Raw genomic sequence first — 72,089 nt, 5'->3', positions numbered from 1 at the left:
CTTTATTTTATATTGTGCTTGCATGGTACATTGAGAACAATATACAACTTAAGTGTAGGGGGAGTTTCATAGTGCACATATCTTTTATATTAGTTTGATTATTATACATGCTCACATAGTCAATGGCAGTTCACCTTAGTTGTAGTGATTGTATCATTTAGTTTAGGAGAGTTTTTAACATTGAATGTTCTCATGCTCTAGTTTTTACTTGAATTTCTTTGAATTTTTGTCCGATTCACACTTGTTGCACTACTCACTCTTTAAACTCTTTTGGAAACTCAAGTTTGGTGTTAAAGGGACTAGTTATAGTTGTTTCTTTTGCTAATTTCAAAAAAAAAGTTTCATTGTTTAGTTGTGCTTGTTAGGTGGAAAGAGCTACCACCTATGTAGTATGAAGCTACTCTCATAAGTCGGATACTAGTTATGCCCTAGTGAGAGAAAGATCTATCTCATGGGATGAGTGAAAGCTACCACCCCGGTAGAAAGAGCTACCACCTAGAAAGTGTGAAAGCCACCTTAGCTAGCGACTTTTGGAAAAAGGGCTACCTTAGAGCGATGTGTGAAGCTACTACCATCTTTTTCAAATTTGCATTACTTTTTTTGTAGATAAATAAGTGTCCTGTACTTAGAACTTTGAGGAGAATACCTTGGGTTGACTTGAGCGAGTTTACACACACTTACATGATTTCGGGTTTGTTATCCTTTTTTATTCAAGTTTTTAGCTAGAGCATTGATTTTTCGTATTTAATGTTGAAACTTCCCTTACTTGTAGAATGCTCTCTTTGTATGCTTTGGTGAACCTAAGGCCAAGCACTTCGAATATTTCCTTCATTTATGCCTTAATGTTTTAATTTTTGCTTTAGGGCAAGCAAAAGCTTAAGTGTGGGGGAGTTTGATAAATGCTTGTGTGATAAGAATGTGAAGTGTTCTTTCCTTATTATGAGCATTACTTTTATTAGGTTTTAGTGCTAATATGTGTGCATTTATGTTACTTTCATGCATATAGGGTTGTGAAGCTGAATGTTAGACAAAGAAGCCAATGTTGATCGTAAATGCACCATTTGGAGGAAATCTTGATAAGGATCAAACGCGAAGACATAGTCAGGCTTAAGATGTGAGAATGTGTGCCAACCTCTGTGTATTCAAGTTAGCACAATATTTGGAGAGGCACAAAGGTAGTTACATTCGAGTATCTCGGTTTGTGCATAAATAGCAAGATATTCACCGATGAAGCCGTTGTTGAAGAAACAAAGTAACCTACGGCGTAAATGTGTGCCCATTTACGTTACCTCGATGAAAACATGGATTCGGGAGTATTTCGTGACATGCATGGCAGGGGCACTCTGTAGCAATCTACTAAGCGGTCTTTCATTCACGGCAGTGGAAAAAAGAGAATTCTAGAGAATCCACATGGGCATAAGGATATCATCTTTGCCTATGTGGAAATTCCACACGGCTGTGTGGAGAATCCACAAGGGCATGTGGATGCCCTATTCAAGCCCTATTTAAGAGTGATTTCAGCCCCAATTTCGGTATTCTTTTCTCCATCTTTTCCCCAACTTGAGAGAGGGCGGTGGCTAGGGTTTAGAGAGGTATTGGCTAGGGATTGGGAGAAATTCTACGTCTCTGACATCACGCTCCATTTGGAAGAAGGTTAGTGGAAGAGTTTTCATCGGCACCGATCCGCTAAGGTGTATCCTAGGGACTACAAAGGGACCCCTGGACGAGTAGAGGCTTCTCCACAAGACCATCGTCATGACTACTGAGGGGGTTTTCTATGGATTACTTGTTTTTACATTCGATTTCATTGATTATAACTAGGTCCATGGAGAGCTAAACCCCCTTGTGGGTACTTGGATTTGTGAATCCTAGGATGTATTTGTTTTATTAAACCTTGTTATATCGCTTTCATTAATTGATTTGTTGATTGAGTTCCAATCTTGTATGCTCAATTGTTTGAATATTCCGTTAGAGTGACAGTAGGGTTGAGAGTTCTTTTTGGCAACCCTTGTGAGTGAGTGACACACCACGAGAGATAGACAAAGCTAGATTGGAGAGGGTTGAGAGGGTGAGTCGAGAGGTAGTGGAGTGTCCCCTTTCCCCTCTGGTGTTATTCATCCTACCTCCATTTCCTCAAGTTCTTTGCGGTCATAATAGAGTGAATGGGCTAAGGGATGACCTTCCACTGGGCTTAGTTGCAGAGGCAACAGATTGAAGTGTTGAAGTGATTTTAGCACCTAGGACTTAATTGTGACTAGGGACCTTTCACCTGGACCAAAGTGTTAGGTCTACATCTAGGAAGAAGATTTATCACTTGGAATCCCTAGAACTCATTGTGATTTTATACAAGTGCGAGGTTGAGAGATTGTTCAATTTCTTCTCCGGGGCATGTATAGAGTTAGACATGGTTGACCTTGGATTTGGGATCATGTATTGAAGGATCTCCACGAGTCATTAATGTATTAGTTAGAAATCATATTAGAGGGTTTTTATACTTGAAATGAATGTCCTAGGCAGAACAATATCAAGGTAACCCATTTATATTAATTACCTTACCTCCCTTTACTTGTGATTTCTCTCTTGTCAATTTTACTTTTGTTTGCATTACATCTTGTTACACAACTATTATTCAATTTTCATTTTGTTAAGAAACAATTCAAGAATTTTTATTCCCAACTCCATGTTCATACTATACCCACTCATCTGGGATTTATTACTTTGACAAACCCGTGCACTTGCGGGACATACGCAAGGGGCCTTGTCAACCTACTCTGGGGATCATGAAAAATATGCTCCAGAAGATGGAGTGAGAGAGAAGATGACATAAGAAATACCCCAAGGCTGTTGGGGATGTGCATGAAAGGAACAAGGGTGACAAGCCCTCAAGTGGTAACAAGCTCGACAACTCCCCCTCTACCATCAAGAGGTTATGTTCATCATGTTCCAAGTCATGGGTAAGAGGGAAACCTTCATCTATGAGCCCCCGTGAGTTAAGACAAGGTACGTCAAACTTAGTGACATTAAACAAGCGCTTCTTGGGAGGCAATCCAAGTCTTTGTTGTTTTTCTAGTTTTTAGTTTAGTGTTTGCATGAATAAGGTTTTGGGTGTCGGTGTCCTGACTTTGAGATGATATTGCTGTGATTTTCTCATGGATGTTTGGTGCACACGCGTGTTTAACTGAGTACGGCGAAGTTTTTTGGTCGTTTGAGCATGTCGTGCATTTTTCTCTGGTGTAATGGCTCCCGGGTCGAAGAAACAAGTTGACAAGCATCCATGTGAGAATTCCCCTTAGTCGGATCACATGGAGTTCACTATTCCGGAGCATCAGGCTCGGTTTGAGGGCTGTCTAAGCTCAGGTTTCGGTCAAACCTGATTACCGGACATGAGCATTCTCGGGGAAGTTCAGTCAGTGGGAGACATGGTAGATAAGGTCAAAGAGATGTTGTCTGTGGGTAGCTGGAGGCGTCTACTATCTATCTGAGAGCTAGCTATTCGTTGGCTCACTTTGGAGGTGTATTCATCCTTTGATTTTGACCGATCTTACTTGAGCTTCGACAGTGTCGATATTATACAGTTTAGAGCACTCGGCCATCATCACAACATGGAGTGTTACACAAATCTCCATCTATCTGGGCTTATATGATGAGGTTTACACAGATACAGAGGAGTATGATTGATTATCCATGGATTATCCCAGTCAGTCTGACTACCTAGAGGGCGTATAGGACACTTTGTGGGGAGGGGCAATATGAGCCAGGAGTGTCGAAGGCTACGTGCCTTTCTCGGCCAGTATACAGATACATTCACACCGTTATTAGCCGATCAGTGAATGGGCGTGGTGATAGCACAGGGGTACTGAGTAGACAGGAGCTACTATACCTATACTCCATGGTGCAGAGAGAGCCAATTCATTTGGGGCACATTTTGGCTGAGTACATGCGCCACCAGAACCAGTATGTCAGAACATGAGTCATTTTCTTAGGCCCATATATCATGAGACTAGTCATAGACATGGGTCTTCTGGACGCGATTCGAGGGGCTGAGAAGATGAGTATACCTACTCCCCTGGGCATAGAGACATTGAGGCTGATGGGGATGGTTCGCAGAGTCGAGTCCGCAGTGTATGCTCTGATTACACCTACGCTAGAGGTAGTAGAGGGAGATGATGATATTATCGACAGTTCTTAACTTGCTCCCGAGCCTCAACCGACATCGGTGGACACCGAGGTACCTCCTGTGGCAGAGGAGCCACCCCTAGTACACATGTTTTCAATGTCTCGAGCCTATGATCATTTTTAGAGACTTGAGAGTGCGGTGGGGGTGCTACGGACAGAGATCGCTGAGGTTCGGGCTACAAAGGCCGCACAGTATATAGAGTTTATGGCACGTTTTGATACATTATAGCATATTCTTGAGGAAGACATTGCCCCATCATTTATTCTGAGACCTTGGACCCCTACGGCTTCTCCGGCTTCACCATCACCAAATCCACCGCCACCTTTTGATTATACAGCAGTAGTAAAGCCAGAGCATGGCACCGACGCTTAATGCGTCGTTCTGTATTTCTTTTTTGTTATCTTATTTTGTATTGTTGTTAGACTTGGACTACTTAAAAGGGATTTTCCTTCTGAGTATGTCTTTTATTTTCATTTTATTGTCTCGAGTTGTATTCATTACTCTATCTTTTATATACTCAAGTTGTTTTTTGTTTTTATTGACCTTCACTGAAAACCCTCGTGTATGCGTGTAGATTGTCTTGTCAGTATGGGAATCGAGAACTAGTTATGGACACGGCTAAGGTGTTTTGGCACTTGGCCGTGTGTGCTTCACAACCCGTTGGAACATCACTCCCAAGGATTTAGCTCCATCAAATGCAATACTAGGAGTCAGAGGAGTATTGTTCAGATTAGCCCCCACATATATTTTTTACTGATATACATTATTAGTGAGCGTATATGTGTACATTGGGGACAATGTACAACTTAAGTGTGGGATGGAGTTCACATTGCACAAGTCTTTTATATAAGTTTTGGTTGACATACATGCTCATATAGCCAATGGCGGTTCACCTTAATTTCAATGATTATGTTCTTGAGTTTAGGAGAATTTTCAACATTGAATGTTCTCATGATCTAGTTTTTACGTGAATTTCTAACAATTTTGGAAACTCAAGTTTAATTTTAAAGGGATAGTTAGTGTTACTTCTTTTATTAATTCTGCTAAAAAAAATATTTGTTGTTTGTGCATTAGGTGTTGAAAGAGCTACCACCTATGTTGTATGTAGCTACTCTCATAAGTCAAGTACTAGTTATGCCCTAATGAGAGAAAGAGCTATCGCGTTGGATGAGTGAAAGATGCTACCCCGGTAGAAAGAGCTACGACCTCAAAAGTGTTAAAGTCACCTTAACAGCTGCTTGGGAAAGGGCTACCTTAGAGGATGTGTGAAGCTACTATCATCTTTTTATTTTGTTATGTTTTGTAGATAAATAAGTACCTTATACTTCGGACTTTGAGGAGTATACTTTGAGGAGTATACTTTGAGCTGAATTGAGTGAGTTTACACACACTTACACGGTTTTGGGTTTGTTATCTTTTTTTATTCAAGTTTTTAGCTAGAGCATTGATTTTTTCGTATTTAGTGTTGAAATTTCCTTACTTGTAAATGCTTTCCTTTCTTGTTTTGGTGAACCTAAGGCCAAGTACTTTCAATATTTCCTTCTTCTATGCTTCAATGTGTATTTCTTTGCTTGAGGACAAGCAAAAGCTTAAGTATGATAAGAATACGAAGTGTTCTTTCCTTATGATGAGCATTACTTTTATCATGTTTTAGCGCTAACACTTGTGCATTTGTGTTATTTTTATACATGTAGGGTTATAAAGCTAAGTATTGAGAAAAGAAGCCAAAAGTAGATCGTGAACACACTAATTGGTGGAATCTTGGAAGGAACAAATGCGAAGACACAAGTGTGGTCTTATGATGCGTGAATGTGTGCCACCCTCCCTGTACTCAACCTATTACAACGAGTCATAGCGGCACGAAGGTAGTCACATTCGCGTATCCTGACTTGTGCATTGATAGTAATATCTTCACTAACGAAGCCTTTGATTGAAGAAGAGTTGTGATATATGGCATAAACATGTGCCCGTTTATGTTGCCTAGATGAAAAGTGTGAAATCAAGAGTATTTTGGTAAAGCACTATACCATATCACTGTAACAAAGTACTGTAGTAGTTCATATTCACAGCTGGCCAGAAAACATATTTCCAGAGAATCCATACGAACGTGTGGAAATTCCTCATACCCATGTGGAAATTCCTCAGGCCCATGGGAAGAATCCACAGGGGTGTGTGGATTCCCGATTCCAACTCTATTTACGCCACAATTCAGCCCGATTTTAGGGTTCTTTTTTTCCTCTTCTCTTCCACTTTTCTCCATCATTTGGGAAGCTGTCGACTAAGGTTTGGAGAGGCTTTTGGCAAGTCTTTGGAGTGGTTTAAGGGATTCGATACCGCGATTTGCTTGGAAGAAGGTTATTGGGAGAGCTTTCGTCGGCATAGATCCGGCGAGGTGTGCCCTAGGCCGGGACCTTTAGAGAAGAGTTGGTTACTACACAAGACCATTGACATGACTACCGAGGGGGTTTTCTTATGGAACACTTGTTTTACTTTAGATTTTATTGTTGATTGTATTGTGCTCCATGGAGAGCTCAACCCCCTAGTGGGTACATGGATTTTGTAAACCCTAGGATGTTATTGTTTCATTGATCCTTTATTATGCTTTCCTTAATTCATGTTTCAATTGAGTTCCAATCTTGAGTGCTTGTGGAATGATTTGTCCCCTACAGTGACACTAGTGTTAAGAGTCCATCTTGGTAACCATTGTAGGTGAGTGACACACTATGAGGGTTAGATATTGCTTGATTGGAGAGGGTTGAGAGGGTGAGTCGAGAGGTAGCGGAGCGTTCCCTTTCCACTCCAGTATGATTTATTCTACCTCCATTTCATTGAGTTCTTGGCGCGTCACAATAGAGTGAAGTTCTAGAGGATAAACTATGCTGGGGTTTAGTTGCACGAGCAACAAAGTGAAGCGATGAAGGGACTCTAGTTTCTGGGGCTTGGTTGTAACTAAGGGCCTTTCGCCTGGACCAAAGGGTTAGGTCTATACATAGGAAGAGGGTTTATCACTTGGATTCCCTTGAACTCCATGCAACTTTACATAATGTGAGGTGTTTAGACTGAGCGATTTCTCCACCGGGACATAGTGTAGAGTTAGTCACGGCTGACCTTAGATTTGTGACCGTGTGCTTAAGGATTTCCACAACTCATTGAGCATTCATTAGGAAGTATAATAGTTGGCCTTGCACTTGAAACATTAATCCTAAGGGGAGCATTGCCCAAGTGCCCCACTTCTATCGATTGCCTTACCTCTCACTTACTTTTGTCTTTCATTCTTGTTTCTTTTTATTTTTGTTTTCATTACATTTTGTCGACCCTATCATTGTTCATTTTCTTGTTGTTAAGTCGCAATTTAAGTATTTTTACTCCCTATTCAATGAGGATATGATACCCCACTCACCTGGGATTTGTTACTCGATAAACCCGTGCACTTGTCGGTCACACGCAAGGGGCGTTGTCACTCTTGGTCAAGAAAGTATAAGAATCCAAAAGCAATGGATAATGATAAACAGATGTTGAGTTACAGTCAATAAGCATAATAAAAATACCCTATCTCATCCCTAATATGTCTGTGCCGTGTAAGTGAATCCTATATCTCATTTGCCCTGATATGGTCTAGCCTAAGGACTTCAATAAGTATAGCTCTAGATACTAATCACCCCACATACAAAGAATACTAAGTCTTAAACAACTAATGCTACTTCAATGGCCAGATAAGATCCTTATAAATCTTTAGCTTGAAACTAAATCCTCTTTCTTCTCAAAGCCTCTGGTAGGTACTCAAAAAGATTAATAGGGTTTTCATTTTCATCCCATCATTCTTTTTTTTTTAGTCCAACTAACGTAGACTGCATCCAAATAATATTGAAATCTTTCTGGAGGGTGCATATGCTGGTTAGGCACAAGAGCCACCCAACTACTAGATTACAGTCTACATAGACGCATTCATGCTTTAGGACCAGATGAATACTGACATTGACTCATTTTTTTCACACACTCACCCTACATCACATCTTCAGAGTACTCTACATGCGACAAAACTAGGATTAGCTCAACAAGACTTAGAAGTTCTTAAGAAAACATTGAAGGAGAGAACTTAGTGTTTTAAGGCTAAGTACTCAAAGTAGTGTGTTAAGCATACAAGAGAGTTAGAGTAGTCACATTGGCTATTCCCAGGGCATCGATAGAAAATTCAGTGCACAAAACAATACTAGGGGTGAAACAAGGTTCAATAAAGCATAAAAACAAGTAACTCACATCAATCATTAATCCAAGCTAAAAGAATCTTTACAAGAATGAACAAAGCCATCATAGGTAACACTAGCATGTAAATAATGGGCCTAATACATGAAATACACCCATCCCCACACTTAGTGTTGTACATTGCCCTCAATGTATACTAATCATGAAAAGCATGGTAGAATAAGCAATGAAAATAATAGAGGAGGATGAAAACGAAGTTCCCCGGATCATCTTGTGCTCGTCGTGAAGTATGACCCGACAAAAGATGTGGTGAGCAGTACATGTCAGATACGACCTCTATTCCAAGCTAGGAAAGCTCACCAAATTCCCTTAATGCCCAACGAGGTAGAAAGGGGACATCATCAATCCACAAAAATTTATGAAGAAGAGATGGGGTGTAATCATGCAAAAACTAAAATAAAACACAAACAAAACACAAAAAGTAGAAAATACAAAATAAAGTCAAAATAATAAAATAAAGTGTCCATACTAGTCTTTATCCTTAGAGTTAGGTTTCTCATCACAAAATGACATTTTGCTCTATGGTATTCTCTTCCAAAAATGTGGTCACCCTGTGTTGTAAACATAACACCATGGTTGTTGTCAATTTCTCCATCCCCAATATTCCTACAAACCATGAAAAACCCAATCAAGCATAGAGGAATCCAATATGATTCAAAATGTAGTGTAAGAGATGAAGAAACAATGAAAAATATGGTGTATGGTGGCCATACGGCCATATGGGGGCGGTATGGGTACTGTTCACTTCAAAAGAACCTCCCCAAAAACATGAAAATCGAAAACTTTTTTACATAAATTGAAGGGAGACTTCATCCATAACAATCACACCACAAAACCCAAGCCAAATACTTGATAAAATCCATACAAAAACTCCAAGAATGCAAGAAAAATAAAGAAGATTAAACTAGGGCATCAAAGAGCTTACCGACGAAATCTTGAGAAAACTTGTATTAAACTTGAGAAAAAACACTAGATCAAAGTCTCCAATTAATGGGGAGAAGATTTAGGAGAAGAAATGAGAGGATTTGGCCAAGAAATAGGTGAGAAAAAAGAGAAAAACTCAGTGGAAAAAGAGAGAAAAGAAGAGAATGGAAGAAATAGAAGAGAAAGAAGATAGAGGAGGGTTACATGGGCAAGAACCGGGCCATGCAGCCCCCATACAGCCCATATGGGGGTTGCATGGCTGGAGAAGCCTTCTTGGGTTTTCTGGATGGCATCCCTGATGACCCCTTATGGGGGCTGTTTGGGAAAGAGCTGAGGCTCTGTTTGGTGAGCGAAATGACACAGACGGCCTCCATATGGGTTGTGGATGGCCGTATGACTAAAATTTGCTCTCTCAACCCAGAAATCCTACTCCAAATGATGGGATAATGATATGGCAAGCTTTAAAACTTCCCCAAAAATTGATGAAATGAATAAAACCACGATCTAGCACATGAAATGACACCAAAACATCAGTTTCTCAAGAAGTTGCATGATTAAACCACAATAAAATTGATGAGAACAATGTGAAAAGTGTGTAAGCATGAACTTATTCAAAAACAAACAAGCCTAAGAAATACAAAAATAGAAATGAACTAAGATCTAGAATATGGAAAAATGCAAGAAAAAAACTACTGCGAATGCCCGGGTTGCCTCCCAAGAAGGGCTTGTTTAACATCACAAGCCTGACGTACCTTTTTCTTACCTAAGGAGGATTGACAATGGTGTGTTCACCCTGGTTAGACGTTGCATAAGAACTACCAAGAAATAAGAAACATACCTTCTGGGATTATGTCAAATTGAAGACCAAGCATGAGTTACCTTTTGGCCTCCATGGAAAGATCTTGGGCCAGGAATTATGCAATTTAAACTTGGGTGGATCCTTAGATGATTTGTACCTCCTCCCCGTTTCTTCTTTGGTCCCAACAAGAATTCCTTTGAGTACCCCACCACAAAGTTGCTTGGGCCTCCAAGGAAAAAGCATTGGTCGAGAGTTATTTAAGCTCAGCATGGATGGGTCATTGGACGGCCTCAACCTCCTACGCACATTTTCTTCCTCGACTCTTGGAAAGTTGCCTTGGATCATCCAAAAGAGTTTCTTTGGCTTTGAAGGTAACAAGTTTGTCGAGAACTTGTCAAGCTTTGCATAGGTGGATCAATTGGTGGCTTTAACATCCTATCCACAATTTTTTTCTCAACCATGGTATGATGAACTTCAAGTGCCCATAATATTTGCTTTGGCCGCCAAGGAAAAAGTTTTGGTTGGGAATTATCCAAGCTTGCCATCGGTGGGTTCAAGGATGACTTTGGTTTCCTCCCCACATCTTCAAATACAATTCCCGAAAATTTGTCTCTGCACTTGAAAATGAGTGATTGCTTGATTTAATGGACGATATTGAGGCAAGTAGCTCAATTGCTTCTTCAACCTCCAACACCTCGATGCCAACCTCCACCTCAATTTCACCTTTGTTCTCTTCGTTTCTAATGTCATTCCCATATATGTCTTCAATAGTTTGTGGCAACTCGGTCGATATATTGGAAGACACTCTCATCTTGTTTTCCACACTTTAAAGAGATTGTTGGGCGTTAAAAATTGTGGCATTCAAGTCTTTAAGTTCAGCATCCGCATTCATCGTGAATCTTGCAAACACATCTTGTGTATTGAAACCCCATTGATTAACTTACTTACTATGGTCGACTAGAGGTTTGTAATGCCACGGTTCTTGAAAGGAGGGTTCATGTAGCAATCCTTGGTGAGGGTATTCCCATTGTTGAGTATATTGATGTGTTGAAGAACTTTGGTGCTGACAATACCCCTTGCTTGTGACCCGCAAGTGCTCGGGCTTGTGAAGTAATAATCCCAGATGAGTGGGATATCGTATCCATAGGGAGTTGGTGACACATCCGATATGTGTGTAAACCACTAGTGCATGGGTGTCGAAGTAATAATCCCAGATGAATGGGTATCGTATCCACAAAAGAGTAGGGAATAAAGAAACTTGAGTTGTTTCTTAACTAATATGGAAGTTAAATAGTGATAAGTGTGACAAAATATGAAATAACAAAAATAAAAACCACAAGATAGAAGATACAAGTAAAGGAGAAGGTAAGGCAATCGATAAAGATGGGGTACCTGGATATTGATCCACATAGGGCAATCATTTCAAGTGCAAGAACCCTCTATTATACTTCCTAATTGATGAAACAATGAGTCATGGAAATCCTTAATTACATGATCCTAAATCTAAGTTTAACCATGCCTAACTCTATACATGTCCCGGAGGAAAGATTGAATAACCATTCAACCTCACACTCGCATAGAATTGCAATGAGCCCTAGAGATTCCAAGTGATAAACCCTATTCCTATGTATAGACCTAACCATTTGGTCCAGGTGAAAGATCCCTAGCCACAATTAAGCCCTAGATGCTAAAATCACTTCAACGCTTCACTCTGTTGCACTCGCAACTAAGCCCCGGCAGAAGGTCATCCCTTAGCACATTCACTCTACTATGGCCACAAAGAACTCTTGGAATGTGGAGGTAGGATAGATCACACCGGAGGGAAAAGGGGATGATCCACTATCTCTCGACTCACCCTCTCAACCTTCTCCAATCTAGCTTTGTCTAACTCTCATGGTGTGTCACTCACTCACAAGAGTTACCAAGAAGAACTCTCAACAATAGTGTCACTCTAGGAGAGTATTCATACAATCAAGTCTCCAAGATTGGAACTCACAATAAATATCAATTAATTGAGAGCATAATAAAGAGGTTCAATGAAACGAATACATCCTAGGGTTCACAAATACCCAAGTACCCACTAGGGGTTTAGCTCTCCAAGGACCTAGATGCAATCAATGAAATTGAATGTAAAAACAAAGCATCCATAGAAAAACCCCTTCATTAGTCATGGTGATGGTCGTGTGGAGAGTCCTCTACTCGTCACAAGGGTCCCTTTGTCCGGCCTAGGATACACCTTTCCGGATCGGTGCCGACGAAAGCTCTCCCACAAACCTTGTTCCAAATAGCGTGCGATGTTGGAGCTATAGAACCTCTCCAAAGCCCTAGCTAATACATCTCAAAACCCTAGCCGCCGAGCTCTCTCAAGTCGGGCAAAAGATGGAGAAACGAATCCTAAAATCGGGGCTGAAATCGGCTTTTAAAGGGCTGGAATCAGGAATCCACACACCCATGTGGGCCCCCCTGTGGATTTTTCACATAGGCGTGTGGAATTTCCACACGCCCGTGTGGATTCTCTATGTTTTTCTGTTTTTCTCGGGTACATGGTCTGTAAATAGTACGCATTCGCGTATTTTTTCTACTATAGCACCGATCTGCAGTCACCACCTGTAATATTCCTGAATCCATACTTTCATCAAGGTAACGCAAACGGACACACATTTACGTCATGGATCGCCTTACTTCTTCAATAACGGACATGTTGGTGGAGATCTTGTTCTATATGCACAAGTCGGAATGCTTGAATGTGACTACCCTTGTGCCCCTCCAAATAGTTGTGCTAACTCAAGTACGAGGAGGTTGGCACACATTCCTGCATCTTCGCGTTTGAACCTTTAGCAAGATTTCGTACAAAATTAGTGCATTACGACCCACACTGGCTTCTTTCTCTCATAATAGCCTCATAACCCTGCCTGCATAAAAGTAACATAAGAACACTTCGTATTCTTATCGCACAAGCACTTATCAGTAGGGAATAAGAATACTGAAATTTCTACTTAACCAAGTGAAAATGAACAATGATTGTGTTGGTAAGATGTATTGTAAACAAGAATAAAAGAAACAAGAAAGAGAAGCACAAGTAAATGAGAGATAAGGTAATCAATATAAATGGTGTACTCGGATATTGTTCCGCCTAGGACAATCGTTTCAAGTGCAGAACCAACTATTATGCTTCCCAATTAATGAATTAATGAGTCATGGAAATCCTTCAATACACGGTCCCAAATCTAAGGTTAACCATGACTAACTCTATACGATGTCCACGTGGAGAAATCAAACAATCTCAACACCTCGCACTTGTAAAGAATCACATGGAGTTCTAGGTATTCCAAGTGATAAATCCTCTTTCTAGATGTAGACCTAACCCTTTGGTCCAAGTGAGAGGTCTATTTCTTTTGCAACTAAGCCCCAGTAGAAGGTCATCCCTTAGCTTATTCACTCTATTATGACAGCAAAGAACTCAAGGAAATAGAGGTAGGATAAATCATGTCGAAGGGGAAAGGGGACGCTTCTCTACCTCTCGACTTATCCTCTCAACCCTCTCCAATCTAGCTTTGTCTAACACTCATGGTGTGTCACTCACTCACAAGGGTTACCAAGGTGAACTCTCAACCCTAGTGTCACTCTACGGGAGCATTCAATTAATAAAACATTCAAGATTGGAACTCAATTAAAACATCAATTAAGGAAATCATAATAAAAGATTTAATGAAACAAATACATCCTAGTATTCACAAATCCAAGTACCCACTAAGGGGTTTAGCTCTCCATGTAGCTAGTTACAATCAACAATGAAATCAAATGTCAAAACAAGTAATCCGTAGAAAAACCCACTCGCTACTCGTGTCGATGGTCTTGTGGAGTCGCATCGTTTCCTCCAAAGGTCCCCTTGTCCTACCTAGGGCACACCTCGCCGGATCGGTGCCAACGAAAGCTCCCGCAATAACCTTTTTCCAAGTAGAGCGCGATGTCGAAGCCGTAGAAACTCCCCTAAACCCTTGCCAATACCTCTCAAAACCCTAGCCACCATTCTCTTGAAAGTTGGGGAAAATATGGAGAAAAGAATGCTGAAATCGGGCTGAAAATCGGCTTTTAAAGGGCTGGAATTGGGCATCCACACGCTACTGTGAGCACCCCTGTGGATTTTCTGCACGGGCGTGGGTGATTTCCACATGCCCATGTGGATTCTCTGAAATTCAATTTCTCAGCCGCCTGTGAATAGTACCTGCTAAAGTAAATTGGTACAGTAAATTGCTACAATATATTACTACAGTGCCGACCCGAAACACTCCTGAGTCCATGTTTTCATCGAGGTAACGTAAACGGGCACACGTTTACATTGTATATAATTTTACTTCTTCAATAAACGACCTCATTGGTGAAGCTCTTGCTATCAATGCACAAATCGGGATACTCGAATATGATTGCCTTTGTGCCCCTCCAAATCATTGTGCTAGCTTGAATACAAGGAGGTTAGCACACATTCTCGCATCTTGAACCCGACTTATGTCTTCGTTTTTGACCTTTCTCAAGATTTCCTCCAAATAGTGCGTTCATGATCTACATTGGCTTCTTTCTTTAACATTCGGCTTCACAACCCTATATGCATGAAAGTAACATAAATGCACAAGTATTAGTGCTAAAACCTGATAAAAGTAATGCACAACATAAGGAAAGAATAATTCGCATTCTTATGACACAAGCACTTATCAGGTGCCCTCCCTAATGTGAATTGTAACCTTGGCTTTCTTTCATGGCAAGAAATTTTTCCATCTTTTCCTGAAATGCAAACAATATGGTGGCCGACAATTTTTCTTGAAAATCCATGGCCCTGTGTCAACAAAAAAAACTAAAATCAGTAAACTAACAAAGAAAATAATAAAGAAGGAAAATAAATAAATATGGACAAAAGGGGTAGAAGAAACATAGAAAGACAAATATTTACAAAGGGAAAGAAAAAAATGGCTAGAGAAATAGACTACAAGCCTTCCTAATAATATTCCTTGAGTGTTCTCCGTCAACGGCATAAAAACTTCATTACTTCCGCGAAGTGTTCGCGATCACCAAGTAATATCCACGTGTGTGACATAGGGGTCGTGTTCCACGGGCCAAGGAAGTACTATTACTCACTCTTCAACTATTATCTAGCCTACAATCCTTTGTAAGAAGAACAAATTAAACAAAATAAACTAACCTAAGCTAATCCTATGGCCAGGTAACTGGCACACGGATGTAAACAAACAAGGGAGTATCAAGCATGAGAAGGGAGTGTTTGGACAAGGAATCCTCCTAGGGTTGTCATTAAGGACAAACCTAGGATGGTTTAAAGATGCATTGATGATAGTTAATACCTAGAGACTTCATGAGTAGATTAGCCCTAATCTCTCGGTAAGTAACCCCTGATCCTATACGAATGCCAATCAGAACCTCTTCATGATCAACACACCTATGTTCGCATTAAGTTCAAGGAAATCTCTAATAGGAGTAAACCTACTCTTCTTCGGCTTAAACCTAGCAATGGAGGGCTACCAACACCCAATCTCTTGTCCTGTCGGCACAAGTATGCCCTTTCAATCTCTCCTAGATCTACTACGCGTGAGTAGGTTACATCTACGCATACAACTCAAAATAGAATTACGGATTTCCCCATAAATGTAATTCTAAGCATTAAAGCATGAAAGGTTGAATCTTAAACAACCATCAAATTAAATGAAGAACAACATCTCAAGTTCTTATGCAGGAATACACCATAGGGTTCATCCAAATCCAAACACAACAATAAGTTAGTCCCTCATGATAAGGGACACTTATACAACATACAAGGAAGACAAAAAACATAAAAGAAGTAATGAAAACCCCTCTAGGTTGTGATTCCCTTGAATGGATAACGCTTCACAAGTTTGTCGATGATGGCCTAGATCTTCGACTCCAACTCCTTCTCCTTTGCTCCTCTTCCTATTGGTGATGATGTGTGCTCATTTCCAAAGAAGAATCTCCATCGAAAGATGGCAAAGGCCCCAAATAAGTGTGGTGGTGGTGGCCTAAACGGGCAAGGAAAAGTCGCCCCTTTCTACCCTAGAACTCTTTATTTATACTCTCCAAAGCATACGGGCCGTATGTGGGTTGCATAGGGGCCGTATAACACTACAAACCTAAATTTTCACTTCATACGGGGTGCATAAGGGGTCCATACTGGGGTTCATACGACCTCCATATGGGCTATATGGAGGCCGCATGAAATCGGGCAGATAACTTCAAACCGTCCCTTTACTGCAGTGTTGCCACGAGTAAGTTTCACTCGTTGTAACCCTGACTCTGATACTTTTGGGATTGTTTTCTTCTTCTTTTCCCCTAAATGATATCATCGTGTTCTCCATGTCTTTCTTGTGCACTACAAAGCAAATAGTACATGATTAAGCGCAAAACGGGCATCAAACCTCAAAATACATGCAAAGTGTATAAGATACATATAGGAAAATACCTACATTTAGACACTTATCAGCCTATGACTAGCCGAGGTGACAACACAGCTGTTTTGAGCCGGCAGGACTTACTTTATTTATATTCCATGGTCCGGAATGTGCTGATTCACTTGGGGCATGTAGTGGTAGACTTCTTGAGGCACCAAGGCCAGTTTGTGAGAGTGGAAGTTTTATTCGCTGGCCCCTACGTCACTAGACTCATCCTGGGGATGGTTATTCTGGACGCTATCCGAGGTGATGAAAAGGCGGTTGTTCCCTCCCCTCTTGGACTTGATACAATTAGGATGATGGGATTAGTGCGTAGAGTTGGACCTCGACCATACATTTTGACTACTTCTACCCCGCAGACCACTGAGGACAAAAAGGACGCAGTAGAGGGTTCACGACAGGTTCCCGAGCCACGGTGTGCACTGATGGAAACCGGAGTACCCCTTACAATACAGGAGACATTCTGGCACCCGGTATATATTTCTACTCTTTCTCAAGGCCATGATCAATCTGAGAGGCTCGAGAGTGCTGTGGGTGAGCTTCCGAATGAGATCACGGAGGTCCGGGCTGTACAGGTTGTGCAGTATGCGGGGATGATGGCACGTCTTGACACCATACTACAGCTATTAGAGCGAGATGCGTCCTCACCTTTCATCAGGAGACTAAGGACCCCTCGGCCCCCACTCGACCTCACCATCACCCTAATCCATCTGAGCACCTTTCGACTATCCAGTGAGATGGGGCGACACGCAGTGACATGATGCATTTTTCTTCTGTACGCATTTTTGTTTACACTTGCCTCGAAAAGGATTTTTCCATCTGAGTTTATCTTTTATTTACATTTTATAGTCTAGAGTTGTATTCATTACCTTATCTTTTATAAACTCGAGTTGTTTTTGTTTTTATTGAGCGTCACTGAACTGCCTTGTGTATATGTGCAGATGGTCTTGTCAGTATGGGAAATGAGGACTAGTCATGGGCATGGCCAATGTGGGCCGTGTGTGCTTCATAACACGTTGGAACTTTACTCCCAAGGATTTAACTCCATCAAACTTAACACTAGGAGTCAGGGGAGTATTGTTTCAATTGTCACTCCCACATATATACTTGATTGATTTACTTTCTATTGTGCTTACATGTGTACATTTAGGGCAATGTACATCTTAAGTGTGGGGGGGAGTTCACATTACACATGTCTTCTACACAAGTTTCGATTGACATACATGCTCACGTAGCCAATGGCGGTTCACCTTAGTTGCAATGCTTGTATTCATGATTTTAGGAAAAATTTTGACATTGAATGTTCTCATGCTCTAGTTTTTACTTGAATTTCTAGGAATTTTTGCACGATGAATATTTGTGCACCACTCAATCATGAAACTCTTTTTGGAAACTCAAGTTCGATGTTTAAGGGACTAATTAGTTTTTATTTCTTGTGTTATTTTTGCTAAATAAAAATTGGAAAAAAATAAAAGAAAAAATAGATATACTTGTTTAGTTGTGCATTTTCGATTGGGAAAAAGCTGCCACCCTATGAAGTATGAAGCTACTCTCATAACTTTCGAATACTAGTTATGCCCCTAATGAGAGAAAAGAGCTATCTCGTGCTATGAGTGAAAGCTACCACTCCAGTAGAAAGAGCTACCACCTTGAAAGTGTGAAAGCCACCTTACCGGCCGATTGGGAAAGGGTTACTTTAGAGGATGTGTGAAGCTACTACCATCTTTTTATTTTCTTATGTTTTGTGGATAAATAAGTCCCTTATACTTAAAACTTTGAGGAGTATACTTTGGGTTGAATTGAGTGAGTTTACACACACTTACACGATTTCGGATTTGTTGCCCATTTTGAATCGAGTTTTTAGCTAGAGCATTAATTTTTCATATTTAGTGTTGAAATTTCCCTTACTTGTAGAATGCTCTCCTTGCATGCTTTGGTGAATCTAAGGCCGACCACTTTCAATATTTCCTTCTTTTACGCTTTATTGTGTTATTTTTGCTCGAGGACAAGCAAAAGCTTAAGTGTGGGGGAGTTTGATAAGTGTTTGTGTGATAAGAATGCAAAGTGTTCTTTCGTTATGTTAAGCATTACTTTAAGCAGGTTTAAGAGCTAATACATGTGTATTTGTGTTCTTTTGGGCATATAGGGTTGTGAAGCTAAGTATTGAGAAAAGAAGCCAAAAGTAGATCGTAAATGCATTATTTGGTGGAATCTTGGAAGGAACAAATGCGAAGACACAAGTGGGACTCCAAGATACATGAATGTGTGCAAACCTCCATGAATTTATGTCACTACAATGAGTTGGAGGGGCACAAAGGCAGTCACATTTGCATATCCTGACTTGTGCATTCATAACAAGACCTTCGGTAATGAAGCTTTTGATTGAAGAAGACGTCCGATCTACGGCATAAACATATGCCCGTTTATGTTGCCTCGATGAAAAGTGTGGAAGTGGGAGTGTTTTGGCCGAGTGCTGTAGCAGGTTACTGTAGCGAAAGCAACGTAACAGGTACTGTAGCAGTTAATGTTCACAGCCGGACGAAAACAGAATTTCCAGAGAATCCACACGGGCGTGTGGAAATTCCCCATGCCCATGTGGAAATTCCACAAGCCCGTGTGGAAATTCCACAAACCCGTCGGAAAAATCCATAAGGGCGTGTGGATTCCCAATTCTAGCCCTATTTAAGCCACGATTCAACTGGATTTTTGGAATCTTCTTTTCCCCTTTTCTCCAACTTTTATCCATCTTTCGAGAGGTCGTCGGCTAGGGTTTAGAGAGGCTTTTGGCACATCTTTGGGATTCTTCTAAGGGTTCAATACCGCGCTCCACTTAGAAGAAGGTTATTTTGGAAGCTTTCGTCGGCACCAAACCGGTGAGGTATGTCCTAGGCCGGACAAGGGGACCTTCGGAGAAGATTTGGCTACTCCACAAGACCATTGACATGACTACCGAGGGGGTTTTCTTATGGAACACTTGTTTTTACTTTCGATTTCATTATTGATTATATTATGCTCCATAGAAAGCTAAACTCCCTAGTGGGTACTTGGATTTTGTGAACCTTGGGATGTTATCATTTCATTAATCTTTTATTATGCTTTCCTTAATTAATGATTCAATTGAGTTCCAATCTTGAATGTTTGTTGAATGATTTCTCCCTTAGAGTGACACTAGCATTGAGAGTCCATCTTGGTAACTGTTGTAGATGAGTGACACACTACGAGGGTTAGACATTGCTTGATTGGAGAGGGTTGACAGGGTGAGTCGAGAGGTAGTGGAGCGTCCCCTTTCACCTCTAGTGTGATTTATCCTACCTCCATTTCCTTGAGTTCTTTGTGGTCACAATATAATGAAGTTCTAGAGGATTTACAATACCCCTTGTGTATGTCCCGCAAGTGTACAGGTTTGTCGAATAATAAAATACTTAAATTGTTTCTTAACAAATAGTAGGGAGTAAAAATACTTAAATTGTTTCTTAACAAAGTGAAGATGAATAATGTTTATGTTGACAAGATGAAATGTGATCAAGAATAAAAGAAACAAGAGAGAAAAGCACAAGTAAGTGAGAGATAAGGCAATTGATATAAATGGGGTACTCGGATATTGTTCTGCCTAGGACAATCATTTCAAGTGTAAAACTGACTATTATAACTCCAAACTAATGCATTAATGAGTCATGGAAATCCTTCAATACACGGTCCAGAATCTAAGGTCCACCATGCCTAACTCTGTACCATGTCCTGGAGAGGAAATCGAACAATCTCAACACCTCGCACTCTGATAGAATCGCATGGAGTTATAGGGATTCCAAGTGATAAACCCTGTTCCTAGAAATAGACAAAACCCTTTGGTCCAGGTGAGAGGTCCCTAGTCACAATTAAGCCCTAGGTGCTAAAATCACTTCAACGCTTCACTCCGTTGCCTGTGCAACTAAGCCCCAGCAGAAGATCATCCCTTAGCCCATTTACTATACTATGACCGCAAAGAGATCAAGGAAATGGAGGTAGCTTTGTCTCTTGACTACCTCTCGACTCACCCTCTCGACCCTCTCCAAACTAGCTTTGTCTAACCCTCGTGGTGTGTCACTCACTCACAAGGGTTACCAATATGAACTCTCAACTCTAGTGTCACTCTAAGGGAGATTCAATCAATTAAGCATTCAAGATTGGAAATCAAATAAAACATCAATTAGTGAAGGCATAATAGAAGGTTTAATGAAACAAATACATCTTATGGTTCACAAATCCAAGTACCCACTAGTGAGTTTAGCTCTCCCTGTGGCTAGTTACAATCAGTAATGAAATCGAATGTAAAAATAAGTAATCCATAGAAAATCCCCTTGATAGTCATGACAATGGTCTTGTGGAGAAGACTCGTCTCCTCCAAAGGTCCCTTTGTCCAGTTTAGGACACAGTTCGTTGATCGGTGCCGACGAAACCTCTCCCAATAACCTTCTTCCAAGGGGAGCGTGATGTCAAAGCTGAAAACCTCTCTAAAACCCTGCCAATACCTCTCAAAACCCTAGCCTTAGCCTCCTCTCAAGTTTGGGAAGAATAGAGAAAAGAATGCTGAAATCAAGGCTGAATCGTGGCTTAAATAGTGCTGGAATCGGGCATCCACATGCCTCTGTGGATTTGCCACATGGGCCTGTGGAATTTCCGCACGGTCGTGGATAATTTCCACACGCCCCTGTTGATTCTCTGGAATTCTCTTTTCAACCGGTTGTGAACATTACCTACTACAGTACCAGTTCAAAACACTCCCTAATCCATGTTTTCATCGAGGTAATGTCAACACCCAGACGTTGGTATCGTAGATCACTTTGCTTTTTTTTCAATAACCGACCTCATTACTGAAGATCTTTCTATCAATGCATAAGCCGGGATATTCGAATGTGACTGCCTTTGTGCCTCTCCAAACCATTGTGCTAGCTTAAATACACGGAGGTTATCACAGATTCTTGCATCTTGAACCCGACTTATGTCTTCGCGTTTGACCCTTCTCAAGATTTCCTCCAAATAGTGCATTCACGATCTACAATGGCTTCTTTCTTTAACATTCGGCTTCACAACCCTATATGCATGAAAGTAACATAAATACACAAGTATTAGCGCTAAAACTTGATAAAAGTAATGCTCATCATAAGGAAAGAACACTTCGCATTCTTATCACACAAGCACTTAACAAGGATGAACTCCACTGAGGCTTAGTTGTGCGAGCAACAGAGTAAAGCATTGAAATGACTCTAGTGTCTGAGGCTTAAATGTGACTAGGGGCCTTTTGCTTGGACCAAAGTGTTTGGTCTATACATAGGAAGAGAATTTATCACTTGGATTCCCTAGAACTCCATGCAACTTTACAGAGTGTGAGGTGTTGAGACAGAGCGATTTCTCCACTAGGATATAGTGTAGAGTTAGTTATGGTTGACCTTAGATTTGGGACCGTGTGCTTAAGGATTTCCATAACTCAATGAGCATTGATTAGGAAGTATAATAGTGGGTCTTGTACTTGAAACATTAATTCTAGGGGGACCATTGCCCGAGTACCCTACTTCTATCGATTGCCTTACCTCTCACTTACTTGCTCCTCTCATTCTTGTTTCTTTTATATTTGTTCACATTACATTTTATCGACACTATCATTGTTCACTTTCATGTGGTTAAGTAGCAATTTAAGTATTTTTACACCCTACTCCCTGTGGATACGATACCCTACTCACCTGTGATTTGTTACTCGACAAACCCGTGCACTTGCAGGTCACACGCAAGGGCCATTGTCAACAACCCTCTTCATGATAAGGTTATTGAAGTGGGAGTGGTGGACTTATAATTTCTTGATGTGGAAACAACCATACTCCCTAATCCACCGATGAAGAAAGTCTCCCAAGCAACTCGTCGATGGAAGAAAGTGGTTAACAAGAAAAAGAAGCCACCCAACTTACTTTCTACTCCTATTCATTCAAATATGTTGTCTTTTGGTCAGACCAATTTAATTAATTGATTCCTACCATATTCTTGCTTTTGTACCCCAGGTTGTGACGTGAGGCCTCAATGTCATGAGCCTCCCTGAGCGCTCAATAGGTACGTCAAGCTAGTGAAATTAAACAAGAGCTTCTTGGGAGGCAACCCAAGTTATTGTGTGGATTTTTTTGTTGTTCACATTTTCTTCCATTGTCATTTGTCTTTTTTTTTATTTTCTTTATCACCACCTTCATTGCGGTTTATCTTTATCATGGACTCTCTTTTTGTATTTCCATTTTGCTATGGCATGGTATTTTTGCTAGTTGATTTTGCATCTTTTTCAAGGCAAACACGGGCAGAGCACGCCCCTGCTTATCCCACTTATTCTCACTAGTTTCATGTTTTTGCTGGTTTCAAGGTGAGGACAGGCCGAACATGAGCATGTTATGAGCCTCAATACGATGAGTATGATCTATGTACGCTCGTACTCCCCCCTTCGTTGGCTCATGTCGCTTTCCTGAGATCTTCAAGGAGTGGCTCGTGCTGTGCGCATGAGTATCCCAGGGGGGTAAGCACGGGCATCATATACTTGGCATGGTGGTGCCTTCCCCCTTTGAGGTTTTTAGATGTTTTCTTGAGAGAATTAGGGGGAAGGGCACGCTTTCCACATGATCATTCTTGTCTTGGATTCAAACCCTAAGCCTGGCATCCTGAGAACGCACGTGTCTTGGGCGTGCTCAATCATGACTATTCAACTTTTACCATTCCTCTTTAAAGTCTAGCCACTGGTTAAGCCTCTTCATTCCATTTGTCGGCCGTTCCTCTCCTTTTGTTCGATTTTTCATTTCCGTAAAGTTTGTCTTGTTTCTTACTGGATCTTGATTACCCTTAATCATTGTTTTGCTCTTTTGTTCCGGTAAGCCCTCGGCTCTATTTTTAGGATTTATTCCTATTTAAAAGCTTATTATTTCTGTAATTGTAGTTTCTTTTTAGTTTTCCATATATTTTATACATTTTCATATTTTGGGAGCTTTACTTGTGTCCTCCATTACTTTTAGGGATTGTGTGGAGGCTTGGAGTTGAATAGCACACACGTTGAGAGAGGCAACATCACTCTCCGTGTTCTGTAAAGTTCTTTATACCCCCTTCATCTTATGTTGTCTCAAGTTTGTTTCTCATGTTCATCATCTTACATCGAGGACAATGTATCATTCAAGTATGGAGGAGGGTTGCATGCTTGGTTTGCTAGAGATGAGTGTTTAGCCGATGATGGTCTATAATCGATTACGTGTTGAGCTTCTTAACCCTAAGGAAACACTTGTGTGTTAGTTAACTATTTGAGATCCATATTGTAGTCTCGCTCTTACTTTGAAGGGTCAAGTTTATCACTCAACCCTAAGTGTGGAGCCACATGTCATCATTAAAAAAATGGAAACTTACATCCCATGTGGGATTCCCTACCTATTATTTGCAAATACTTTGTTAAAGATGGTAGAAAGAGCTATCACCCTAGAAGAGTGAAATCTACTCTTGAGTAGTCAAATTTTGGGCATTACAAGTGTTCAATTCATAACCTACCAGGAGGGAAGGTCACTTCTAGGGTGTATGAAGCTACTGCCAATTGTGAATAGACAGTTTTAGGTTTTATTTTGTTGGATTGGAGCCTAAAAACTGTGAGGCACTCGAGTTAGGGTTTGCACACACACATGTCCTTAGAAGTAAGAGTGTGGCCATTCATTGAGTATCATTATTGTTCCTAACCCTTGTTTCTTTCCCTTTGTTTAATCTTTCCCTTTGTTTAAGAAGTCCAAGGTTTTCCTAAGATCAAAGGTGTTGCACTCGTCTCTCCTTTCATTGAGTGATGTGAGATTGCTTAAGGACAAGCAATGATTCAAGTGTGGTGGTATTTGATGATTGCAATTCATATCATATTTCCTTACCGTCAATTTATACTTTTTCGTGCCTTTTAGCACATCTTTGTATACATTCCGTGCTATTATTAGTATGTTTGTTGATGATGTAGGAATTGAGGAGCTTGATTCAATTAGGAGTGAATCCATTCCAAAAATAAGAGAAAATGAAAAAATTGCTAAGTGTTCAAGCTCAGCACGGGTATAGCACGGTCGTGCTCCGTCCCCCTGAATCTTCCACTCTGGTGCTAATCAAGTGAAGAAGCTTGCAAGGGTGTGAAACCAAGATGAACATGGTTAAAGCACGATCATGTCCCTTCCCCTTAATATCTTAGGCTAGAATTTTTATTCTTCTCAACGGAGGAAGCATGTGCTGGAGGCTCCTAGCAAGATCATGTTCATGGAAACACGCGCCAAGCACGACCACGCTTCCTCCCACTTAAAATCTCAGGTGAGCACTTAGCTGATTCACTCAAAGGCAGTCCATGGAAACATGGTTGAAGCACGATCGTGCTTAGACCGTGTCGAGCTCGAAGACAACCCTTTTTAACTCCAGATTTTATGGTTTGCCTTCATCTTTGTTCAGGGATTCAATTCTCCACCGGGAGGACTCTGAAGAGGGCCAATATCAGGCTTCATCAAACACTATAATGGGATAAAGGAGGAGTTAGAGGCATAAGATAAGTGGGGTTGAGCATACGTTGCTCGATAAGGAAGATCATTGACACACCCCTTGTGTGTGTACTGCAAGTGCACGGGTTGTCAAAGTAATAATTACACTAGTGAGTGGGTAGTCGTATTCATAAGGAATAGTATTCAGAAACACTATAATTGTTATTTAACTAGAATGACGATGATTCTAAGGTGGTGTAAACAATATGAATGTGAAAAAGAAATAAAGAAAACAAGAAAGAGAGATGCAATAAAATGAAAGGAAAGGCAATTGATTGAAAGTGGGGCACTCGGACATTGCTCAACCTAGAATTATTACTTCAAGCGCAAGACCAATCATTATGTCTCCCAAATAATGTCTAATGAGTTGTGGAAATCATTAAAGACACGGTCCCAAACCTAAGGTCAACCGTGACTAACCCTACACTATGCCCCGGAGAAGAAATCGCTAAATCTAAACACATCACACTGCGTATGATAGCTTAAAGCTCTAGGGACTCCAAGTGATAAACCCTATTACCTTATCTAGACCTAATCTTTTGGTACACACGAAAGACCCCTAGTCTCAATTAAGGCACATAACTAAGGATTACTGCAATTCTTCACTCTGTCGCTTGCGCAACTAAGCCCCAGCAGAGTTCCTCTCAAAGCACTTCACTCTATTGTGACCACAAAGAACTCTTAGAACACAGAGATAGGATAAATCACATCAGAAGGAAAAGGGAACGTTCTACTACCTCTCGACTCACCGTCTAAACCCTCTCCAATCTAGCTTTTGTCTAACCCTTATGATGTGTCACTCATCCACAAGTATTACAAAGATGGATTCTCAACCCTAGTGTCACTCTAAGGGAAAATCACTTCAGAAAGCATTCAAGATTAGAACTCAATTAAAACATCAATTAAAAAAACATAATAAAAGATCAATGAAACAAAATCATCCTAGGGTTTACAAGTCCAAGTGCCCATTTGGGGTTTAGCTCTCCATGGAGCAAGATACAATCAATAATAAAATCAAATGTAAAAGCATGCTATCCATAAGTAAAACCCCCTTGTAGCCTGTATAGATGGTCTTGTGGAGTAGCCTCATCTTCTCCAAGGGTTTCCTCATCAACCCTAGGGCACACCTTGCCAAATCGATGCTGACGAAAGCTCCCCCAATAACTATCTTCTGAAGGAATGTGATGTTGAAGGCCATAGAACCACTCTAAAACCCTTGAGAAAGCCTCTCCAAACTATAACCACGAATGCCTCCAAAGATGGGGAAAAGATGGGCAAAAAATCTCTCAAAATGGCTAAAATCATGACTTAAATAGGGTTGGAATCGGGCATCCACATGGGCATGCGGAATTTCCGCACGCCCATGTAAATCTCCAAGAAACCCGATTTTTGTGCGATCAGAACATGGAGTCGCTACACAGATCTCCACCACTATACTCCCGAATCCACACTTTTCATCTAAGCCACATGAACAGGCACACACCCATATGGTAGATCGTGTTGCGTCTTCAATAAACATCATATTGATGAAGGTCTTGCTAGTGTTGCACAAGTTGGAATACACGAATGTGACTGCCTTTGTGCTTCTCCGAACCATGTATTTGTGTGAGAACTATGTAGGTTGGTACACAATCACATGGCTTTGAGCACAACTTGTGTCTTCGCATCTGTTAATGCCAAGATTCTATCAACAAAGTGCATCCACAATCTGCTTTTGGCTCCTTTCTTCCACTATTGTCTCCATAACCCTATATGCACAAAAAAACACAAATACACATGTATAAGCGATAAAATCTGAGAAAAGTAATGCTCAATGTAAGAAAAAAATACTTTATATTACTAATACACAAGCACTTATAAAACTCCCCCACACTTAAGCTTTTGCTAGTCCTCAAGCAAAAATAACACATTAAAGTATAGAAGAAGAAAAAATTGAAAGTGCTTGGTCTTAGGTTCACCAGAAGCATGCAAGGGAAGCATTGTACAAGTAAGGGAAAATTTAAATAGTGAATAAGAAAAATCAATGCTCTAGCTAAAAACTCGAATCGAAAAGGACAACAAACCCAATATCGTGTAAGTGTGTGTAAACTTACTCAAGTCAACCCAACATGTACTCCTCAAAGTTCTAAGTACAAGGGACTTATTTATGTACAAAAAGAAAGGAAAAGGTAGTAGCTTCACACATCCTCTAAGGTAGCCCTTTCCTAAGTGGCCGCGAAGGAGGATTTCACACTTTCGAGGTTGTAGCTCACCGTAGTGATAGCTTTAACTCATCCCATGAGATAGCTATTTCTTTGATTAGGGCAGAACTAGTATCCGGCTTATGAGAGTAGCTTCATATTTCATAGGTGGTAGCTTTTTCCATCCCCGCTGGGGAAACAAAACAATTTTCACTTTTTCTTTTTTTCTTTTCAATCAATAATTTTTTCCCTGAAGAAATTAAAAAGAAAACAACTAAACTAGTTCCTTAAACATCAAACTTGAGTTTCTACAAGGTTTAATGTGCGAGTAGTGGAACAAATGTCAATCGGGCACTAATTCCTAAAAATTCAAGTAGAAACTAGAGCATAAGAACATTCAATGTTAAACATTCTCCTAAACTTAAGAATAGAACCATTACAACTAAGGTGAACCGCCATTGGCTACATGAGCATGCACAATCAACGCATAAGTATAGAACATGTGTAATGTGAACTCCACCCTCCCCTCCCCCCAACACATAAGATATATATTGCCCTCAATGTACGCATGAAAGCACAATAAAATATAAATTAATGAAAAACATATGTGGAGGTGGGCAATTGAAACAATACTCCCCTACATATGAAAATGAAATACAACTCAAGACGATCGAAAATAAAAAGATAAACTTAGAAGTAGGATCCTTTCTGATTAATACAAGTCCATAAAGATAATGCAAAAATGAAATACAAAAACAAGTAAAAAAAATAGATGCCTCAAGTGTCGGTGTCTACTGCTATATGCTCTGCTACTGTTGTTAAAGTAGGTGGTGTTGGTGAAGATGCTGGTGCTGGTGATGCCGGAGGAGTCCTCGGTCTCATCACAATGGGAGATGTCACATTTTGCTCGAGGATCTGCTGTAAGATGTTGAGACACGCCATAACCTCAGTTTGATTCGTGACCTGTTTAGCGCGAACCTCTACCAAGTCTGCCTGTAATGCTCCCACAGCACTCTTGAGCCTCTCAAAGCGATCATGGGCTCAAGTGGAAGAAAATATATGCACTAGAGGGGGCTCCTGTGCTGTGGAAGATGCCTCTATCTCCATTGGCTCCTACTGAGGCTCAAGTGTAGGCTGGGATCCCTCTGCTTCCTTTCCCTCGGCCTCGACTGGATCTAGTGGGGGCATAATCATCACATAAACCCATGGCCTGTATCTTCTCACCATACTCATCAAACGCATGGTCTCTATTCTGAGCGGAGACAGTACTATAATCTTCTCGGCCCCTCAAATGGCTTCCAATAGACCCATCCCCATGATAAGTCTCGGAATGTAGGGACCGGAGAAAAGGATGCCGACTCTGGCATACTTGCCTTGGTACCTCAAATACTCTGTTAAAATGTGTCCTTGGTGAATCGGCTCACTCTGCATCATCGAGTACAGATAAAGTGGCCATTACCGACTCAAAACACCTGTATTGTCACCACGTCCATTTCCTGATCTACTCAAAATGGTGTGAATGTATCTGCTGCATGGTTAGGACAGGCATGTAGCCTTCGACACTCCCGGCTCATACTAACCATGACCACACAAGGTCCTGTATACCCTCTGAGGAGTTAAACTACCATGATAGTCAGTCAGTAATCGATCATACTCCTTAGTGTTAGTAAAAGCCTCATCTTATAATCCAAGTCGGACTGAAAAGTGTTTGATGCTCATACTATAATGGTGTCCAAATACTCAGAACTGTATGGCGTCAATGCAGTCGAATCTAGAATACCATTAGTCAAACTCGAATAACGCTAATACCTCCAGCGTCAACATATAGATGGCCGGCCCGCGAATGGAAAACAATCTCCTCCAGCTACCCACAGAGAGAAACTCCTCTATCCTGTGAGCTATCTCGTCCCCTCACTAGAATAGCAAACTCTAACAACTCTTGCTCGAGAGAAGACTCGTGTGGATGCTTACTAGCTTGCTTCATTGATCTAGGGGCCATACAAGCAAGAATTGAAAAGAAATTGATAAAATAAACTCAAACATTCAATACTACAGAAATCCAAACGCCCGTGTGGAAATTCCACACGGTCGTATGGATCCATGGCGGTGAAAGCCGCACGGCCATTATGCGAAAACCACAAAAATACATACAAATTCCACTTAAAACCTTCTCTAATGCATGCACCAAACAATCACACATGAAAATGAAGTAGCAATTACCAGTTTAATCGAAATAAATCATGATTTGGAAAAGAGAAAGAGGAAGAGTATTTACCGATGAGATGGGAATGAATACCTTGAAATCGGCTAGAAAACTCTAATGCAATCCCTCAAGGTTTTTCACAAGGGCAGACATATGCCCCTGTGTCCTCTCTGCATGAGCTCTGAATGAAAATACACGCATGTGTGGAAATTCCACAAGTCCATGTGTCTTCTCTAAAATGACTTAGAAAAATTATAGACTCTGCAGAAAATTTCTACACACTCATACAAACAAAGAACCTGCTTATACTATAAAAAATTGACTAGAGAATAATGAAAAACACGATCAAATGACAAAAAACATTGCCAATCACAATTAAGCGCACACAAACAAAAATAATGCACAAGGAAATCACACCAATAGCATTGACACACCTTTTTGTGTGTGTACCGCAAGTGCACGGGTTGTCAAAGTAATAAAAATACTGATAAGTGCTTGTGTGTTAAGAATGCGAAGTGTTCTTTCCTTACAATGAGTATGACTTTTATCAGGTTTAAGCACTAATACATGTGTATTTGTGTTTTTTTGTGCATGTAGGATTGTGAAGCTAAGTATTAAGAAAGGAAGCCAAAAGTAGATCGTGAACACACTATTTGGTGGAATCTTGGAAGGAACAAATGCGAAGACACACGTCGGGCTCTAAGATACGTGAATGTGTGCCAACCTCCATGTATTCAAGTCATTACAATGAATTAGAGGGGTAAGAAGGCCGTCACATTTGCGTATCCTGACTTATGCATTGATAGCAAGATCTTCACCAATGAGGCCTTTGATTGAAGAAAAGTTGTAATCTATGGCATAAATGTGTGCTCGTTTATGCTGCCTTGATGAAAAGTGTGGAATTGGGAGTGTTTTGGTGGAGTACTATAGCAAAATCAATGTTGCAAATCAATGTAGTAGGTTACTGTTCACATCAAGATGAAAAATAAGGTTTGAAGAGAATCCACACAGGTGTGTGGAACTTCCCCATGCCCGTGTGGAAATTCCACAGGCCCATGTGAAAAATCGACAGGGGCATGTGGATGCCCGATCCCAGCCCTATTTAAGCCACGGTTCAGCCTGATTTTGGGAGAAATCTTTCACCCTTCTCTTCAACTTTTCTTCATCTTTTGAGAGGCCATTAGCTAGGGTTTTGAGAGGCTTTGGCAAGTCTTTCGAGTAGTTGTACGGATTCAACACCAAGCTTCACTTGGAAGAAGGTTATTGGGGGAGCTTTCGTCGGCATCGATTCGGTGAAGTGTGCCCTAGGCTAGACAAGGGGACCTTTGGAGAAGACAAGGCTACTCCACAAGACCATCAACATGACTACTGAGGGGGTTTTCCTATGGATTATTTGTTTTTACTTTCGATTTCATTATTGATTATATCTTGCTCCATGGAAAGCTAAACCCCCTAGTGGGTACTTGAATTTTATATACCCAAGGATATTAATGGTTCTTTGACCTTTTATTATGCCTTCCTTAATTGATGTTTTTAATTGAGTTTCAATCTTGAATGCTTGTTAAATGATTTCTCCCTAAGAGTGACACTAGGGTTGAGAGTTCATATTGATAACCATTGTTGATGGGTAACACGCCATGAGGGTTAGACAAAGCTAGATTGGAGAGGGTTGAGAGAGTGAGTCAAGAGGTAGCGGAGCATCCACTTTCCGCTTTGGTGTTAGTTATCCTACATCCAATTCCTATAGTTCTTTGTGGTTACAATAGAGTGAAGAACTAAAGGATGAACTCCGCTGGGGCTTAGTGGCGCGAGCAACAGAGTGAAGTATTGAAGTGACTTTAGTATCATGGGCTTAATTGTGACTAGGGGTCTTCCGCCTTGACCAAAAGATTAGATTTACACATAGGAATAGTATTTATCACTTGGAATCTCTAGGACTCCATGCAACTTTGCACAGTGTGAGTTATTGAGACTGAGTGATTTCTCTGCCGGGATATAGTGTAGAGTTAGTCACATTTGACCTTAGGTTTGGAACCGTGTGGTTTAGGATTTCCATGACTCATTAAGCATTAGTTAGGAAGCATAATAGTAGGTCTTACACTTGAAACTTTAATCCTAAGGGAGCATTGTCCGAGTACCCCACTTATATCGATTGCATTTCCTCTCACTTAGTTGGGCTTCTCATTATTGTTTCTTTTGTTTATGTTTACATTACACTTTATCAACACAATCATTACTCATCTTCACTTGGTTAAGTAGCAATTTTAGTATTTTTTATTCCCTACTCCGTGTGGATATGATACCCCACTCACTTGGGATTTATTACTTTGACAAACCTGTGCACTTGTGGGTCACACGCAAGAGGCATTGTCAAGTTTTTTGGTGCCGTTGCCAAGGAGTAGGCCTTTAGAGATACTTTGCACTTTGTTATCTTAGCCATTCATCATTCATTCTACTTCAAATCGTCTTATTCTATCATCGTTCTAATTTTTTTTCTTTATTTTGTTGCAGGTCCAGGTTTTGACCCGAGTGAACCCTTCGATATTAATTAAAGGTGATCCTGAACTTGATCATACACTCAGAAAAAAAGGTAAAGAACTTGTGCAAGAACTGTCGAATCTAGCTGAAGTGGAAGTTGAAGGGTTTGATAACATGGCAGAACATAATGAACAACAGAAAACACGTTCGGATTATGCTAGACCGTCAGTATTGGGGACACAATCTAGCATTGTGGGGCCCCTAATTACAGCTCCGAACTTTGAGCTAATGGCAGCATTCATCCAAATGATACACTAGTCAGTGTAGTTCAATGGTTTGGCCGATGAGGATCCAGACAACCATATTAAAAACTTCATGGAAGTTTGTGACATGCTGAAGATTAACGGTGTTACAAATGATGCTATAAGATTGAGGGCTTTCCCATCCTCTCTAAAAGGAAGAGAAAGCAGTGGCTATATTCTTTATCATGAGAATCCATCACGACATGCAATGAAATGGTCAAAGCTTTTCTTGCTAGATACTTCCCTCCGGGGAAATCGGTGAAGCTTCATAATGAAATATCATCGTAAGTTCAGATGGAGCTTGAATCCTTGTTTGGAACATGGGAGCGATTCAAGGACCTCTTGCGGAAGTGTCCACAGCATGGTTTCCGGGAATGGATGATCATTTAGACATTTTACAATGGGTTGAATCCAAGTACAAGACAAGTTCTAGATGCCGCCGCATGAGGTACATTGTGGAACAAGACCCCTTGAAAAATCCCGATAGTTGGTAGAGGAAATGGCCATGAAGATACCAATGGAATCCAAGGGAAAAGAAGAAAGTGGTCGGAGTACATGAAACTGATGCGGTTACGTCCTTAGTAGTCTAAGCAGAGGTATTGAGCAAGAAATTGGATACATTGACTTCACCAAGGGTGGCCATGATCATGAGATGCTATGGTTGTAGGGGTCACATATGCCGTCTGATTATCCTATTTCAATTGCTACTTCTGCCTCGACTGAACAAGTAGACTTTGTGGGTAATTCGGGAAGGGTACAAAGTAATCCTTATAGCAACACCTACAACCAAGAGTGGAGGAACCACCCCAATTTCTCATGGAACAACCAAGGGCAGCAAAAGAATATAGGACCACTGGGTTTCCAATAACAACAAGTCCCGAACATGGAGAATAGAGTTTTAAGCTTGGAAACCCAGATAACTGACTTAGAGAAAGCCTTGACTAGATTTGTGCAATCATCGAATACACGGTTCCAATCGGTTAAGGCTACACTTCGCAACCATACCACTCCATTGCACAATCTAGAAAATCAAGTGGGGCAAATCGCGAAGTCTATATCGGAGAGACCACAAGGAAGCTTGCCGAGTAATACCGAGACTAATCTGAGAGAACATGTGAAGGCGATCACTTTGAGAAATGGTCATGAGGTTGATGGTAGGCTTCCAAGTAAGAAGACCAATGTTGAAGAACCTGAGGTCGTGGATGTTAAGGAGAGAGCTAACAAAGAAAAGGAGGTAGCACCCCTAACTTATAAGCCAAGGATCTCGTATCCTTCATGATTGAAGAATGACCAAAATGATGAGAAATACAAGAAGTTCTTGGGTCTATTCAAGTAATTGCACATCAACATTCCTTTTGTGGAGGCATTGTCTCAAATGCCTCGGTATGCCAAGTTCTTGAAAGATTTTTTGACCAACAAGAGGAAGTTGGGGGAGAGGGCATCGGTAATCTTAGATGCCTCTTGTTCGGCGGTGTTGTAAAAGAATATGCCGAACAAGAAGAAAGACCCCGGAAGCTTTATGTTTCCATGTAACATTGGCAATTTGGGTGAAGAGATGGCATTGGCGGATTCGGGGGCTAGTATCAACGTCATGCCATACTCGTTCTTTCAGAAACTAGGCTTGGGAGAGCCTAGGCCCATTCGGATGACGTTCCAATTGGTGGACAGAATGGTGAAACATCCAAGGGGCATCATTAAAGACATACTTGTCAAGGTAGACAAATACATATTTCCTACAGACTTCATAGTGTTGGATGTTAATGAGGATGTAGATGTTCCTTTGATACTTGGTAGGACACTCTTGCGCACTTCCAAGGCACTTATCGACATCGACGGTGGGGAGTTGACACTGAGGGTTGGAAATGACATGCTCACATATCGCCTCACCGAAGCCATGAGACATTCTCTTGACTTTAATGATACTCTTTAATTTCTTGACACTACTGACGAACTAATCGATGAATATGTGCAAGAAATTTTGAATCCAGAACCATACAAGGGGTTACTAGACCAAGAAATGGATAAAGAAGAGGTGATGATGATTGGTCTAGAGGAAAAGGTACCATTTACTTCGGGGATCATGAAGAAGATGCTCCGGAAGATGAAGCGAGTGAGGAGACGCCACAAGAAACGTCTCAAGGCTATTGGGGATACGCAAGAACGGAACAAGGATGACAAACCCTTAAGTGGTAACAAGCTCGACAACTCTCCCTCTACCTTTAAAAGGATATGTTCATCATGCTTCCAAGTCATGGGTAAGAGGGGAACCTTCATCTATGAGTCACCGTGAGGTAAGACAAGATACACCAAGCTAAGTGACTGGCAACGTCCCTCGCGTGTGACCTGTAAGTGCACGGGTTTGTCGAGTAATAAATCCAAAGTTAGTGGGGTATCGTATCCACAGAGAGTAGGGAATAAAAAAATACTTAAATTGCTACTTAACCACGTGAAAGTGAACAATGATAGTATCAATGAAATATAATGTGAACAAAGATAAAAGAAACAAGAATGAGAGGCATAAGTAAATGAGAGGTAAGGCAATCAATAGAAGTGGGGTACTCGGACAATGCTCCCCTAGGATTAATAATTAAAGTGCAAGAACAACTATTATACTTCCTAATCAATGCTCAATGAGTCATGGAAATCCTTAAGTATACGGTCCCAAATCTAAGGTCAACCGTGACTTACTCTACACTATATCCCGGAGGAGAAATCGCTCAGTCTCAACACCTCACACTGTGTAAAGTTGCATCGAATTCTAGAGAATCCAAGTGATAAGCCCTCTTCCTATGTATAGACCTAACCCTTTGGTCTAGGCAAAAGGCCCCTAGTAACATTTAAGCCCTAGATACTAGAATCACTTTAACGATTCACTCTGTTGCTCGCACAATAAACCCCTAGCGGAGCTCATACTCTAGAACTTCACTCTATTGTGAGAACAAAGAACTCAAGGAAATAGAGGTAGTATAAATCACACTGGAGGGGAAAGGGGACGCTCCACTACCTCTCGACTTATCCTCTCAACCCTCTCCAATCAAGCAATGTCTAATCCTCGTAGTGTGTTACTCATCTATAACGGTCACCAAGATGGACTCTCAACCCTAGTGTCACTCTAAGAGAGAAATAATTCATTAGGCATTCAAGATTGGAACTCAATTGAAACATCAATTAATGAAAACATAATAAAAGATCAATGAAACAATAACATCCTATGGTTTACAAAATCCAAGTACCGACTAGGGGTTTAGCTCTCCATGGAGTACAATACAATCAATAATGAAATCAAAAGCAAAAACAAGTGTTCAATAAGAAAACCCTCTCGGTAGTCATGTTGATGGTCTTGAGGAGTAGTCAAGTCTTCTCCAAAAGTCCCCTTGTCTAGCCTAGGGCACACCTCACTGGATCGGTGCCGATGAAAGCTCCCCCAATAATCTTCTTCCAAGTGGAGTATGGTGTTGAAAGCTCCCCCAAAAAAGGGGGAAAGAAGATCTCAAAAATCAGGCTGAATCACGGCTTAAATAGGGCCGGAATCGGGAATCCACACGCTCCTATGGATTTTTCCCACCGGCTTGTGGAATTTCCACACGGGCGTGGAGAATTAACACATGCCTGTGTGGATTCTCTAGAAATCATTTTTCGGCCGGCTCTGAACAGTAACTGCTACAGTGCTTGTTACATTGTTTCCTTACAGTGATCTGCTACAGTATTAGGTCAAAACACTACCAATTCCACACTTTTCGTCGAGGCAACATAAACGGACACACGTTTATGCCGTAGATTGCACGTCTTCTTCAATCAAAAGCTTCATTTGCGGAGGTCTTATTATCAATGTATAAGTCGGTATACGCAAATGTGACTGTCTTTGTGCCCCTCCAACTCATTGTAGTGACTTGAATTCATGGAGGTTGGCACACATTCACGTATCTTGGAGTCACACTTGTGTCTTCGCATTTTTTTCCTTCCAAGATTCCACCAAATGATGCGTTTATAATCAACTTTTGGCTTCTTTTCTCAATACTTAGCTACACAACCCTAAAAGTAATGATCAACACAATTCACATGTATTAGCACTTAAACTGACTAAAAGTAATGATCAACATAAGGAAAGAACACTTCGTATTCTTATCACACAAGTACTTATCAGTGATGTTAAACAAGTGCTTCTTCGGAAGCAACCCAAGTTTTTAATGTTTTCCTAGTTTTTAGTTTAGTATTTGTATGAATAAGGCTTTAGGTGTTGGTGTCTTGATTTTTAGTTGCTATTGCTGTGATTTTTAGTTGTTATTGCTGTGATTTTCTCGTTTGAGCAAGTTTTTCATGTTTTTTCCTGGTATATTTTGTATGATAAGACAGGCTCTGAGTGTATTTATATATTCAGAAATTTTTCTGCAGAGCTTGCAAAGTTTTCTAAGGCATCTAGAGAAAACACACGGCCGTGTGGAATTTCCACATAGCCGTGGGTCTCTACTGCTAGCTCATTGCGAGTGGACACAGGGGAGTGGAGTCACCCCTATGAATGACCTTGTGATGGACCACACCCGCGGGTAATTTCCACACGGGCATGTGTCATCCTGTAAAGACTTAGAGATTTTTCCTGAGAAGAGACAGGGGTGTGGACTCGCCCCTATGGATGACCCTGTGACAAACACACGGGTGGGTAATTTCTGCATGTCCATGTGGATCTCTGCAGAAGAGCTCTCTTCCATCTAGAGAAAACACAGGGGCATGCGAGTGCCCCTGTGAGGTGGTCTTATGAAGGTCCATGCCCGTGTGGAATTCATGCACGGGCTTGTGAAACACATAGAGATTTTTCTCGGATGGACAGAGAAGCCACAGGTGCTTAAGTCTACCCCTGTGGATCGAGCACACGGGTGTGGGTAATTTTCACACGCCCGTGCGGTTACATTTATAAGCATTGAATGTTATTCTGAGAGCACACATGGGTGTGCCTTTGCCCTTATGTGTCTCTCCTGTGGAGTCACACAGGTTTGTATAATTTCCACACGCCCGTGTCAATGTACAAAAACACAAGAGTAGTGGGTTTTCATCAAAATCCTTTCGTTCTTCTTCATTCTCACACTCCTAGTTACTCAGATAACATTCCTAACCTTTCTCACGACCTCGCACCGTTGATTTAGAGAGGTTTACTCGAGCTTTCTGGCCGAATTCAAAGTTTTTAACTTCATCTCATTGGTAACCCTTAATTCTCTCTTTTCTTTGTCATATTTGATTTTATTCAATTAGAATGTTAAATATTGCTTTGTTTCTATAGTTAGATGGTTATTAGATTATTATAAAGAGTTTAGAAATGATTCTAAGATATATTTTTGGAGTTTCAGTGTGCGGTCGTGCGGTTTTCACGCCCCGTCGATCCACACGGGTGTGTGAAATTTCCACACGACCGTGTGGATTTCTACATCACTAATCCTGTGAGCCAATTTGATCATTTTATTTTTAATTCTTGAAGATATGGAACCAAGGATGAAGATCGCGGGCTGCAAACATCCCAGAGAGCACTCCCCTGAGATAGAGCGCATAGTTGCTTCTACCCACTCCACTTGGGAAATCTGTGTGCCGGGTCAATCATGCGCGAGGCCTTTCGTGTTTGATCATCACCCGCCAAAGTCGGCCAATAGTTGCTTCTACCCACTCCACTTGGGAAATCAAGCTTAAGACGCTCTACCGTGCATGAAGTTGATAAACTCATCATCATAGATCCCCAAGTACTTGGCAAAATCCAAGTAGTGCATAGTACGCTTCCTTCCAAAAGCTTGAAAACGGATGGTGATAATTTTCCTATTCCACACGGAATCTCCATCTTGTCGTTCCTCAAATGTACTCAAAACCTCCAAAGTCAATTGGCGAAAGGTTGGCTCGTTTATGGCAAAAGGCTTGTCCCAACAATTGAGTGATAACCAATCCCTAACTTGATTTGCAATACCAAGGTTCTCCACAAGTCCCCAATCAAGGTAGCATAATGTCCCAAATGGCTTTGTGACAAGGTCCCCTTGCGTATATCCCGCAAGTGCATGGGCTTGTCGAAGTAATAATCCCAGGTGAGTGGGTATCGAATCCACAGGGAGTAGAGAATAAAAATACTTAATTCGATTCTTAGCTATGCGAAAGATCAATGATGATGAGTGTGACAATGATTCAATTCTCAACAATAAAAGCAACAAGTAAGAGAGCAAAAGTAAAGAAGGGGGTAAGGCAATCGATAAAGATGGGGTACCCGGATAATGCTCCGCATAGGATAATTATTTCAAGTGCAAGAACCCTCTATTATGCTTCCTAATCAATGCAATGGTGAGTCGTGGAAATCCTTAATTACATAGTCCCAAATCTAAGGTCAACTATGCCTAACTCTATACATTTCCCGGAGGAGAAATCGAACAATCTCAACACCTCGCACTCGCATAGAGTTGCAATGAGCTCTAGGGATTCCAAGTGATAAATCTCTTCCTAATTATAGACCTAACCCTTTGGTCCAGGTGGAAGGTATCAAACCACAATTGAGCCCTAGATACTAAGATTACCTCAATGCTTCACTCCGTTGCACGCGCAACTAAGCCCCAGCGGAAGTTCATCCCTTAGACCATTCACTCTATTATGGCTGCAAAGAACTCGAGTAACGGAGGTAGAATCTATCACGTCAGAGGGGAAAGGTGACGCTCCTGTACCTCTCGACTCACCCTCTCAACCCTCTCAACCCTCTTCAACCTTGCTTTGTCTAACGCTCAAGGTGTGTCACTCACTCACAAGGTTACCAACGAGAACTCTCAACCCTAGTGTCACTCTAGGGGAAATGTTCATACAATCAAGCATTCAAGATTGGAACTCACAATAAACATTAATTTTTTGAAAGCATAATAAAGAGATTCAAAGAAACGAATACATCCTAGGGTTCACAAATACCCAATTACCCACTAGGGGTTTAGCTCTCCATGGAGCTAAATACAATCAAAGTAATAGAATGTAAAAGTAATGAACCCATAAAGAAACGCCCTCAATGGTCATGTCGATGGTCTTGTGGAGAGTCCTCTACTTGTCGCAAAGGATCCTTTGTCCGGCCTAGGATACACCTCGCCAGATCGGTGTCGACGAAAACTCTCCCAATAACCATCTTTCAAATGATGCGCGATGTCGGAGCCGTAGAACCTCTCCAAAACCTAGCCAATACCCCTCAAAATCCTAGCCGAAGCCCTCTCTCAAGTTGGGGAAAGAATGGAGAAAAGAATATTAAAATCGGGGCTGATTCGGCTTTAAATAGGGCTGGAATCGGGCGATTACATGGGCGTGGATGCTTCACGCACCCGTGTAGAATTTCCACATGGGCGTGGATAATTTCCACACGCCTGTGTGGATCCTCTGAACTCCTGTTTTCTCGGCCGGCTATGAACAGTGCTCCTATAGTACTCGCTACCGTGTTGCTACAGTGCTCTGCTATAGTATCCGGCCTGAATAGCTTGCCGAATCCATACTTTCATCGGAGTAATGCAAACGGGCACACATTCACGTCGTGGATCACTTGCTTCTTCAATGATAGGCAAGTTGGTGGAGCTCTTGTTCTATGTGCATAAGTCGGAATGCTCGAGTGTGACTGCCTTTGTGCCCCTCCAAAAGGATGTGCCAAACTCGAATTCGAGGAGGTTGGCACACACTCTAGCATCTCACATTGACCTATGTCTTCGCGTTTGAACCTTAGCAAGATTTCCTCCAAAATCGGTGCATTGTAATCCACATTGGCTTCTTTCCTTCATACTCGGCCTCACAACCCTACCTGCATAAAAGTAACATAAAAACACACATATTAGTGTAAAAACTCAAGAAAAGTAATGCTCAACATAAGGAATGAACGCTTCGCATTCATATTGCACAAGCACTTATCACTTTATCTACAATCGATCATATCTCTTTCGATGATGGGACAACTTGAAGACGGGTTCATCGTGAGTAGATGAAAGTCCAGTGCTTCTTGGGCGTTTGGAGGCGCATCTTTTAGTATTAGGCATCCCTACAATGAAAATAAACCTTGATCATGCTCATAGGAAATCAAGATAAATCAAAATAAAATGCTAGATACAGAGAAAACAAGTGAAAAATCGAATTTTTGAGGTCATAGGGCCGTATGAGGGCCGTATGGTCACTATTCACGCGGCAAGAGTCTCCCCAATATTCATGGCATCAAAAAATTTTTTACATGAATTTGAAGGAAAATTCATCCATGACATTCACATCATTCAAACCAAGCAAAATGCTAAAGAACTGCCACACAAAATCTCCAAGAATGCCCAAGAAATGAGAAAGATAAAACTAGGGCATAGAAAAAGCATACCGACGAAATCTTGAGAAAACAAGCTTAAAACTTTGGGAAAACAACTAGATCGACATCTCAAATGGATAAGGAGAGGATTTAGGAGGAAAAATGAAGAGATTTGGTCAAGAATTGAGTGAGAATGAAGAGAGAAACTTGGAGGAAAATTGAGGGAAAAGAGAGAGTGGAAAGGAGAGAGAGAGGAGAGAGATATAAGAGGGGAGAGAAAGAGGGCCGGCCCGCCCTAGACGGCCCCCATACGGCCCTGTATGGGGGCCGTCTGGATCCTCTTGGCCCTCTCGGCCTAGGGACAGGGCCATCTAAGGGAGCCGTCTAAGACGGCACAGAGCCCAAATCTGGCTCGGTGTTTGCCTCAGACGGTCTCCATACGGCCCAGTAAGGCTGTATGACATTAAAGACCACCCAAAATGCTGAAAACCTGCCTCAAATGATGTAAACATTGATAAAGCAGGATCGAAGACTTCTCCAAAAATGAATGAAATGACTAAAACGACGATCTAGCTCATAAAATGCCATAAAAACATGAGTTTCTCAAGAAGTTGCACAAATACACCACAATTAAAACGATGAGAACAAAGTGCCATGTGCGTGAGCATGAACTTATTCAAAAACAAACAAGACTAAGAAATACAAAAAATTGAAATGAACTAGGAACTAAAATACGAAAAATGCAAGCAAACACCCCCGAACGAACGCTTGGGTTGCCTCAACAGAAGCGCTTGTTTAACGTCACGAGCCTGACGTACGTCATTCCTTACCTCATGGGGGCTCAAAAATCTTGAAACCACCCCCGATTTCATTTGTAGCGTTGTTATCGAAGTAAAATTTTAATCGTTGCCCATTAACCTTAAAAGTGCCATTCTCCGGGTTGGTTATCTCAATCGCTCCATGTGGGAAGACTTGAGTAACCGTGTACGGACCCGACCAACGTGACCTTAGCTTCCCTGGAAATAATTTCAACCGAGAGTTGAACAGTAGGACTTGATCTCCCTCGTGAAATTGCTTAGGGTGCTTCATGCGTCTGTCGTGGTACTCTTTTACTTTTTCTTTATAGAGCATCGAACTCTCATATGCATTGGAACGCCACTCATCAAGTTCATTCAGTTGGAGTTTTCTCTTGCAACCTGCAAGAGAAGAATTGAAATTTAGAAACTTAATAGCCCAATAACCTTTATGCTCAAGCTCAACAGGTAGATGGCAAGCTTTCCCATAGACTATTTTATATGGAGTGATGCCAATAGGAGTCTTGTACGCTGTTCTGTAGGCCCAAAGTGCGTCATGTAGATGTTCTGCCCAATCTCTTCAGTTTTGAGACACAATTTTCTCCAAATTTGCTTTAGGTCCCTGTTGGACACTTCGACTTGGCCACTAGTCTGAGGATGGTACATTGTTTCCGTTTTATGGGTTACTCCATAGCGCTTCAAAATTTTTGCAAATTGGGCGTTACAGAAATGAGTGCCCCTGTCGCTAATGATTGCACGTGGTGTGCCGAACCTGGAAAATAATTTCTTTAAGAATTGCACTACCACCCTCGCATCATTTGTTTGCAAGGCTTGAGCTTCCACCCATTTAGACACATAATCGATCGCCACGAGAATGAACTTGTATCCATGGGAGCTCGGGAAGGGTCCCATGAAATCAATTCCCCACACATCAAAAACCTCACAGGCTTGGTTCCAATTTTGGGGCATCTCATCCCGGCGAGAAATGTTGCCGACCCGCTGACATCTATCATATGCTCGAATGAATTTCTGTGTGTCATGGAAGACTGATGGCGAATAGAAACCAGCATCAAGAATTTTCTTTGTTGTTCTATTTGCATCATAATGGCCACCAGTGGGTCCTGAGTGTCAATGCCTCAAGATGCTTAGACCCTCATCTCTCGAAACACATCTTCGAGCAACCTAATCAGAACAAACTCTGAATAAGTAGGGATCTTCCCAAATGTAGTACTTAAGGTCTAAGAAAAATTTCTTCCTTTGTTGATATGAAAACCATTTCAGGATTACCCCACCAACAAAATAATTAGCAAAATCGGTAAACCAGGGTGGTTCCTTCTCTTCTACTACCTGGATATTATACAAGTGTTCTTCAGGGAATGAGTCATTAATGTCTTTTTCGCTCATAGTTTTAGTAGCAGAGCTCTCTAGACGGGATAAATGATCAGCTACAAGATTCTCTGCTCCCCGCTTGTCTTTAATCTCAAGGTTAAATTCTTGAAGCAATAAGACCCACCTTATCAAACGTGGTTTGGCATCGAACTTGCTAAGTAAGTATCCCAAAGCTGAATGATCGGTGTATACCACCACTTTAGAAAGAACCAAATATGACCGGAATTTATCAAAGGCAAATACCACGACAAGCAGTTCTTTTTCAGTTGTGGTGTAATTCGCTTGTTCTCCCGTTAGAGTCTTACATGCATAGTAAATGGGATGGAAATGTTTGTCTCTCTACTGGCCAAGCACTGCCCCAACTACAAAGTCACTCGCATCACACATCAATTTGAATGGGGAGTCCCAATCTCGAGCTACCATGATGGGTGCTTGAATTAGTTTCTCCTTGAGTGCTATAAAGGACGTCATGTAATCATTATCGAACTCGAATGGCACATCCTTGTTAGGGGCCTAGCAATTTTAGAAAAATCTTTGATGAATCCTCTATAGAATCCGGCATGTCCCAAAAAATTCCTTATAGCCTTCACAAAATTTGGAGGTGGCAATTTCTCAATGGTGGAAATCTTTGCCTTGTCGACCTCAATTCCTCATTTCGAAATTTTGTGTCCCAGGACTATCCCCTCTTGGACCATGAAATGGCATTTCTCCCAACTTAGCACAAGATTAGTTTCTTCACATTGAGTGACAACCCGCTCAAGGTTCTTGAGGCACACATCAAAAGAACCGCCAAAGACGGAAAAGTCATCCATAAACACTTCCATAAAATCTTCTACCATGTCCTCAAAAATGGGTGTCATATATCTCTGAAAGGTCGCCGGGGCATTGGATAGCCCGAAAGGCATGTGGCGGTAAGCAAATGTGCCATACGGACAAGTGAACATAGTCTTCTCCTGATCTTCGGGGGCGATGGGAATTTGGAAATAACTAGAGAACCCATTCAAAAAGCAATAGTAAGCATGCCCAGCTAGTCGCTCAAGCATCTGGTCAATGAATGGTAGGGGAAAATTATCTTTTCGAGTGGCATCATTCAATTTTCTGTAGTCGATGAATACTCTCCACCCGGTAGTTGTACGAGTTGGGATTAACTCATTCTTCTTATTGGTGATCACAGTCATTCCCCCCTTCTTTGGAATCACTTGCACGGGGCTTACCCACTCACTGTCTGATATCGGGAAGATAATACCCGCATCGAGAAGCTTGATGATTTCTGCCCGTACCACTTCTTTCATATTTGGATTGAGTCTTCTTTGTGGCAAGGCCCTGGGCCTGTGTTCATCCGTCATAAGAATCTTGTGAGTGCAAACAGATGGATTTATTCCTTTTATGTCAGTAATCTTCCAAGCAATCGCTCTCTTGTGTTTCTTTAGCACATCCACCAAGCCATTCTTTTGGTCAACTGTTAGGTTTGAAGAGATGACGACTAGAAGCTGTGTACCCTCTCCCAAAAAGGCGTACTCAAGGTGTTCAGGTAGTATTTTCAACTCCAAATCTGGTGCTTCCTCAGTTGATGGGATCAAACCCTCTGTTCAACAGTCCATCACCCTGTTCGGACCCTGTTTCTTCCCCAGACTCTGCACTTTCCTCAAAACTGTAGTCTGTACCATGGACATGAAACTCAAAACATTCGGCATCATTTCTGAGACCTTCATGCTGACGAAACTGATGTTCCAAGTCGGATTCTTGTACATTTGCTAACACCTGGCCCAGTGCGGCATGGTTATCCAAGGTGGGATTCACGGTGGCAGATTGTAGGCCCTCGGTAGTCAAAACAGACTGTTCAGTTGGTGGTTTTCTTCCTCCACTCAGTAATGGTGTTCCACTTTTCATGAAGGTTTCAAACACCGCATACCAGCAGTCACCAACATAAGATATGCTAGAATCCCCAGATAACAGCAGTGTGTATAAATAGTTGTCTGGAGGGTGTGAAAATTGTTGCTGAGTGTACCCATTAATCCAGCAATCAAATCTGTGTACACAGTCTTCCAACTTGATGTTCGGATTAGACATGTTGTACTCACGGGACGAACGTGTCATGCACCGTACCTTGCAAAACCAAGAAAGATGATAGAAAGTTAAGACCAAAGAAAAGAAAAATAACGATAAGAAATGAGTAAAGAATGAAATGGCTAGTGTAATAATCTAAAAGTTTCCTAGAATTCCTTAAAGTTCCCTGGCAACGGCGCCAAAAACTTGATTGATTCCTCGCAAGTGTACGGGATTGCCAAGTAATACCTCGTGTGAAGACACGAGGATCATATTCCATGGGGCTAAGGATCTCCTATTACTTCTTCTCGAGCTATTATTTAGCCTAAGATCTCAAATGATGGATTTTTACTCTACTAAAAGCAATTAAAAATAAAACAAGGTTATGAACAAATTAGAGAGCACAAGCAATGAGCAAGCAAGAAATTCAATATAATGAAAAGGCCTATGGATGTGGATCCCCTTGAGGGGTTATTGTGCAACATGGATGATGATCTAAAGATGCAAGGGTAAAATGGACCATGAGATTCCAAGATTAGCACAACCCCAATATCTTGGCAATTGACCCCTAATCCCATACGAACATAGATAGGAATTTCTTCCAAATCCACATTCCTACGATTGCATTAAGTATGAGGAAATCTCACTTAGGAATAAACCTACTCTTCTTCGGATTAAACCTACATGGAGGGCTACCAAACACCCAATTTCTCAGTGTGATGATACAAGTATCCCCTTCTAATCCATTCATGATCTAATACATGCGAGCAAGTCCCATCTACATGCATCACTCATAAAAGAGCTACGGATTTCTCCTTAGTGTAGCACTTAGCATGAAAATAATGGATTAGATCTCAAAATTACCCAAGCATAGAATTAACAAGTTATCATCCAACATACATGATCAAACCCCCCAAGGTTCACCAACACCCGGTGGCCTTGGGGGTCTAGTGTATCATCATCCCACAACAAGCAATACAAACAAGCAAAACATGGAACAAAAGCATAAATGGCACTCCCTAGATGAAATGGTGGAGGAGGAGGTGGTGAAGAATACACCGAATGACGCTTTCCCCGCCAAAGGAATGCCAAATGGCTCTTCCTCTAGCCGCGGGTCTCCTTCCTTCAAATCGTGGTAGATCTCCCCTTGAATGATGTTGCCTTCTTGCCTTGAGAGTCGTGGAGCTTGGGCTTGGATGATCTTCTAACTTCCTTGCCCTTTCTTCTCCTCCCCAAGGTCGCCCCAAAGCCTCTCAAGTGTGTCCTGAAAATCGGCCAAGAAAAGGTCTAGCCAAAAGTCCCATGTTCTGCCCTAAAAGTTGGTATTTATACCCCGTGAGGCATAGGGGTCGTATGGGGGTCGTATAGCACTCAAAATCCCTAGATTCGTGATCCATACGGGGTGCATACAGCCTCCATATGGCCCCGTATACTGGGTAGTATGGAAATCTGGGCACACACTCCAAATCATTCCGCTGCTACAGTGCATACGGCTCCCATACTCGGTAGTATGAAATTCATGTTTTCTTCTCTTTTCGCCCAAATGATATCTTCTTGTTCACCATGGCTTCCTTATACCGTACAAAGTAAATAGTAGACGATTAAGAGCAAAACGGGCATTAAACCTCACAAAATACATGCAAAGTGAATATGATATATACATGAAAACATCTACATTTAGACACTTATCACAAAGCTAGATTGGAAAGGGTTGAGAGGGTGAGTTGAGAGGTAGCAGAGCATGCCCTTTCCCTCCGATATGATTTATCCTACCTCCATTTCCTAGAGTTCTTTGGGGTTATAGTAGAGTGAATGGGCTGAGGGATGACCTTCAGCTGGGGCTTAGTTGAAGAGGCAATGGAGTAAAGCGTTGAAGTGATTTCAGCACCTAGGGCTTAATTGTGACTAGGGACCTTGCACTTGGACCAAAGGGTTAGTTCTACATTTAGGAAGAGGATTTATCACATGGAATCCATAAAACTCATTGCGATTCTATGCGATTGCGAGGTTGAGAGATTGTTCAATTTCTTCTCCGGGACATGTATAGAGTTAGGCATGGTTATCCTTAGATTTGTGACTATATATTGAAGGATCTCCACGACTCGGTAATGCAATAGTTAGAAAGCATAATAGAGGTTTTTGCACTTGAAACCATTGTCTTAGGCGGAACAATATCCGGGTACCCCATTTTTATCGATTGCCTTACCTCTCCTTTATGTTTGCTCTCTTTCTTGTCTCTTTTACTTTTTCTACGTTATATCTTGTCACAGAACTATTATTCACTTTACACTTAGTTAAGAAATAATTTAAGTGTTTTTATTCCCTACTCCCTATGGATATGATACCCACATATCTGGGATTCATTTCTTCGACAAACCCATTCACTTGTGGGACGTACGCAAGAGGTGTTTGTCATTTATCTACATAAAGCAACAAAAATTAAAAAGATGGTAGTAGCTTCACACATCCTCTAAGGTAGCCTTTTCCTAAGCGGCCGCTAAGGTGGCTTTCACACTTTTGAGGTAATAGGTCTTTTTACCGGGGTGGTGGCTTTCACTCATCCTATGAGATAGCTCTTTCTCTCATTAGGGCATAACTAGCATCCGACTTATGAGAGTAGCTTCATACTTCATAGGTGGTAGCTCTTTCCACCCAACAAGCACAACTAAATAATAAAACTATTTTGTTCTTCTTTTTTTTCTTTTTTTCCTTTTTTTTTATGATTACAAAAGAAACAATTATAACTTGTCCCTTTAACATCAAACTTGAGTTTCCAAAAGAGTTTTTAAAGAGTGAGTAGGGAAACAAGTGTCAATCGGGCAAAAATTCGTAGAAATTCAAGCAAGAACTAGAGAATGAGAACATTCAATGTTAAAAATTCTCCTAAACTCAAGAATACAATCATTGCAACTAAGGTGAACCGCCATTGGCTATGTGAGCATCTATATCAATGAAAATTAATATAAGAGAGATGTGCATTATGAAACTCCCCCTCCCCCACACACACACACACATACACACTTAAGTTGTACATTGTCCCCAATGTACACATGCAAGCTCACTCATGATATATCAAACAGGAATATATGTGGGAGAAACAATCAAAACAATACTGCCCTCACTCATAGTGTTGCATTTGATGGAGCTAAATCCTTGGGGGTGTTGTTCCAACGGGTTGTGAAGCACACTAGGCCAAGTACCGAAATACCTTGGCCGTGTCCATGACTAGTAGTCAGTTCCCATACTCTCAAAACCATCTGCACACATACACGAGGGGGTTCAGTGAAACTCAATAAAAACAAAAACAACTCGAGTAACTAAAGGATAAAGCAAAGAATATAACTGGAGACATCAAAAAGAAAATAAACTGAGAAGGAAAGTCCTTCCTGAGTATATAAGTCCAAAATGAAATGCAGAAGTAAAGAAATGAAAAGCAGAATCAAGTGTCAGTGTCATCAGGTATCTTCTCCATTGCTGATACTGGTGCTAGATCAAAGGTAGCCGGTGGAGGTGGTCACGGTGATGCTGGAGGGGCTGGAGGTCTGCCAATCAATAGCTGTTGTAATACGTCAAAACGGGCCACCATCTCAGTATACTATGCTGACTGTAACTCTTGAATCTCAATAATCTCAGACCACAATACACTCACAGTGGTCTCGAGCTTCTCAATATGATCATATGCTCGGGAAAGGGTAATCGTGTGTCACGAGGTCTCAGTCGCCATCGGTGTGGAATCCTTCGCTTTATCCCCTCCACCCTCGGCGCTCTCAGTTGTGGATATGGCCAAAATGCAAACTCCAGGCCCATATCTGCGTACTAATCCCATCATACTGAGAGTATCGAGTCCAAGTGGAGAAGGAATAAGTGTCTTTTCGGCATCCCGAATAGCATCCACGAGGCTCATCACTCGAATAAGTCTAGTGATGTAGGGACCAGCAAATAATACTCCCTCTCTCCTATTCTGGTCCTAGTATCGCAGGTAGTCTGCCACAATGTACCCCAGGTGAATCGGCATGGTCCGGAGCATGGAATACAAATAAAGTAACCCATGCCAGCACAAAACTCCTGTGTTATCGCCTCGGCCATCCACAGATCTGCTAAGGATGGCGAATAAATACCTGTAGCTCAGTCGGGACAAACATATGGCCTTGGACACTCCCTTTTCATACTGGCCCTATCCACACAAGGCTTGATAAGCTTGCAGTGGACTCAAGGTGCCAGGGTAATTTGTCAGTAAGTGTCCATACTCCTCGCTATCTATATATGTCTCGTCATACAAGCCCATCCGAACTGAACACTCAGTGACACTCATGGTAAAATGATGTTCAAACTCTCTAAACTGTATCACATCAATGATGTCAAATCTCCTATATGGCTGCCTGTACTCAAAAGATGCCAGAACCTCCAGTGTCACTGTGCGGATAACTGGCTCTTGTATCGACAATAATCTCCTCTAGCTTCCCACCGCCAGAAGCGTGTCAATCTCCATGGCAAACTCATCAACTTGCTGGACCTCACTCAGCACACTCAGGTCCATGAACCGGGATTGTCCAAACGTAAGTCTTGATAGCCACTCGAATCGAGCCTGATGCTTGGGGTTCGAGAATTCAATATGTGCCAACTCAGGTGAAGTCTCTCGAGGACACTTATCCTCTTGCTTCTTTGAGTGCGGTGTCATACCTACAAGAAATGATGATGAAAATGATTAAAGAAGCTCAGAAAACCATACTGCAGAATTACACACGGGCATGTGGAAATTACCCGCACCCATGTCGATCTGTAGGGTGTGAAAATTGCACGGTCGCATGTCAATCTCCAAAAATACAGTTTAAAACCATGGTAAAATGCTTTCTAAACATGCATAAACCATTATAAAGTGAAAATTGCATGCAACGCAAGACTTTTGAGATAACAACCAGAAATGGCGAAGAAGATTGAGAGTAAAAGGTTTACCGATGAAATGGATATGAAAACTTTTGAATTCGGCGTGGTAATTGAATGGAAAACCCTCTAAAACAGTGGTGAGAGGTCAGGAAATTGTTTAAGAGTGGTTTTTGAGTGTCTAGAAGGGTAATGGATGAAAATTTCAATGAGATTTTTTAAAGGAAAATCGCATCTATTGGAATTCTGCACATCCACACTGGCGTGCGGAAATTACCCACGCCAGTGCGCCTCCACAAGGGAGAGCCACAGGGGCAGGTGCTCACCCTTGTACACTCTCGGGAAATCACACAATGTCTCTGAATGCAACTGCATGGGCGTGCAGAGATTACCCATGCCCATGCTGCCGATCTACAGGGGTAGATGCACACCCCTGTGGACTCTCTCTCCAATCGAGAAAATTCATTGGGTGTTTCTCACAACCATGTGGAAATTCTGCACGGGCATGGATCATTGTTGGGTAGTTCACAGGGGCAGACGCAAGCCCTGTATATTCTCTGGATGGAGGAGAGCTCTTCTGTAGAGATCCACACGAGCTTGCAGAAAATAACCATACCCATGCGTCTGTCACAAGATCGCTCACAGGGGTGAGTCCACGCCCCTGTACATTCTCTGGATGAGCTCACAATACAAATCCATGGGCGTGTGGAAATTCCACAGCCCGTGTGTTTTCTCTGGATGCCTTAAAAACTCTGTAGGCTCTGTAGAAAATTTCTGAACATGTAGACACACTCAGAGCCTGCCCTATTATGCATAATATACCAGTGAAAAACATGAGAAACTAGCTTGCATAACCAAAACATCGCCAAATCAACATGAAAGCACAAGATGACATCAAAAATCCACAAGAAAACACACAGCAATACATCAAACATATAGACACCAACACTCAACATTTTATTCATGCAAATCCTAAATTAGCAACTAATAAAATAGAAAACACTTGGGTTGCCTCGCAAGAAGCGCATATATAACATCACTAAGCTTAACATACCTTGTCTTACCTCACAAGAGTCTATAGATGAAGGTTGCCCTCATACCCATAGCTTGAAAGCATGCTGGGCAAAGTCTCTTGAAGGTAGAGGGGGAGTTATTGGGCTTGGTACCACTAAACAAGGGTTCATCCAACTTGTTCGGTTCACGCACATCCCTAATAGCCTTAGGGAGTTTCTTGTGGCATCTCCTCACCTTCTTCATCTTCCGGAGCACCTTCTTCATGATTCCCGGAGTATATGGTACTTGTTCCTCCAGACCAAGCATCATTACTTCTTCATTGTCCATCTCTTCATCCAACAACCCATCGTACGGGTCCGAATTGAACATTTCCTACATATATTCATCAACAATTTCATTAGTAGTGTCAAGAAAATAAAGTGTATCATCAAAGTTAAGAGAATATCGAATGGCCTTTTCGAGGCGATATGCGAGCTTATCATCTCCAACCCTCAGTGTCAACTCCTCGCCGTCCATGTCTATCAATGACTTGGAACTGCGCAAGAATGGCCTCCCAAGTATCAAAGAAACATCCGCATCCTCAACGACGTCCAACACTACAAAATCTATATAAAATATATACTTGTCAACTTTGACAAGCACATCTTTAATGATGCCCCTCGGATGTCTCATTGTTCGGTCCGCCAATTGTAATGTCATCCGAGTGGGCCTAGGCTCTCCCAAGCCTAGCTTCTGAAAGAAGGAATATGCCATGATGTTGATACTGGCCCTTGAATCTGCCAATGCCATTTCTTTACCCAAGTTGCCAATGTTGCACAGAATGATGAAGCTTCCTGGGTCTTTTTTCTTGTTTGCATATTCTTTTGCAAAACCACTGAGTAAGAGGCATCTAAAATCACGAAGGCACTCTCCTCCAACTTCCTCTTGCTGGTTAACAAGTCCTTTAAGAATTTTGCATACTTAGGCATTTGGGACAATGCCACAACAAAGGGAATATTCATGTGGAGTTGCTTGAACAAACTCAGGAACTTCTTATATTGTTTGTCCGCTTAGTCATTCTTCAATCTAGAGGGATAAGGGATTTTTGGCTAGTGAGGTGGGCCTGCCACCTCCTTCTCATTGTTTGCTCACTCCTTAACCTCTATGACCTCGGGTGCATATACATTGGGTTTCTCACTCAGAAGCCTACCCTCAACCTCACGACCACTTCTCAAAGTGATCCTTCACATGTTCTCTAGGATTGGTCTCAGTATTACTCGGCAAGCTTCCTTGTGGTCTCTCTAGTAAAGACTTCGCAATTTGCCCCACATGGTTCTCAAGATTGTGCAAAGAAGCGGTGTGGTTGCGAAGTGTAGCCTCGACTAATTGGAACCTTGTATCCGACAATTGCACAAATCTAGTCAAGGCCTTCTCTGAATCGGTCATCCGGGTTTCCAAGCCGAACACTCTATTCTCCCTATTTGGGGACTATTGTTATTGGGAACCCGGTGCTGCCATGGCCTTTTGTGGTCCTTGATTGCTCCACGAAAAGTTGACATGACTCCTCCAACTCTGATTGTAGGTGTTGCTATATGGATTACCTTGGTTCTTCATTGCATTACCCACAAAGTCAACTTTCTCCACTGAAGATGCATCACCAATAGAGATCAGGCAATCGGAGGGAGCATGTCCTCCATCACACCCGGTGCAAGTAGTCATGGCCGCCATCCTATTAGAAGTTAGAAGGTCTAACTTTGTACTCAATGATTCCACTTGGACTGCCAAAGAAGTTACTTCATCTATCTCATGGAGCCCGGCCATCGTTTTCCTTTCTCGTGCATTCCACTGATAACTATTCATGGCCATGTCTTCCACTAATTGTCGGGCTTCTTCTGGGGTTTTACTCCCCATCGTACCTCCTGCGGTAGCATCTACCAATTGCCTTGTACTCGAATTCAACCAATTGTAGAAAGTCTAAATATTCATCCATTCGGGAAATCCGTGTTGTGGGTACCTCCATAAAAGATCCTTGAAGTGCTCCCATGTCTCAAACAATAACTCCAACTCCATCTGTACAAACGACGATATCTCATTGCGAAGCTTGGCCGACTTCCCCAGAGGAAAGTATCTAGCAAGAAAGGCTTCGACCATCTCATTCGAAGTTGTGATAGAAGCTTTGGGCAAGGAATGAAGCCATTGCTTAGCTATTTCCTTGATAGAGAATGGGAAAGCCCTCATCTAATAGCATCATTGGATACACCATTAATCTTTAGCATATCACAAACTTCCAAAAAATTCTCTATATGGTTGTTTGGACCCTCATCGGCCAAACCATTGAACTGTGCTAACTGCTAAATCATCTGGATGAATGCTGGTTTCAGCTCAAACTTCAGAGATATAATCGGGGATCGTACAATGCTAGATTATGTCCCCAGTACTGACGGTCTGGCGTAATTAGATAATGTTCACTATTTTTCATTCTGTTCAGCCATGTTGTCAGATCCTTCAACTTCCAATTCAACTGGGTTTGACGGTTCTTGCACAGGTTCTTTCCCTTTTTTCAGAGTGTACATTCATGTTTGGGATCTCCTATAATTAATTTCGAAGGGTTCCCTCGGGTCATAACCTGAAGCTGCACCAAAAGAAAGAAAAATAAATCAGAACGATGATAGAAAAATAATATGTGAAATAGAATGAATGAGTGAATAGCTAAGAAAAAAAAGGTGCAAAGTATCTCTAAACGCCTATTTCCCAGCAACGGCGCCAAAAACTTGACAACACCGCTTGCGTATGTCCCGCAAGTGCACAGGTTTGTCGAGTAATAAAATCCCAGGTGAGTTGGTATCGTATCCACAAGGAGTACGGAATAAAAATACTTAAATTGTTTCTTAACCAATTGAAAGATGAATAATGATTTTGTTAACAAGATGTAATGTAAAGAAGAATAAAAGAAACAAGAAAGAGAAGCACAAGTAAAGGGAAGGTAAGGCAATCGGTATAAATGGGATACTCGGATATTGTTCCGCCTAGGACGATCGTTTCAAGTGCAAAATCCTCTATTATGCTTCCTAACTAATGCATTAATGAGTCGTGGAGATCCTTCAATACATGGTCTCAAATGTAAAAGAAAGTAATCAATAGAAAACCCCCTTGATAGTCGTGATGATGGTCTTGTGGAGAAGCCTCGACCCTTCCAAAGGTCCCTTTGTCCAGCCTAGGATACACCTCGCCGGATCAGTGCCGATGAAAGCTCTCCCACTAACCTTTTTCCAAATGGCGTGTGATGTTGAAGCCGTAGAACCTCTCCAAATCCCTTGCCAATACCTCTCAAAACCCTAGCCACAACCGCCTCTCATGTTAGGGAAAAGACGGAGAAAAAAATGCTGAAATCGGGCTGAAATTGGCATTAAATAAGGCTAGAATCAGGCATCCACACACCCCTGTGGATTTTCCACATGGGCCTGTGGAAATTCCGCACGGGCGTGGATAAGTTCCACACGGCACTGTGGATTCTTTGAACTTCACTTTTTCGGCCGGCTATGAACAGTACCTACTCCAGTGAATTTCAACATTGTTTTGCTATAATAACCTGCTATAGTACCAGCCCAAAATATTCCTGAATCTGTGCTTTCATTGAGGTAATGTAAAAGGGCACACGTTTATGTCATAGATCGCTTTGCTTCTTCAATAAACGGCTTCATTGGTGAAAATCTTGCTATCAATGCACAAGTCAGGATACTCGAATGTGACTGCCCTTGTGCCGCTCCAAACCATCGTGCTAACTTGAATACAAGGAGGTTGGCACATATTCTTGAATCTTGAACCTGACTTATGTCTTCGCATTTGAACCTTCTCAAGATGTACTCCAAATAGTGCGTTGACGATCTACATTGGCTTCTTTCTTTACGATTCGGCTTCACAACCCTATATTCATGAAAGTAGCATAATTGCACACATATTAGCACCAAAACCCGATAAAAATAATGCTCATCATAAGAAAAGAACACTTCGCATTCTTATCACACAAGCACTTATCACTATAGCGAGAAACAAACAAAAACTAGTCCCTTAAATGTTGAACTTGAGTTTCCACATGGTTTAATAAATGAGTAGTGCAACAAAATTTCAATTGGGCAAATTCTAGTAAAAGTAGAACATGAGAACATTCAATGTTAAAAAATCTCCTAAACTAAAGAATATGACCGTTGTAACTAAGGTGAACTACCATTTTCTACATGAGCATGCACAATAACAACATAAGTAAAGAACATCTGTAATATAAACTCCCCCCCCCCACACACACACACACTTAAGATGTACGTTGCCCTCAATATACGCATGCAAGCTCAATAAACGATAAAGCAATCAAAAACATATGTGGGGGTGGGAAATTGAAACAATCCCCCCTAAACTCCTTATGGTACATTTGATGGAGCTATATCCATTGAGAGTTGAGTTCCAATGGGTTGTCGAGCACACACGGCCATGTGAATATCACATTGACCATGTCCATGACTAGTCCTCAAAATCCATACTCACATGACCATCTGCACGTATACACAACGATGTTCAGTAAAGCCCAACAAAAACAAAATAACTCGAGTATATAAAGATAAAGCAATAAAATATAACTTGAAATTGAAAATAAAAGATAAACTCAAAAGGAAGATCCTTTATGAGTAATACAAGTCCAATATATAATGTTGAAATGAAATGCAAAAAATAAGAACAAAGTAAAGTAAAGACGCATCAAGCATCGGTGTCCGCTGCTATCTGCTCTACTACAGCAACTGCTAGTGAGGATATGGACGTTGGTGGATCATTTGGTGCTACTGTAACTGGTGATGATGGTGGCAGTGATGCCTGAGGGGTCCTCAATCTCATTACAAAGGGTAATGTAGTGTCCTAATTGAGTAACTGCTGTAAAATATTGAGAAACGCCATCACCTCCGTGTGGTTCGCAGCCTATGTCACGCGAACCTAAGCGATCTTAATCCGTAGCATCCCCACCTCACTCCCAAGCCTCTCAAAATGATTATAAGCTCGAGAAGGAGATAGAATATATACTGGAGATGGCTTCTGTGCAGTGGGAAGTGCCTCGGTCTCTATCGGCTCCTGCTGTGGCTTCTATGCAGGCTGAGAACCCTCTACTACCTTTCCCTCAGCTGTCTAAGATGGGGGCATGATCATCATATAGACTACTAGTCTGTATCTCCGGACCATCCCCATCAATCTCATAGTTTCTATGCTGAGAGGAGATAATACAATAGCCTTCTCGGCCCTCCTGATAGTGTCTACCAAACCCATCCCCATGAATAGTCTGGTGATGTAAGGACCTAAGAATAGAGCGCCTACTCTGGCATACTGGCCCTGGTGATGCAAGTACTCGGCCATGATATGCCCCAGATGAATCGCTCGCTCTGCACCATCGAATATAAGTACAGAAGCTCTTATCTGCTCAAAACACTAGTGTTGTCACCTCGGCCGATCACTGATCTTCTAAGAGCAATGTGTATATATCTGTAGCTTGGTCGAGATAGGTACATGGCCTGAGACAATCCTGGCTCATACTGCCCCTGTCCCCATAAGGCTCTGTATGCTCTTTGCAGGGTCAACATGCCAGGATAGTCCAATGGTAACTGAGTGTACTCCTCTGTATCCGTGAATGCCTCATAATACAGTCCAAGTTGGACAAAAAACTAAGAGACGCTCATACTGAAGTGCTGTCCAAATGTTCTAAACTGGATAGTTTTAATGCTCAAGAAGCAGCTGTAAGAGCGATTGAACTCAAATGATGTAAGGACTTCTAGTGTTAGCATATGAATCACTGGCTCCCAAATAAATAACAGTCTCCTCCAGCTAACCACTACAAGTAGCTCCTCAATCTCATCGGCAATCTCATCACCTCACTAAATCTCTCTCAACGCACTCAAATCTAGAAAGCAAGATTATCCAAACTTCAATTTGGACAAGCACTCGAAGCCAGCCATATGCTCAGGAATAGCAAACTCTAGGTGTTCTTACTCTAGCGAGTACTCACATGGATGCTTGCTGGCTTGCTTCTTCGATCTAGAAGCCATATTTGTAATAATTGAACAAAACTCAATCAAATTAACCTATAAACCTAATTCTGCAGAAATCCACACAGTCATCTGGAAATTCCACATGCCTATGTGGATTCACTAGGCATGAAAACCTCACGCAACTATGTAAAAATCCCAAAAATACATCTAAAATTCATTTCTAAACCCATTCTAAAGCATGTACCAACCATTTAACATGTAAACAAGAAGCATTCACTAGATTTAGATGAAATAACTTAAGATTGGCAGAGAAAAGAGGAATGAGGGTTTACCGACAAGATAAAGTTGAAACACACAAAAACAGCCAGAAAACTCGAATGAAATCCCTCTAAATCAATGGCGAGAAGTCAGGAGAGTGAAAGGGCTATGGTCTTTGAGTGTTTTGGAGTGAAAAGATGAAGAAACGTGAGTAGATATTAATGAAAAACCCCTCCTCTTGGCATATTATACATCCACAGGGGCTTGTAGAAATTACCCACGCCCATGTGACTCCACAAGAGAGCTTCACAGAGGGAATCACATGTCCCTGTATGCTCTCAGGATGACACACTTTGCCTCTTAATGCATCCACATGGGCGTGTGAAAATTCCCCATGTCCGTGTGCCCAACCCACAGTGGCATCCATACACCCTTGTGGGTTCTTTGTCCAATCGAGAATTCGACTAAGTGTTCTACAGGCCCCTGTGGAAATTCCACATAGGCATGTGGATTTTCACAGGGGTACTTACAAGGGCACTCACACGCCCTGTGTCTTCTCGAGATGGAGGAAAACTCCCTGCAGAAATCCACACGGGCGTGTTGAAATTACCCACACCTGTGTGTAATTCACAGGGTCATCCATAGGGGCTGACACATGGCCCTGTGTCTTCTCGAGATAGAGCTCTGAACTTTACAGAGAAACACACGCCCGTGTGGAAATTACCCACGGGCGTGTGACCGTCACAAGGTTATTCACAGGGGTAGACACACGCCCTTGTGTCCTCTCGGGATGCGCTCTGAATGGAGACACACGCCCGTGTGGAAATTACACACGGTCGTGTATCTTCTGTGGATGACTTAGAAAAATTTACAGACTTTGCAAAAAATTTCTGTACACTTATACACATACAGAACCTGCTTATACTATGAACAACTGACCAGAAAATCATGCAAAGCATGCTCAAATAACCAGAAACTTTGCCAATCACAATTAAGCACATGAAAACACCAATAATCCACAAGAAAAACACAGTAATAACAGGTAAAAGATCAAGATACCAACACTGAAGCTCTTATCCATGTATGTACTAAACTAAAAACTAGAAAATAGTAAAGACATGGGTTACCTCCCAAGGAACACTTATTTAACGTCACTAAGCTTGACGTGACTGACCTTACCTCAAGCGGGCTAATAGATGAAGATTTCCCTCTTACCTACAACCTGAATGCATGATGAACATAATATTTTCAAGGTAGAGAAGGAGTTGTCAAGCTTAGTACCACATAAGGGTTTGTCATTCTTACTCTGTGCTTGCACATCCCCATTAGCCTTGGGGCACTTCTTGTGGTGTCTTCCTGCTCCCTTAATCTTTTGGACCATCCTCTTCATGATCCCCAAGGTAGGTTGCAACTTGTCCTCTAAACCAAGTGTCAACACTTTTTCATTCTCCACTCCTTGGTCTAACAACCCTTCATACGGATCCGGATTCATCATTTCCTACACATATTCATCAATTAACTCGTCAGTAGTGTCAAGAAAATATAAAGTATCATCAAAATCAAGAGAATGTTGCATTGCTTCGGTGAGGCGGTATGTCAACTTGTCATCATCAACTCGTAAGGTCAACTTACCATTGTCCATTTCAATGAGAGTTTTTGAATTGCGTAAGAATGGCCTCCTAACTATTAGCGGAACATTAACATCCTTATCAACATCCAACAGTACAAATTCCATAGGAAATATGTACTTGTCAACTTTCACAAGTACGCCTTCAAAGATGCCCCTCAAATGTCTAACTATTCCGTCTTCCAATTAAAGTGTCATCCAAGTGGGCCTAGGCTCTCCCAAGCCTAGCTTCTAGAAGAATATGTAAGACATGATGTTGATGCTAGCCCCTGAATCCGCCAATGCTTTTCTTCACCCAAATTGCCAATGTTGGATGGAATGATAAAGCTTATGGTGTCTTTCTTCTGGTTCAGCATATTCATTTTCAACACCATCGAACATGAAGCATCTAGAATCACATATGCACTCTCCTCCAACTTCCTCTTGTTGGTCAAGAGGTCCTTCAAAAACTTTGCATAAGGAGGCATTTAAGACAATGGCTCCATAAATGAGTATTGATGTGCAACTGCTTGAATAGACCCTAGAACTTCTTGTATTGCCCATCATTTTGATCGTTCTTCAATCTCGAAGGATAAGGGATTCTTTCCTTGTAAGATGGGGTTTCCACCTCCTTCCCTTTAGTTCTCTCCTCAACCTCCACGACCTCGGGTGCTTCAACATTGGTCTTCTCACTCGGGAGCCTACCCTCAACTTCACGACCACTTCTCAAAGTGATCGCCTTCACATGTTCTCTTGGTTTTGTCTCTGTGTTGCTATGCAAACTCTCTTGAGGCCTTTCCGAGAGTGACTTCACAATTTGGCCCACTTGATTCTCCAAGTTGTGCATTGAAGTGGTGTGGTTGCGAAGTGTGGCTTCAACCGATTGAAATCTTGTATCTGATGATATAATGAACTTGGTCAAAGCCTTCTTTAGGTCGGTCATCCGGTTCTCCAAATCTAAAGCTCGATTCTCCATGTTTGGGGCTTGTTGTTATTATTGGAAACCGGGTAGTTCCATCATCTTCTATTACCCTTGATTACTCCAAGAAAGGTTTGGGTAGCTCCACCAACCTGGATTGTAGGTGTTGCTATATGGATTCCCTTAGCCTCTCATTGTATTCCCTACAAAATCCACTTGTTCCATGGAGGATGTACCACCAATAGAAATCGGGCAATTGGATGGAGCATGTCCTCCACCACATCTAGTGCAACTCATCATAGCCGCCATTCTAGGAGAAGTTAGAGTGTCTAACTTCTTACTCAATGACTTAACCTGGGCCGCCAATGAGGTAACAACATTAATTTCATGAAGTCCAGTTACCTTCTTTTTGTCTTTGTATTCCATTGATAACTATTCATAGCCATTTCTTCAATAAGATGTCAAGCCTCATCGGTGGTCTTGCTTCCTAAGGTACCTCCTACTGTAGCATCAAGTATCTGCTTTGTGCTTGGGTTTAAACAATTATAGAAAGTCTGATTGATCATCCACTCAGGAAACCGATATTGAGGACATTTCTGTAGGAGCTCCTTGAACCTATCCCATATCTCAAATAGAGACTCTAATTCTGTTTGCACAAAAGATGATACTTCATTCGTAAGGTTAGCGGATTTTCTGGGATGAAAATATCGGCAAGAAAATCTTCTACCATCTCCTCCCATGTAGTGATCGATGCTCTAGGCAATGAATATAGCCATTGCTTTGCTCTCCCTTTCAAGGAAAATGGAAAGGCTCTCAACTTGATAGCATCATCCGTAACACCATTAATCTTAAGCATGTCACACACTTCAGAATGATGTAAAAATAAGAAAGTGTGACATAAAATATGTGATGAATAGCTAAAACAGCAAAGTGCAAAGTGTTTCCAAAATACCTATTCCCTGGCACCTGCGCCAAAATTTTGACAACCCCCTTTTGCATGTGTAGATCAAGTGCACGGGTTGTCGAAGTAATAAAAGTACACTAATGAGTGGGTAGTCGTATCCATAGGGAATAGTGATAAAAACACAAGATTTGCTATTTAACTATGGTAAAGATGAATCAATAGTGGTGGGAACATATCAATGTGAAAAGAAAAGAAATAAAGAAAACAAGAAAGAGAAACGCAATAAAATGAGAGGAGAGGCAATCGATAGAAAGTTGGGCACCCCGACATTGCTCACCCTAGGACTATTGCTTCAAGTGTAAGACCAATCATTATGTCTCCCAACTAATGTCTAATGAGTCATGGAAATCCTTAAACACATGACCACAAACCTAAGGTCAACTGTGACTAACCCTACACTATGCCCCTGTGGAGAAATCGCTCAATCTCAACACCTCACACAGTGCAAGGTTGCTTAAAGCTCTAGGGACTACAAGTGATAAACCCTATTCCCAAATCTAGATATAACTCTTTGGTCCAGGCGAAAGACCCCTTGTCACAATTAAGCCCCAGCACTAAAGATTACTTCAACGCTTTACTCTGTTTCTTGCACAACTAATCCCCAGCAGAGTTTCTCTCTTAGCACTTCACTCTATAAGACCGCAAAGAACTCTTGGAACACGGAGGTAGAATAAATCACACCGGAAGGGAAAGGGGAAATTCCGCTAGCTCTCTACTCACCGTCTCAACCCTCTCCAACCTAGCTTTGTCTAACCCTCAAGGTGTGTCACTCATCCACAAGGATTACCAAGATTGATTCTCAACCATAGTGTCACTCTAAAGGAAAATCAACCCAACAAGCATTCAAGATTGGAACTCAATTAAAACATCAATTAAAGAAAATGTAATAAAAGGTCAATGAAACAAAATCATCCTAGGGTTTACAAGTCTAAGCACCAACTAGGGGTTTAGCTCTATATGGAGCAAGATACAATTAATAATTAAATCAAAAGTAAAAACATGCAATCCATAAGTAAAACCCCCTTGGTGTCCATGTCAATGGTCTAGTGGAGTAGCCTCGTCTTCTTCAAAGGTTCTCTCATCAAGCCTAGGGCACACCTCGACGAATCGATGCCGACGAAAGCTCCCCCAATAACTATCTTCTGAAGGAATGCGGTCTTGAAGGCCGTAGAACCACTGTAAAAGCTTTGCTGAAACCTCTCCAAACCATAGCCGCGAGCGCCTCCAAAGATGGGGAAGAGATAAAAAAAGTGTTGGAAATAAGGATCACCAAAAGTCATAAGGCGCGGCTTTAAATAGGCTGGAATCAGGCATCCACACAGGTGTATGGAAATAGCATGTGGAATTTCCACACACCTGTGTGAATTTTTGGAACTTCAATTTTCTACAAGCTGTGAACAATAACTGCTACACTATTTTGCTGTAGTCAATTGCTACAACACTTCTCTAAAATGTTCCCGAATCTAAACTCTTCATCGAGGCCACATGAATGGGCACACATCCATGCGGTAGATCGTGTTGCATCTTCAATAATGTCACATTGATGGAGATCTTGTTAGCCTTATACAAGTTGTAACACACGAATGTGACTACCTTTGTGCCCCTCTAAACCATGTTTTTTCTTTAGCGCAATAGGGGTTGGCACACAATCACGTGTCTTTGAGCACAACTTGTGTCTTTGTGTTTGTTCACTCCAAGATTTCATCAACAAAGAACACAAATACACATGTATAAGCGATAAAATCTGAGAAAATCAATATTCAATGTAAGAAAAGAATACTTTGTATTACTAATACGCAAGCACTTATCAAGCATGTAAAAAACAAGAAACCAACACTCAAGTCTTATTTATGCAAACACTAAACTAAAACCTAGGAAACCAGTAAAGACATGGGTTGCCTCCCAAGAAGCACTTATTTAATGTCACTAAGCTTGGCGTACCTGACCTTCCCTCATGGGGGCTCATAAATGAAGGTTTCCCTCTTACCAACAACGTGAAAGCTTGATGAACATAATCTTTTGAAGGTATAGGGAGAGTTATCGAGCTTGTTACTACACAAGGGTTAGTTATCCTTACTCCGTGCTTGCACATCCTTGTTAGCCTTGGGGCACTTCTTGTGATGTCTCCTTGCTCACTTTATCTTTTAGATCATCCTCTTCATGATCCCCGGGGTTGGTTGCATCTTGATCTCTAGACCAAGTGATAAGACTTCTTCGTTCTCCACTTCTTGATCTAGTATCCCTTCATATGGATCCAGGCACATCATTCCCTGCATATATTTATCAATTAACTCATCAATAACATAAAGAAAGTAAAGAGTATCATCAAAATCAAGACAATGTCGCATGGCTTCGGCGAGGCGGTATGTCAACTTGTCATCACCAACTCATAAAGTCAACTCCCCGCTGTCCATGTCAATAAAAACCTTGGAAGTGCACAAGAATAGCCTTCCAAGTATTTGTAGAACATCTAACACTATGAAATCAATAAGAAATATATACTTGTCAACTTTCACAATTATATCTTCAACGATGCCCCTCAGATGTCTAATCATTTGGTTTGCCAATTGAAGTGTCATCCAAGTGGGCCTAGGCTCTCCCAAGCCTAGCTTTTGGAAGAATGTGTTAGGTATGACGTTAATGCTGGCCCCTGAATCTGCCAATGCCTTTTCTTCACCCAAATTGCCAATGTTGCATGGAATGATAAAGCTTCTGGGGTATTTTTTCTTGTTCTGCATATTCCTTTGCAACACCACCGAACATCAAGCATCTAGAATCACATATGTACTCTCCTCCAAATTCCTCTTATTGTCAAGAGGTCCTTTAAAAATTTTGCATAGCGAGATATTTGAGATAATGCCTCTACGAATGGGATATTGATGTACAACTGATTGAATATACCCAAAAACTTCTTGTATTGCTCATCATTTTGGTGGTTCTTCAATCCCGAAGGATAAGGGATTTTTGGCTTGTAGGATGGCGGTGCCACCTCTTTCTCTTTGTTGGCTCTCTCCTCAACCTCCATGACCTTAGGTGCTTCAACATTAGTCTTCCTACTAGGGAGCCTACTCTCAATTTCACAATCAATTCTCAAAGTGATCGCCTTCACATGTTCTCTTGGGTTTGTCTCAGTGTTGCTAGGCAAACTCCCTTGAGGTCTTTCTGAGAGTGACTTTACAATTTGGCCCACTTGATTTTCCAAGTTGTGCAATGATGTGGTATAGTTGCGAAGTGTGGCCTCAACCGATTGAAATCTTGTATCCGACGATTGAATAAACTTGGTCAAGGCCTTCTCTAGGTCGGTCATCCAATTTTCCAACCCTAAAAACTTAATTCTCCATGTTCGAGGCTTGTTGTTGTTGGAAATCAGGTGGTGGCATATTGTTCTGTTGATCCTGATTACTCCAAGAAAGATTCGGGTGGCTCCTCCACCCCGGATTGTAGGGTTACTCGATTCCCTTGGCCTCTCATTGCATTACCCACAAAATCCACTTGTTCCACCAAAGATATACCACCAATAGAAATCAAGCAATCAGATGAAGCATGCCGTTCCCCACACCCAGTGCAACTTTTCATAGCCACCACTCTAGGAGAAGTTAGAGTATCTAACTTCTTGCTCAATGACTCAACCTAGCCGCCAATGAGGTAACTGCATCAATCTTATGAAGTCTGGCTACCTTCTTTCAATCCCTTGTATTCCACTGATAACTGTTCATAACCATTTCTTCAATGAAATATTGGGCTTCTTTAGGGATCTTGCTCCCTAAGTTATCTCCTACTGCAGCATCAAGTAACTGCTTTGTGCTTTAGTTCAACCCACTATAGAATGCCTGAATAATCATCCACTCGAGGACATATTGAGGACATTTCCGCAGGAGCTCTTTGAACCTATCCTCTCTCTCAAAAGAGACTCCAATTCTATTTGTACAAAATAGGATATTTCATTCCTAAGCTTCACAGATTTTCTGGGAGGGAAATATCGGGCAAGAAAAGCTTCTACCATCTCCTCCCATGCAGTGATCAATGCTCTAGGTAATGAATGTAGCCATTGCTTTGCTCTACCTTTCAAGGAAAATGGGAAGGCCCTCAACTTGATAGCATCATTCGTAACACTATTAATCTTGAGCATGTCGCACACCTCCAAGAAGTTCTCTATATGAATGTTTGGATCCTCATTAGCCAAACCATTAAATTGTGCTGACTGCTATAACATCTGGATGAAGCCTGGCTTGATCTCAAAATTTTGAGCTGTGACACGGTCCCAAACATAAGGTCAACCGTGACGAACCTTATACTATGCCCCGGTGGAGAAATCGCTCAATCTCAGTACCTCACACTGTACAAGGCTGCTTAAAGCTCTAAGGACTCCAAGTAATAAACCCTATTCCCTAATCTAGATCTAACATTTTGGTCTAGCCGAAAGACCCCTATTCTCAATTAAGACCCGGCACTAAGGATTACTGCAATGCTTCACTTTATTGCTTGTGTAACTAAGCCCTAGTGAAGTTCCTCTCTTACCACTTCACTCTATTTATGACCGCAAAGAACACTTGGAACACAGAGGTAGGATAATCACACTGGAAGGGAAAGGGTGTTCCGCTACTTCTCTACTCACCCTCTCAACCCTCTTCAATCTAGCTTTGTCTAACCCTCATGGTGTGTCACTCATCCCAAGGATTACGAAGATGGATTCTCAACCCTAGTATTACTCTAAGGGAAAATCACTTCAACAAACATTCAAAATTGGAACTCAATTAAAACATAAATTTAAGAAAACAAAATAAAATGTCAATGAAACAAAATCATTCTAGGGTTTACAAGTCCAATCACCCACTAGCGGTTTAGCTCTCCATGGAGCAAGATACAATCAATAATGAAATCAAATATAAAATCATGCAATCCATAAGTAAAAACCTCTTGTAGTCCGTATCAATGGTCTTGTGGAGTAACCTCATCTTCTCCAAGGGTTCCCTCGTCAACCTTAGGGCACACCTCGCCGAATGACTCCAAAAACCACTCCAAAGGAATGTGATGTTGAAGGCCATAGAACCACTCCAAAAACCTTGCTAAAGCCTTCCCAAAGATGGGGAAAAGATGGCTAAAAGATCTCTCAAAACAGTTGAAATCATGACTTAAATATGGCTAGAATCCAGCATCCACACAGGCATGTGGAATTTCCACACGCCTGTGTTAATCGCAAGGAAACTGATTTTTTGTGGTCTGTGAACAGCAACTGCTACAGTAATTTACTACAATACTTTACTACATGAAAGTGCTACAGTATTCCGCCACTATACTCACGAATCCACACTTTTCATCCAGGCCACTTGAACGGGCACACATCTATGCGGTAGATCCCGTTGTATCTTCAATAAATGTCACATTGATGAAGGTCTAGCTAGTGTTGCACAAGTCAGAACACGAGAATGTGACTGCCTTTCTGCCCCTCTGAACCATGTATTTATTTGAGCACGATGGAGGTTGGCACACAATCACGTGTCTTTGAGCACAACTTGTTTCTTCGCGTTTGTTCATTCCAAGACTCTATCAACATAGTGCATCCATGATCTACTTTTGTCTCTTTCTTCCATTATTTCTCCATAACCCTATATGCACAAAATAACACAAATATACATGTATAAGAGATAAAATCTGAGAAAAGTAATGCTTAATGTAAGAGAATAATACTTTGTATTACTAATACACAATCACTTATCAATCATCTTCAGTAGAAGGGAGCCATGTCTTCTTTTTCTTGCTATTTATCTATGTTTTCTTTGTTGTACCAATCCATGACGGGCTAACCATCCATGGTGGCCCCGGATATTGAACTACATGGTTTTGTATGCTTGACTACTTGATTGTCAATAATTAGTGAGTTCTTCAAGTTTCTTGTTTTTAATCTTGTGTTTGCATATCTTGATGGCTTGAATTGTACAGCTGCCTTGGTAATCGAGTTATCTTAGCATAACTTGGTTTGTTTGAGAACCATAGATGGAACATTGCTTTAGGGCACACACTTAAATCATAGAATGTACCTGGTAACCATTATAATTAAGTCAACATGCTATAAATCATAGGGATCATCCTGGGGTATTGCTCTCTTGTAGTTGAAAACACAATCCTAATCCCCCGGTTTCTACCATCATTCACTCTTTCACTATTAGTTCTAAATTAAATCTTTTACCAATCTTTGTTAGACTAAACATCAGAAGTTTGATTAGTACTTTAAGTCCAGCCATTGAGGTTCGATAACCCTACCTCTAACGGGGTACCAATGTATTACTTTGGTGCGACCCATATACTTGTGGAGAACACATCATATAAGCATGCCCGCAAGGTCCTCTATAATTGACTTATTGCCATAAGATTGATCATAAGCTGTCCGTTAGACACCTAGTTTTTCCTTGTTCTTATTTAATAATGCCGAGAGAGCTCTAACTTCATCATTTAAAGTTTGAGATGCTTCTTTTGGCTCTCTCTCTCTCTCTGATAAGTGCTTGAGTAGACATATTTTTATATATGTTTTACATGTATTGAGCATCATTTTTACCATGGTTTATGTGTCATATTATGTATTTGGTGTTCTTTTGTGCAATTAGGTTGTGAATGCCTTCAAGAGTAAAAAGGAAGCAAAGATAGGCTATAAAGTCACAATGTCAGTAGTTCTTGTTCAAATTAAAGACCAAGACATGAGAGGAGTTCATGAATGTGGAGATGTGTGCCAACTTCCAAGGAGATTCAATCCAATTCACTAGTTGGAAAGGTACAAAGGCAATCACATCTGCATGTTCCTTCTCTTTGTGAAGATTGTAAGACATTTCAAAGATGCGTTTACACACACCTTGCGTGTGACCCGCAAGTGCAGGGGATAGTCGAAGTAATAATACCCCGGTGAGTGGGTAGTGGAATCCACAGGGAATAGTGACCAGTAACACAAAGATTGCTACTTAACTAACGTGAGTATGAATCGATATTGGTGTGAACAAAATCAATATGAAAAGAACTAAAGAAAATAAGAAAGAGAGGCGCAATAAAATGAGCGAAAAGGCAATCGTTAGAAAGTGGGGCAGTCGGATATTCCTCCTAACTGATGTCTAATAAGTCATGGAGACCCTAAAACATATGGTCCCAAAACTTAAGGTCAACCATGACTAACCCTATACTATACTTCCGTGTAGAAATCTCTCAGAGTCGACACCTCACATTGTGCTAGATTGCTTTAGGTTCTAGTGATTCCAAGTGATAAAACCTATTCCATAATATAGATCTAACCCTTTGGTCCAGGCGAAAGACCCCTAGTCATAATTAAGCCCCAATACTAAGGATTACTTCAACGCTTCACTCTGTTGCTCGCGCAACTAAGCCCCAGCGGAGTTCGTCTCTTAGCACTTCACTCTATTATGACCGCAAAGAACTCTTGGAATGTGGAGGTAGGGTAAATCACACCGCAGGGGAAAGGGGACACTCCATTACCTCTCGACTCACCCTCTCAACCCTCTCCAATCTAGCATGATCTAACCCTCATGGTGTGTTACTCATCCACAAGGATTACCAAGATGGATTCTCCACCCTAGTGTCACTTTAAGGAAAAATCAACACAACAAGCATTCAAAATTGGAACTCAATTAAAAACATGAATTAAGAAAAGCATAATAAAAGGTGAAAGAAACAATATCATCCTAGGGTTTACAAGTCTAAGCACCCACTAAAGGTTTAGCTCTCCATGGAGCAAAATACAATCAACAATGAAGTCAAAAGTAAAGAGATGCAATCAATGAGTAAAACCCCTTGGTATTCATTTCGGTGGTTTTGTGGAGTAATCTAGGCCTCTTCAAAGGTTCCCTCATCAAGCCTAGGGCACACCTCGCGGAATTGATGCCGACGAAAGCTCCACCAATAACTATTTTCTGATGGAGCACAGTGTCGAAGGCCGTAGAACCACTCCAAAATCCTTGCCAAAGCTTATCTAAACCCTAGTAGCAAGCCTCTCCAAAGTTGGGGAAAAGATGGGGAAAAGATAGAGAAAAGATGTAAAAGTGGATTCTGAAATCTGGCTGAATCATGGCTTTATATAGGGCTGGAATTGGGAATCCACATGGGCGTGTGGAATTTCCACACGCCCGTGTGAATCTGTAGAACTTTGTACAGTAGCCTGCTACAATACTCTGTCAAAATACTCCCAAATCTACACTTTTCATCGAGGCAACACAAACAACCACACGTCTATGCTGTAGATCGCATTGCATCTTCAAGTAAAAACACATTTGACGGGAATCTTGCTAGCCTTGCATAAGTCAGAATACATGAGTGTGACTGCCTTTGTGCCTCTCTAATTTACATATTCCATCAAGCATAATGGAGGTTGGCACAAACTCATATGTCTTTGAGCACAACTTGTGTCTTCTCATGTGTCTACTTCAAGATTCCATCAACATAATGCATTTGCAATCTACTTTGGCTCCTTTCTTCTCTATTTGGCTCCACAACCCTATATGCACAAAAGAACACAAAGACACACGCATTAGCGATAAAACCAGATAAAAATAATGCTCATCATTAGAAAAGAACACTTCCTATTCTTAGTACACAAGCACTTATCATGCGTTGATGAAAAAAAGTCTTATAGCCTACCACATGATCGTGTGCCCGACTATGTGGCTGATAAGTGCTTGTGTGATAAGAATGCGAAGTATTCTTTCCTAATGTTGAGCATTACTTTTATCAAGTTTTAGCGATAATACTTGTGCATTTGTGTTACTTTCATGCATATAGGGTTGTGAAGCCGAATGTTAAAGAAAGAAGCCAATGTAGATCTTGAATGCACACATTTGGAGGAAATCTTGAGAAGAATCAAACGTGAAAACATAAGTCAGGTTCAAGTTGCGAGAATGTGTGCCAATCTACTTATATTCAAGCTAGCACAATGATTTGGAGGGCACAAAAGCAGTCATAATCGAGTACCCCGATTTGTGCATTGATAGCAAGAGTTTCACCAATGAGGCCATTTATTGAAGAAGCAAAATGATCTACGATGTAAACGTGTGCCCGTTTACATTATCTCGATGAAAACATGGATTCGGGAGTGTTTCAGGCCGGTACTGTAGCAATTTGTTGCAGCAGGTACCGTTCATAGCTGGCTGAGAAATTGAATTTCAGAGAGTCCACACTGGTGTCTGAAAATTCCCCACGCCCGTATGAAAAATCCACAGGGGCGCCAACAGGGGCGTGTCGATGCCCGATTCCAGCCCTTTTAAAGATGATTTACAGCCTGATTTAAGTATTCTTTTCTCCATCTTTTCCCCAACTTTCAAGAGGGTGGTGGCTAGGGTTTTGAGAGGTATTGGCAAGGGTTTAGGAGAGGTTCTACTGCTTCGACATCGCGCTCCACTTGGAAGAAGGGTATTGGGGGAGCTTTCATCGACACCGATCCGGCGAGGTGTGCCCTAGGAGCGGAGAAGGAGACCTTCAGAGGAGACGAGGCCATTCCACAAGACCATCGACATGACTACCGAGGGGGGTTTTTCTATAGATTACTTGTTTTTACATTCGATTTCATTGTTTATTGTAAGTAGCTCCATGGAGAGGTAAATCCCCTAGTGTGTACTTGGATTTGTGAACCCTAGGATGTATTTGTATCAATAAACCTTTTATTATGCTTTCCTTAATTGATGTTTTAATTGAGTTCCAATTTTGAATGTTTCATTGATTGACTGCTCCCTTAGAGTGATACTAGGGTTGAGAGTTCACCTTGGTAACCATTATGAGTGAGTGACACACCACGAGAGTTAGACAAAACTAGGTTGGAGAGGGTTGAGAAGGTGAGTCAAGAGATAGCGGAGCGTCCCCTTTCCCCTTTGACATGATTTATCCTACCTCCATTTCCTTGAGTTCTTTGCGGTCATAGTAGAGTGAACGGACTAAGGGATGACCTTCCGCTGGGGATTAGTTGCAAAGACAATGGAGTGAAGCGTTGAAGTGATTTTAGCACCCAAGGCTTAATTGTGAAAAGTACCGTAGCGAAACATTGTAGCAACATCACTGTAGCAATATTACTATTCACGTGCTCGTGTGGAAATTCCTGTAGCCCACGGGGGTGCTTGGAAAATATACATGGCCATGTGGCGGCACGTGATAGGCATGGGTTTATGTTTATAAATTGCCATTTTGCCCTATTCTTTGACATTTACTGTGCCACTCTTGAGGGGTGAGACGGCTAAGGCTTAGAAAGGAGGTCTTTGCTGATTTAGAGGATGTTCCTCACCAACTTTGATAGTTTCCTTCCCCGTCATAGCACTTGGGAAACCACCAGCGACCTAGCTTTGGAGAAGAATCCTTCAAGATGTTGAACTATCCATCAAGGCTAATCATCACGAATTCAAGGGGATTTTCTCTATGGTTTTTGTTGTTTTTCATTATATTAATCATTGTTTTATAACTTGCCCCATGGAGGGCTAAACACTAGTATGTATTTGGGGATATGAACCCTAGGATCTATTCTTTTGTATTGATTTGTTTTATTTTTCTAGTTAATTCGAGTTGATTTGAGTTTTTAACCTTGTGATTTTATTGCTTGCATGTGTTGTTGATCTTCGTGATTGATCTACATTGCATAATGTGTTACTTTGATGTGAGAGGTCTCCATTTGAGTTAGAACTTCAAGGTTAAAGAGGGCTGAGAAGGTGAGTCATGAGATAGTGGAGTGTCCCCTTTCCCTTCCGATTGAGTGTTTCCTATCTCCGTATTCCCTAGACTCTATACAACCATATTTGGTGTGAAGTGTGAGATTAATAGATTTCTCCACGGAGACCTTGTAGGGGTTAGGGATCCTTCTTCAGGAAATAGGGTTGGATCTATTTTTAGAAATCGGTTTCACTCTTAGGTATCCCTAGAACTTATTGCGGTCATATGGGGTGTGAGGTGTTGAAATTGAGCGATTTCTCCACCGGGACCTTGTAGGGGACTAGTACCGGTGGCTTGGAGGCAACGCCCAGTTGTTCTTGGATTACTGATGAGTGCGATCCGCAAGTGCACGGAGTCGTCAAGTAATACCTCTCATGCGAGCACGAGAGGGTCGTATTCCCTGGGCCCAAGGATCTACCCTTACTTCCTCTTCGCTTATTGTCTAGCCGACATGATTCGAAAGGTTTCTCTAATCTATTAATTTAAATAAGATAACTACAAGTGGAGACTAAAAATACGGAGAGGGTATAAAATCGGGGAAAGGAACGGTCACGGATGCGGATTCCTAGGGGCTACTAAAGTGCACAGGATGCTAAGAATGTCATGCAATTGAATGTTTGGACCTAGAGATTTCCTAGATTAGGTCAACCCGATGGTCACGACCATTGACCCCTAATCCGGTATAAGTATTGACACAGAATTTCTTCCGATCAAATCCTCATACGATTGCATTAACAAGTGGGGAAATCCCTAATTAGAGCCGGAACACAACTTGGTCTAGCCCCTAATTGTGGAGGGAGTGCAGAATACCCGATGGTCACGGCGTATTCATACATGAATCCCTTCAAACTTGGTGTGTCTAGTACAAGAGGCGATGGTCAAGCTACCAAGTACAACCTAGCAGTTGGTTTCAGAGTTCTCATGTAAGTAACAC

General features: G+C 41.4%; 1 protein-coding gene and 4 non-coding genes across 5 annotated transcripts; 3 read left to right on the top strand and 2 right to left on the bottom strand.

Moving 5' to 3' along the window:
• Positions 1 to 32,597: 32,597 nt before the first annotated feature.
• On the bottom strand, positions 32,598 to 32,704 carry LOC120259679. Its single transcript, XR_005536236.1, has one exon. It is a non-coding gene; the product is annotated as a small nucleolar RNA R71 (small nucleolar RNA).
• Positions 32,705 to 41,430: 8,726 nt separating this feature from the next.
• Positions 41,431 to 42,059, bottom strand: LOC120258721. Its single transcript, XM_039266162.1, has 2 exons — positions 41,924 to 42,059; positions 41,431 to 41,795 (listed from the first exon to the last, which is right to left on the bottom strand). Exons 1-2 carry the CDS (start codon positions 42,057 to 42,059, stop codon positions 41,431 to 41,433), a joined length of 501 nt encoding a protein of 166 aa, XP_039122096.1.
• A 10,639-nt stretch (positions 42,060 to 52,698) lies between these two features.
• LOC120259721 lies at positions 52,699 to 52,805 on the top strand. Its single transcript, XR_005536276.1, has one exon. It is a non-coding gene; the product is annotated as a small nucleolar RNA R71 (small nucleolar RNA).
• A 7,279-nt stretch (positions 52,806 to 60,084) lies between these two features.
• On the top strand, positions 60,085 to 60,191 carry LOC120259691. Its single transcript, XR_005536248.1, has one exon. It is a non-coding gene; the product is annotated as a small nucleolar RNA R71 (small nucleolar RNA).
• A 4,130-nt stretch (positions 60,192 to 64,321) lies between these two features.
• LOC120259745 lies at positions 64,322 to 64,427 on the top strand. The gene has a single exon (XR_005536298.1). It is a non-coding gene; the product is annotated as a small nucleolar RNA R71 (small nucleolar RNA).
• Positions 64,428 to 72,089: the final 7,662 nt, after the last annotated feature.

The sequence above is a fragment of the Dioscorea cayenensis genome, chromosome 4 (genome assembly GCF_009730915.1).
Source record: "Dioscorea cayenensis subsp. rotundata cultivar TDr96_F1 chromosome 4, TDr96_F1_v2_PseudoChromosome.rev07_lg8_w22 25.fasta, whole genome shotgun sequence".
Taxonomy (NCBI): domain Eukaryota; kingdom Viridiplantae; phylum Streptophyta; class Magnoliopsida; order Dioscoreales; family Dioscoreaceae; genus Dioscorea; species Dioscorea cayenensis.
The sequence above is the reverse complement of the archived record's forward strand: the minus strand, read 5'-3'. Positions and strand labels throughout refer to the sequence as shown.

Bases quoted from the DNA above. Each gene is read 5' to 3' on its own strand.
- LOC120258721 (XM_039266162.1), bottom strand. From the start codon at position 42,059: ATGTACCATCCTCAGACTAGTGGCCAAGTCGAAGTGTCCAACAGGGAC. The intron at 41,796-41,923 runs GTACAAGACTCC...CTTCTCTTGCAG, and splicing joins CTTTGGGCCTACAGAACAGC to GTTGCAAGAGAAAACTCCAA.